The sequence below is a fragment of the Micromys minutus genome (assembly GCF_963924665.1).
Source record: "Micromys minutus genome assembly, chromosome: X".
Lineage (NCBI taxonomy): Eukaryota > Metazoa > Chordata > Mammalia > Rodentia > Muridae > Micromys > Micromys minutus.
In genome coordinates, this window is record NC_137970.1 from 121,518,279 (window position 1) to 121,590,367 (window position 72,089).

The following is a 72,089-nucleotide window of genomic DNA, read 5'->3' on the forward strand; positions in this document are numbered from 1 at the left end:
CTTGTAGTCTGTTGTAAATTCTTGCATCTGTAACTCCTGGTTTCTTTTTTAAGGTTTCTACTTCTAGGATTGTCTCTTTTAATGTTTTCTTTATTGTGTCCATTTCTGTTTTAAATTTCTTCTTCCATTCCTTCATCTCTTTGGTTCTGTTTTCTTCTAGTTCTTTGAGTGTTTTTCTTGTTTCTTCTTTAGAAGCTTCTAATTCTTTATTCTTTTCTTCCTGCTCTTGTTTAAGCATCTCTATCATCATCTTGAGGTAGGATTTCAGGTCTGAGTCTTCTTTTTCTGGAATTTTTTGCATTCCACTGTTTGCTATGATGGGAGAACTGGGCTCTAGTGTTGCCAGGTTGTCTTGGTTTCCCTGGGGTATGATCTTTCACTTTCCTCTTGCCATCTTGTTGTCAGTGATATGTTCTCGGCTTTCCCTTGTACCTGGCCTGTGTCCTTGGATCTCAGCTGGTCCAGGTGGTGGTTGTTCTGACCCCTGTTCTGCACCCCAAAGCTGCAGGGTGTGAACAGATGTCCCAAGGTTGGGTTCCTGGTCCCTGGATTAGGCAGGGCAGAGGCGTGCTTTCCTTGTGTGCTTGGCAGAGATCTCTCTGCCCCCTGGCTAGTCTGGTCCCCTTCTCACCAGGCCTTTATCTCTGGGGCTCCGCTGGTCCAGGTGGCAGATGGGCCGAGCCTTATCTCTGGTTTCTAATTTAAGTGCCTACTTTGAGTTTCTGCCTTGGATTCCCTTGATGATGAACTGTAAATTATAAGATTAAAATAAACCCTTTCCACTCCAAACTTACTATAATAATGATATTTTTATCACAGGAACAAAATGCAAACTATAATATGTGACTTCTTAGTAGCAATATAAAACAGTATCAATAATTACAAAATAGTTTAATTTCATTTTCAAATAACACTTATAATTTAAATAGGCATACATAAAATAGATTGAAATGGAAAACATATAAAGAGATGGTTTCTAAGTATTGCCTGCTTTCTTCATTGCCTGGAAGCTGTTAGGTATTAAATGTAGCCAGAGAACCATTTAGCATAAAGTGTTAACCATGGAGGCTTGAAAAGTTTGGTCATGAAAAAAATAGCAATGATGTATTCTTTGTCATGTCCTAGAGGAGCCCAAAACCCAGGAGAATTTAAGCAACACTTGAAGAAAAAGCATACTAGAGATGCAAGCCCAGAGATCAGGGAAATAGAGAACAGAGAGATTAGACAAGTACTAAAAAATTACTGGAAAGAGAAAAGTGTAGGCCCTTAAACATTGAGAACAGAAAAAAGCTAGAAAAGATTACATTTCCAAAAGACACTTTAATACAAGAGCTGTAGCTTGTATTTATATCTGTATAAAATCTTATATAGGTTAAATATTTTAGTATGAAGTTTAGAATAAAGTGGGGATTAAATAAATGACATAGACTCACTTGTATAAAATCTGGTATCTTTTTTTTTTAAAACATGTGGGTGAATTTTATTTTTAATTAAAGACAATTATGTTTCAAAGGGCTGTAAGAAAGAAATAATTGTATATCAAAACAATTTTTAAAAACACAGCTCTTACCTCAAAGGGAATAAGAAATAGTTAATTCTGAAGTCATATATAAATGACCTAGTATCACAGACTTAGTTCACCATAATACCACGTAAGATGGTGGTAGTAGTTTGATGACTTTTTTTTAAACATCTTTATTTTACAAAACAAAGATATATGTACAGATTTCAAGCATTTTTGCGTAAAATTATACAATACATTTTTGTCAGTGCTTTTTTACAGATTTGAAAATAATTTTTACATAAATCTATATGAATAGTCAGTACTTGATCTTTTTAAAGGTTTGACAGTATGCATCGAAAACCCAATAGTTACAATGACCACAAAGTACATGCAAAACAAAATGTAACATGAAAATAGTCAAAGTTTTCTTGTTGTGTAAAGACTTTTTTTGTTTTGTTTTGTTTTCTTTATTTATTAGACTTCATACAGTCGGTGAGTTGTTTCTGGGGCAGTGCGAGCCTCTGGGGGTTAGCATCCCGCTATCAGTGACTGTATATTATGTCTGTTCTTTTGTGACTGGGTTATCTCACTCAGAATGATATTCACTAGATGCAGCCATTTTCTTAAGAATTTGGTCAAGTCATTTTTTCTGGGGGCTGATTAGTATTCCATTGTGTAAATGTACCACAATTTTGTATCCATTCATCTTCTGAAGGGCATCTGGGTTCTTTCCAGCTTCTGGCTATTATAAATAGAGCTGCTATGAACATTGTGGTGCATATATCTTTGTTGTGTACTAAGGTGTCTTTGTGGTATATGCCCAGAAGTGGAATAGCTGGGTCTTCAAAAGTATTATGTCCAATTTTCTGAGGTATCCCAAGACTGATTTCCAGAGTGGTTGTATTAGTTTGCAACCCCACCAACAGTGGAGAAGTGTTCCTCTTTTTCCGCAACCTCACCAGCATCTGTTGTCATCTGAGTTTTAGATCTTGGCCAATCTGACTGGTGTGAGGTGGAATCTCAGGTTTGTTTTGATTTGCATTTCCCTGATGGCTAAGGATGTCCAGCACTTCCTCAGATATTTCTCAGCCATTCGATATTCCTCAACTGAGAACATTTTGTTTAGTTCTGTAACCCATTTTTTAATAGGGTTATTGGATTCTCTGGTGTCTAGCTTTTTGATTTCTTTGTATACCTTGGATATTAGGCCTCTATCTGATGTGGAGTTGGTAAAAATCTTTTCCCATTCTCTTGGCTGCCGTTTTGTTTTCTTGACAATGTCCTTAGTCTTACAGAAACTTTGCAATCTCATTAAGTCCCATTTGTTAATCTTTGACCTTAGAGCTTTAGCCATTGGTGTTTTGTTCAGAAAATTTTCTTCTGTGCCTATATGTTCTAAAGTTTTCCCTACTTTCTCATATAATAGTTTCAGTGTATCTGGTTTAATGTGGAGATCTTTGATCCACTTACACTTGAGCTTTGTACAAGGAGATAAGAAAGGGTCTATTTTCATTCTTTTGCATGCTGAGTGCCAGTTGGACCAGCACCATTTGTTGAATAGGCTGTCCTTTTTCCATTGAATGTTTACGGCTCCTTTGTCAAAAATCAGGTGACCATATACATGAGGGCTCATTTCTGGATCCTCTATTCTATTCCATTGAACCACATGCCTATTTATGTACCAGTACCATGCAGTTTTCAGCACAATTGCCTTGTAATATAGCTTGAGGTCAGGGATAGTGATTCCCGCTGATGTTTTCTTGTTGTTGAGGATGGATTTTGCTATTCTAGGTCTTTTATTGTTCCATATGAAATTGCACATTGATCTTTCCAATTCCATGAAGAACTGTGATGGAATTTTGATGGGGATTGCATTGAATCTGTAGATTGCTTTTGGTAGGATGGCCATTTTTAAAATGTTGATCTTTCTATCCATGAGCATGGGAGATCTTTCCATTTTCTGAGATCCTCCTCAATTTCCTTCTTTAGAGGTTTGAAGTTCTTGTCATACAGGTCCTTCACTTGCTTAGTTAGAGTCACACCAAGGTATTTCACAGTTTATGTGATGATTGTGAAGGGTACCTTTTCCCTAATTTCTTTCTCAGCATTTTTGTCTGTTGAGTATAGGAAGGCTACTGATTTGTTTGAAGTAATTTTGTATCCAGCCACTTTGCTGAACTTGTTTATCACCTGTAGGAGTTCTCTGGTGGAATTTTGGGGTCACTTAAGTACACTAAAATGTGATCGGCAAAGAGTGATGTTTTTATCTCTTCCTTTCTGATTTGTATCCCCCTGGCGAGGCTGCGGAGAAAGAGGAACACTTCTCCACTGTTCTAGGGTTGCAAGCTAATACAACCACTCTGGAAATCAGTCTGGCAATACCTCAGAAAATTGGATATAGTACTACCTGAAGACCCAGCTATTCCACTGCTGGGCATATACCCCAGAGACACCTTAGTACACAACAAACATATATGCACCACAATGTTCATAGCGGCTCTATTTATAATAGCCAGAAGCTGGAAGGAACCCAGATGTCCTTCAGAAGATGAATGGATACAAAAATTGTGGTACATATACACAATGGAATACTACTCAGCCACCAGAAACAATGACTTAACCAAATTCTTAAGAAAATGGCTGCATCTAGAGAATATCATCCTGAGTGAGATAACCCAGTCACAAAAGAACAGACATAATATGCAGTCACTGATAGTGGAATGCTAACCCCAGAGGCTCGCACTGCCCCAGAAACAACTCACAGACTGTATGAAGTCCAAGAAACAAAGAAAACAAAACAAAACAAAAAAATATTTACAAAACAAGAAAACTTTAACTATTTCCATGTTACACTTTATTTTACATGTACTTTATGCTCATTGTAACTGTTATGTTTTCAAGGCATACTATCAAACCTTGAAAAAAATCAAGTACTGACTAAAAAATATATTCATATAGTTTTATGTAAAAGTTATGTTAAAATCTGAGAAAAAGTACTGACAAAAATGTATAATTTTAAGCAAAAAATGTTTAAAATCTGTACATTTATCTTTGTTTTGTAAAATAAAGTTGTTTAAAAAAATAAAATAAAATCTAAAACTCTGGTAGTGCTAAGAATGAAAGATGGGAATCACATTCCAAGATAATAGCATAAATAAGGACTTTCAAAATAGGACTCCTTTGCTCCAGACCTAAGGTCATCACATGATAAATGGAATCCCATGAAACTAAAAACTTTCTGTCCAGAAAACAAAGCAATCACATCAAAAGGCTTTTATTCCTATAAGTATCTTTTAGTCAATGTTTTATTACAACACCAGAAAAGAAACCAGAGTATTGAGCTTACTTACAGAGTAATGGTGATGAGTTGGTTAGAGTTATGTGGGTGATCCCAAAGCAGACATATGGGAAAGTCTTCACCCAGAGTAAATAATGTCCTTCCTTTCCAAAGCCGCATAGATGGGGTTCTCTTCTTTATTTTTCTCCAGTCTATCTATATACACTAGCATTTCCCCATCCAAAGGCCCCAGAACCCATATGCACTTAGGAAATAATTGTATTCAAAGAGCAGGGAGAAGTGCTCCGACTCTTCACTTCCCACCCCTCCTTTTCTCAGGGAACTTAAGAGGCAAGCAGGTTTGGCTGATCTGATGAAAATGGCAGCTATTTTGCTTAGAAAATGGTGCTTTTCAATAATGCTGCTCTCAAAACCCAAATATGATTAAGCAAAATTTCCAGTGCCAGTTAAATATTTAATTTCCAGTTAAATGTTTCTTCATGAGAGATTTGTCAAAGAAGCACCAGAAACTCTCCTCAAACAGTAAAGGTTCTTGTCATTCTTCCAGGATGCCCACCAGAGCTTGACCATAAGACCCCATTATTAAAAGTGCCACTCTTTTTCTCTCCCTTTATGCCATAGCACTTCAGTCAAAGTAAGCATCTCCTTATTGATTACATGTATTATTTTCCCTCATGCTCATAGTGGAAATCACATGAGGACAGAAGTCTTTGCCTATTTTAGTACATCCTAATGTATTAGACCCAAAACATATCACACACTCAATAAGCATTTGCTGAATAAAGACATCAACTAATAATCCCTTTTTTACACTCAAAGAAACAACAATCCTAAGGAGTGTTCTACAAGTGACATATTCTATTAGCTTTAATTATGACTGGAAACCAAATACCATCCATGTCAATACATCAGAGCCAAAAAAAGAATAGAAATTACTTCATATTTCCTTTTTTCTACCCACTTTACTTTGACAGAGGTTCTATTTCAAAGTATTGTCTTTCCTAATGATCCCCCATATATCAGAAAGACAGTGCTTCTCTCTATCAATAAATAAATAGTCATTCACATGGTTCAAAATGTAAAATTTCCTACTTGTCCTTGTTCGTGTTTTGAATGTACCCTCCAGTGTCCATGCAGAGTGAATTTGAACCCCAATAAATTCATGCTGAGAAGTTAGACATTTAAGAAAATATAGATCAAGGGGTATCTGTCCTCAAGAATGGATGAGGTATTATGATGAAAATGGATTCATTACGTCCAAAGCAAGATTTTTAGAAAATAAATTTAGCCACCTGCTGTGGGACACTCTTCATGGTACATGGCTATTTTCTTGAAGTCAGAGCAATTGTGATTACTTTCATGGTCCTCTCCCAACACCAAGCATATTGATATTCTTTCATAGAAAGATAGGTTTGGAACGCCATTAGACCTTCACCTAACATCCAGCTGTGACTCATTCCTGGCCACCACCACCAAGCAGCATATCATCCTGCAACAACCAAACCTTGTCTCAGAAAAGGGTAGAAGGTGTACTAGGTAACCAGTTACCTGAAAAAAGTGTGCAAGTGTGTACAGGGGGCACTCCATCTATACAGATCTCAGGAGGCCATCACTCTTGTGGGTTTCGAAGGTTGCAGTCATGCAGCTGAGAGAGGGTTAGCCACTCACCTACACATAACCCTAACCACAATTCTGCAAGTAAACCAACTCAAACCATTGGTTCACCAAACTAGGCTTAGGTGAAATTATTTCTTTGGTTTGTTATCAGTGTCCTTTCTGTGATGTTTTGTTCACATTTCTCTCCCTCAAACTATGCAATACCCTCTCTTGCTGTATAACTTGTCATTGTGACAGCTTCGAGGATGAGAAGAACCAGAACAAAAGTCTGCAACAAGCAGAGGCCCCTGGGCTTTTGACACTTCAGGATCCAGAACAGTGGAGCAAATGAATATCTTATAAATTCTTCTATAGTATCATTAGATAATTTGCAAAATTCTACATCTGTAATAGTTTGTTTCAACAGCAAAAAATGAATGAGGATAGTGACCAATACAGTTTTTACAAAAACTATACCCTCCTTTGGGAACAGTCCAGGATGTGTGTGTGTGTGTGTGTGTGTGTGTGTGTGTGTGCGCGCGCGCACGTGCGGGTTTATACAAGTTGCCTTATCCTGCTATAGTCAGTCAATGTCTCATGAGTAAGATAGCAAAGTGACTTGTTGTACAGGCAGCTTCCTAAACACATGAGCTAGTTTTGGTGCACTGCACTGAATCTGTAGCTTTCTTTCAATATTAAGAACAAAAGAGCCTGTGTGACATTTTTGCTAATGATTTGTAGAAAAATACCATGTGAACCACAGAGAACTGGGAACACCTCCTAATCCAATTGTCAACAGGAATATGATCACAAATTCTCTTTGTTAAACCAATTTCCTGACTTTTCTTTGTATAATTAGTTCTGGGTCTTCTATCGAGAGGTACCTTTCTAATTGTGGCAATTATAAGTACATCAAAATTCATTCACACCTGGGGTTTACTTTTTTACCTGAATTGCTTTTGCATCTGTTGTATAGAAATAAAAGCACCTATTTCCTACACACATTAGGTTAGTAGGAAGTAATATTTTTAGAACACAGCAATAAAGTCAATTCAACTCAAATTTCTCTTTCACATTTGAGTTAGAGGTGTAATCTCTGACTACAAAAGGAAATCACATCTTTCTAAAAACATTGCTTCATGTTGTGGTTCTGGTTAAATTGCAGGATTGGGAGAAAACAATGAGAACATAATAGAATCACTAACAAACCCTAAATTGGGACACAGACAACAAGCACTTCTGTTATTCTAATGCCTGAAGCTAGGTCTGGAAAGCGTGCAACACTGGTAAGCAGGGCTACTGATACTAAATTGCAGAAAACACACACATTTGAGGTGGTGACTTTGGTCATATATCTGCTGGTGAGTAAAAGCAAAATAAATCCTATATCCTAAAATGCATATAGACCTAATAAAAATGATTTTCAAGTAAACCAGGCCTCTAGAAGTTAGATAAGGGAAGGAAGTGCTTTGTTTTAGGATCTTCCCCCTCCCGTATATGTTTTTATTGAAAATTTTCTGCATTTACATTTACATAAGATATTATCCCTTTCCCACAATCTTATTCTCTCTTCCCCTCCTATTGCCCTCCATGAAGGTGCTCCTTCTCCCAAATACCCTCTTCCACTTCAGCACCTTGGCATTCCCCTACACTGGGAAAACGAGCCTTCACTGGACCAAAGGCCTCTCCTTCCATTGATGCCAGAAAATGCCATCCTCTGCTGCATATGTACCTCTGGCCATGGGTCTTTCCATGTGAGCTCATTGGTTGATGTATTAGTCACTGGGAGCTGGGGTGGGTTTGGTTAGTTGATAATGCTGTTCTTCTCATGGGATTGCAGACCCTTTTCAGCTCCTTCAGTCCTTTCTCTAGCTCCTTCATTAGGGTCCTCCTGTTCAGCCTGATGGTTAGCTGCAAGCATCCTCCTCTGTATCAGTATGGCTCTGGTAGAGCCTCTGAGCAGGTATCCATATCATGTTCCTGCCAGTAAACACTACTTGGTATCAGCAGTAGTGCTTGGGTTTGTTGGGTGCATATGGGGTTTGTTTTAGGATCTTAGACTTGATCACAAAGAAACTGAGGAAACATTGTTGTTTAACATATGTCTGTGACGTTTCATCTAAAAAAGGACAGTCTTAATTCATGTATGACTTGGAAAATCCCACCTTTACTTGGGCAAAAGGAGCTTTCAGTATTTCTTGAGATTTTTGGTTAATGTTCATAAGTCAAATTACTAATCAGTCATCTTTATACAATGGTACATAAACAGATAAATGATAGTCTTATACATGTACGTGCACATACACACACACACACACACACACACACACACACACACACACACTTGTTCTACTTAATTCAGAAATATTATCTTTCTTCTATCTTTGAGCAGTTCTTATCACCTCCACTACTGCTACCTGTCATAGGTCCCATTACCTCTTATCTGGATTATTCTGATAGTCTTCAAATGAGTGTCCCCATTCTTGTACTTGTCTAGACTAGAGCCTTTTTTAAACTGACTAGATTTCATGTTTCTGTTCCAAGCCTTCTTAAGACTTCCCATCTACTAAAATCACCAAGCCTACAGAATCTGGACTCCCATCATGCCTTCATGTTTACAATTTCTGGCTCCCTTGTACTTTGAGGAAGTCATTGGCTTCTTTGCCATTTTAATCATTGAAGTTTAGGCTTATGCTTTTAATCCTGTGCTCTAGCAGTTTGTTGTAACTATTACCAATGTTCTCTCTGTGTCTGATGTTCACACCCTATTCAATTCTTTAACTGGCTAAAAAGAATAATGACTCAGTAACATACTATATTTACTGACTAGATTTATTATAGAAAAACTCAGAGAAAAGGCAACAAGGAAATAAATACATACATTAATAGAACACAGAGAAGTACAGACAAGATTCTGAAGTCTCCCAATCCAAATTTAGACAAGGCAGGTATTTTGTTAACTGTAAACTACTACAGAGACAGCTGTAGAATAAATCTGCCAAAGGAAGCCTATGTGCTGGCTGGATTTTATTGAGTTGACATGGATTAAAGTCACCTGGGAAGAGGGAACCTCAATTTTGAAATTTCCTTTATCAGATCAGCATGTATACAAGTCTGTGGGGCAACTTCCTGACTGATGACTGATGTATCAGTCTACACGCCCACATTGAATTACACAATTCTGAACATGTTGTCTTGGATTGTATAAGAAATCATGCTGAAGATGCTAGGGGAAATAAGCCAGTAGGCAGCATTCATCTATGGCTCCTATTTTAGTTCCTGCCTCCAGATTCTTGTCTTGCTTGAGTGTCTGCCCTGACTTCCCTCAGTGAAGGACTATGATGCAGAAGTTTAAAGTAAGTGACAACTTACTTTATTATGGTGTTTATCACAGCAACAGAAATCAAACTAGAACTTCAATTTAAACCCCAGGGGTTGGGATTTATACTTTTATATTTACATAGATACATCTTGCTAGCAATTAGTTTTGGAATCTGAAATTCAAGATCCCAAATATAAAAACAGGTGCATATTGTCAGTCATAAAAGTTAGATAAAGTTATCATGATAATATCATAGCATGTCTCAGATAATTTTTCCAGGTGTATATAACAAAATAAGAGTCCATCAGTAATTAAAAAACTGCTCAGTAACTTCTTCCAAATGGTTGGTACAAATAAAGGGTACTTGAATGCTGTCAAGGAGCAAGCAGGCACTAATAATTTTACTTTTCCTTTATCTTGTCTAATCTTGCCCTTATTTCCCTGAAGTGGAAATATTTTTCTGTCCCTAATAGATATAAATGCTTATGATAAAACAACAGAAACAGTAAAAATTGTGATGATATATTACTTGTGTAACAGAAATAAAACCTACTGTATTGCTCAGTTGGTCTGAAAGCTATGACCTGAGACATCCTACCCATGCCTCCTCCTCCGGGTGACTCAGATGCAAGATCAAAAATGAATGTATATAGAAGATCCAGGGACACAGGCCTGGTGAGAATGAGTTCCGAGAAGCCGGGGAGCAGAGAGATCTCTGCAGAGCATATAGAAAGTGCCCCAACTTGGTTCAGGGAAGCAGGAACCCAGCTTTGGGTCGTCTGTTATTAGCTAGCAGCCCGTGCGTACAGAATAGATATTCAGGCCATCTGCCACCAGGAACACACAGAGATCCAGGGACACAAGCCAGGTACAAGGGAGAGACGAGAACCAATCACTGACAACAAGACCACATATAAACACAGACAAGAGGAAAGCAAAAGAATGTACCCCACAGAAACCAAGACAACATGGTAATACCAGAACCCAGCTCTCCCATCACAGCAAACAGCAGAATCTCAAACACTCCAGAAAAAAAAAAAGACTCAGACCTGAAATTATACCTCAAGATAATGATAGAGATACTTAAACAAGAACAGCAGGAAAAGAATAAAGAATTAGAAGCTTTTAAAGAGGAAACAAGAAAAACACAAAAAGAACTCAAAGAACCAGAGGAAAACAGAACCAGAGAGATGAAGGAATGGAAGAAGGAATTTAAAATGGAAATAAACACAATAAAGAAAACACTAAAAGAGACAACCCTAGAGGTCGCAGAGCAGAGCCTGGCCCAACCACCAGCCGGATAGGCGGCTCCAGCCAGAAAGGCGGCTCGTACAGGCTGAGCAACTGGTGAGTGGGAGACCTAGGCTGCGGGGGAGCAGAGGGACCTCTGCGGAGTGCACAGGAAAGGGTACCCCCTGCCCTGATCTGCCCTGTCCTCCCCGATCCAGTAACCGGGAACAGATCTTAGGAACTTCTGTTCCCACCCGGAGACGACTTCAGGTCGCAGAGCAGAGCCTGGCCCAACCACCAGCCAGAAAGGCGGCTCCAGCCAGAAAGGCGGCTCCTACAGGCTGAGCTACTGAGACCTGGAACAGATCTTAGGAACTTCTGTTCCCACCCGGAGAGGACTTCAGGACGCAGAGCAGAGCCTGGCCCAACCACCAGCCGGAAAGGCGGCTCCAGCCAGAAAGGCGGCTCCTACAGGCTGAGCAACTGGTGAGTGGGAGACCTAGGCTGCGGGGGAGCAGAGGGATCTCTGCGGAGTGCACACGGAAAGGGCACCCCCTGCCCTGACCTGCCCTGTCCTCCCCGATCCAGTAACCATGAACAGGTCTTAGGAACTTCTGTTCCCACCCGGAGACGACTTCAGGTCGCAGAGCAGAGCCTGGCCCAACCACCAGCCGGAAAGGCGGCTCGTACAGGCTGAGCTACTGTGACCAGGAACAAATCTTAGGAACATCTGTTCCCACCCGGAGGTGACTTCAGTACGCAGAGCAGAGCCTGGCCCAGCTGCCACCCGGAACCTGGGCTGCTGGGGAGTAGAGAGATCTCTGAGGAGTGCACACGGAAAGTGTACCAGGGACACAGACCAGATACAAGGGAAAGGCAAGAACATATCACTGACAACAAAATGGCAAGAGGAAAGAGAAAGAGTATATCCCAAGGAAACCAAGACAATCTAGCAACACCAGAACCCAGCTCTCCGATAGTAGCAAACATAGGAATTCCAAACACTCCAGAGAAAGAAGACACAGACCTGAAAACATGCCTCAAGACGCTGATAGAGTTACTTAAACAAGAAAGGGAGGAAAAGCAAAAAGATTCAGAAGCTTTTAAAGAAGAAACAAGAAAAACACTCAAAGAACTCAAAGAACGAGACGAAAACAGAACCAAGGAAATAAAGGAATGGAAGAGGGAAATTAAAACAGAAATTGACACAATAAAAAAAGCGCTAAAAGAGATAACCCTAGAGTCAGAACACCAAAAAAAGAACTCAGGAGTCACAGAAGCAAGCATTTCCAACAGATTACAAGAGATCGAGGAGAGAATCTCGGGGGCAGAAGACAACATTGCAAACATAGACAAAACAGCCAGAGAAGATGCAAAAAACAAAAAGCTCCTAACCCAAAATGTCCAGGAAATACAAGACACAATGAGAATACCGAACCTAAGGATAATAGGAATAGAAGAGGGAGAAGAGTATCAACTAAGAGGCACAGTAAATATCTTCAACAAAATCATAGAAGAAAACTTCCCTACCCTCAAGAATGAGATGACCACGAGCATAAAAGAAGCCTTCAGAACTCCAAATAGGTTGGACCAGAAAAGAAATACCTCCCGACACATAATAGTAAAAACATCAAGTGCCCAAAGTAAAGAAAGAATACTAAAAGCAGTAAGGGAAAAAGGTCAGGTAACTTATAAAGGCAGACCAATCAGACTCACACCCGATTTCTCAGCAGAGACTATGAAAGCTAGAAGAGCCTGGACAGACATCATGCACTCCTTAAGAGAGCACAAGTGCCAGCCCAAGCTGCTATACCCAGCAAAACTATCAATCACCATCGATGGAGAGACAAAGATATTTCAAGACAAATCAAAATTCACACAATATATGACCACAAACCCAGCACTACAACGGATTACAGGTGGAAAACCCAATACAAGGAGGGAAAATACAGCCTAGTAAAAACAAGAAAACTCCTAAACAAGAAAACTAAAAAAAGAAAAAAAAACACGGACACAACTCAACCCAAAAAAGCAAAAATGGCAGGATACAGAAGCAATTATTCCTTGATATCTATTAACATAAATGGGCTCAACTCCCCAATAAAGAGACACAGACTATCAGACTGGATACATAAACAAAATCCAGCCTTTTGCTGCATACAGGAAACTCATCTCAGAGACAGAGACAGACACTATCTCACAGTAAAAGGGTGGGAAAAAAACTTCCAAGCAAACAGCTCCAAGAAGAAAGCTGGAGTGGCTATTCTAATATCGAATAAAGTAAATTTCCAACCAAAAGTTATCAAAAAAGATAAAGAAGGACACTTTTTACTCATTACCGGGGAAATCTGTCAGGAGGAACTCTCAATCCTTAACATATATGCTCCAAATAAAAAATCACCCACATTCATAAAAGAAACTCTACTAAAGCTCAAAAAATACATTTCACCCCACACAATAATAGTGGGAGACTTTAACACCCCACTCTCACCAATGGACAGATCAGGGAAACAAAAACTGAACAAGGACACTGCAAAACTAGCAGAGACTTTGAACCAACTAGAATTAATAGATATATACAGAACATACTATCCTAAAGTAAAAGAATACACCTTCTTCTCACCACCCCATGGCACCTTCTCGAAAATTGACCACATAATTGGACACAGAACGAGCCTTCATCGATATAAGAAGATTGAAATACTCCCATGCATCCTCTCAGACCACCATGGTCTACAGCTGGTCTTTAACAACAACAAAGACAACAAAATGCCCACATACACATGGAAACTAAACAACACTCTGCTAAAGGATAGCAGGGTCAAAGAAGAAATAAAGAAAGAAATTAAGGATTTTCTAGAATTCAACGAAAACGAAAACACAACATACCCACACCTATGGGATGCAATGAAAGCAGTATTGAGAGGAAAACTCATTGCTCTAAGTGCTTCCAAGAAGAAACTGGAGAGAGCTCACATCAGCAACCTGACAGCACAGCTAAAAGCCCTAGAACAAAAGGAAGCAGATTTACCCAAAAAGAGTAGACGGCAAGAAATAATCAAAATTAGGGCAGAAATAGACCAAATAGAAACAAAAAAAAACCATTGAAAAAATCAACAAAACAAAGAGTTGGTTCTTTGAGAAAATCAACAAGATTGATAAACCCCTAGCCAGACTAACTAAAGGGCAAAGAGAGAGTATCCAAATTAACAAAATCAGAAAGGAAAGTGGTGACATAACAACTGAAACTAAGGAAATTCAAGAAATCATCAGATCCTACTACAAAAACTTATACTCCACAAAATTGGAAAATCTGGAGGAAATGGACGAATTCCTAGACAGATACAAGGTACCAAAGTTGAACCAGGACCAAGTAAACCATCTAAATAACCCTATAACACCTAAAGAAATAGAAGAAGTCATCAAAAGCCTCCCAACCAAAAAAAGCCCAGGTCCAGACGGGTTCAGTGCAGAATTTTATCAGACATTTATTGGGGATATAACACCAATATTCACCAAGCTATTCCAAAAGATAGAATCAGATGGAATATTACCCAACTCATTTTTTGAGGCTACAATAACCCTCGTACCTAAGCCACACAAAGACCCTACAAGGAAAGAGAACTTCAGACCAATCTCACTTATGAACATTGATGCAAAAATACTCAACAAAATCCTTGCAAACCGAATCCAAGAACACATCAAAACCATCATTCATCATGACCAAGTAGGCTTCATCCCTGGGATGCAGGGATGGTTTAACATAAGGAAATCCATCAATGTAATCCACCATATAAACAAACTTAAAGACCAAAATCACATGGTCATCTCACTAGACGCTGAGAAAGCATTCGACAAAATCCAACACCCCTTCATGTTAAAAGTCCTGGAAAGAACAGGAATCCAAGGCCCTTATTTAAACATAATAAAAGCAATATACAGCAAACCAACAGCCAACATCAAACTTAATGGCGAGAAACTTGAAGCAATCCCACTAAAATCAGGGACTCGACAAGGCTGCCCACTCTCTCCCTACCTATTCAACATAGTACTGGAAGTCCTGGCTGGAGCAATTAGACAGCAAAAGGAGATCAAGGGGATACAAATCGGAAAGGAAGAGATAAAAACATCACTCTTTGCCGATGACATGATAGTGTACTTGAGTGACCCCAAAAATTCCACCAGAGAACTCCTACAGCTGATAAACAAGTTCAGCAAAGTGGCCGGATACAAAATTAACTCAAACAAATCAGTAGCATTCCTATACTCAAAAAACAAACATGTGGAGAAAGAAATTGGGGAAAAGGTACCCTTCACAATAGTTACAAAAGCTATGAAATACCTTGGTGTGACTCTAACTAAGGAAGTGAAGGACCTGTATGACAAGAACTTCAAACCTCTGAAGAAAGAAATTGAGGAGGATCTCAGAAAATGGAAAGATCTCCCATGCTCATGGATTGGAAAGATCAACATCTTAAAAATGGCCATCCTACCAAAAGCAATCTACAGATTCAATGCAATCCCCATCAAAATTCCAACCCAGTTCTTCATGGAATTGGAAAGATCAATGTGCAATTTCATCTGGAATAACAAAAGACCTAGAATAGCGAAAACCATCCTCAACAACAAAAAAACATCAGCGGGAATCACTATCCCTGACCTCAAGCTATATTACAAGGCAATTGTGCTGAAAACTGCATGGTACTGGTACAGAAATAGGCAAGTGGATCAATGGAATAGAATAGAAGATTCAGAAATGAGCCCTCATGTATATGGTCACCTGATTTTTGACAAAGGAGCAGTAACATTCAATGGAAAAAGGACAGCCTATTCAACAAATGGTGCTGGTCCAACTGGCACTCAACATGCAAAAGAATGAAAATAGACCCGTTCTTATCTCCTTGTACAAAGCTCAAGTGTAAGTGGATTAAAGATCTCCACATTAAACCTGATACACTGGAATTATTAGATGAGAAAGTAGGGAAAACCTTAGAACACATAGGCACAGGAGAAAATTTCCTAAACAAAACACCAATGGCTCAAGCTCTATGGTCAAAGATTAACAAATGGGACTTAATGAGATTGCAAAGTTTCTGTAAGGCTAAGGACATCGTCAAGAAAACAAAACGGCAACCAACAGAATGGGAAAAGATCTTCACCAACACCACATCAGATAGAGGCCTAATATCTAAGGTGTACAAGGAACTCAAAAAGCTCGACACCAGAGAATCAAATAACCCTATTAAAAAATGGGGTACAGAGCTAAACAAATCTTTTTCAGTTGAGGAACTCCGAATGGCCGAAAAACATCTGAGGAAGTGCTCGACATCCTTAGCCATCAGGGAAATGCAAATCAAAACAACCCTAAGATTCCACCTCACTCCAGTCAGATTGGCCAAGATCCAAAACTCAGATGACAGCAGATGCTGGCGAGGCTGCGGAGAAATAGGAACACTTCTCCACTGTTGGTGGGGTTGCAAGCTAATACAACCACTCTGGAAATCGGTCTGGCGATACCTCAGAAAATTGGATATAGTACTACCTGAAGACCCAGCTATTCCACTTCTGGGCATATACCCCAGAGACACTTTAATACACAACAAAGATATATGCACCACAATGTTCATAGCGGCTCTATTTATAATAGCCAGAAGCTGGAAGGAACCCAGATGTCCTTCAGAAGACGAATGGATACAAAAATTGTGGTACATATACACAATGGAATACTACTCAGCCACCAGAAACAATGACTTAACCAAATTCTTAAGAAAATGGCTGCATCTAGAGAAGATCATCCTGAGTGAGATAACCCAGTCACAAAAGAACAGACATAATATGCAGTCACTGATAGTGGGATGCTAACCCCAGAGGCTTGCACTCCCCCAGAAACAACTCACAGACTGTATGAAGTCCAAGAAATAAAGAAAACAAAAACTATACATATATTCACAAAACAAGAAGACTTTGACTATTTCCATGTTGCGTTTTGTTTTGCATGTACTTTACGCTTATTGCAACTAGTACGTTTTCAATGCATACTGTGAAGCCCTTGAAAAAAATCAAGTACCGACTAAAAAACATATTCACATGGTTTTATGTAAAATTTATTTTAATGTCTGAAAAAACAGTACTGACAAAAATGTATAATTTTAAGCAAAAAATGTTTAAAATCTTTACATCTATCTTTGTTTTGAAAAATAAAATCGTTTAAAAAAAAAAAAAAAAAAAAAAAAAAGAGACAACCCTAGAGGTAGAAATCCTAAAAAAGAAATCAGGAGTCACAGATGCAAGCATTTCCAACAGACTACAAGAGATGGAAAAGAGAATCTCAGGGGAAGAAGACAACATTGAAAACAGAAAAACAGTCAGAGAAGATGCAAAAACCAAAAAACTCCTAACCCAAAATGTCCAGGAGATCCAGGACACAATGAGAAGAACAAACCCAAGGATAATAGGAATAGAAGAGGGAGAATATCAACTAAGAGGCACAGTAAATATCCTCAACAAGATCATAGAAGAAAACTTCCCTGCCCTTAAGAATGAGATGACCATGAGCATAAAAGAAGCCTACAGAACTCCAAATAGGTTGGACCAGATAAGAAATTCCTCCCGACACATAATAGTCAAAATGCCAAGTGCCCAAAGCAAAGAAAGAATACTAAAAGCAGTAAGGGGAAAAGGTCAGGTAACATATAAAGGCAGACCAATCAGAATCACATCTGATTTCTCAACAGAGTCTATGAAAGCTAGAAGAGCCTGGACAGACATCATGCAGACACTAGGAGAGCACATGTGTCAGCCCAAGCTGCTATACCCAGAAAAACACTCAATTACCATAGATGGAGAGACTAAGATATTCCAAGACAAAACTAAATTTACACAATATCTGACCACAAACCCAGCACTACAACCAATTATAGGTGGAAAACCCAATACAATGAGGGGAACTACATCCTAGTAAAAACAAGAAAACTCCTAAGCAAAAAAACCAAAAGAAGAAAGACACACAGGAGCAATTCAAACTCCAAAAGCAATAATAGCAGGAAACAGAAACCACTATTCCTGAATATATGTTAACATAAATGGACTCAATTCCCCAATAAAAAGATACAGGCTATAAGAATGGATACATAAACAAAACCCAGCATTTTGCTGCATACAGGAAACTCATCTCAGAGACAAAGACAGACACTATCTCAGAGTAAAACATTGGGAAAAAAACTTCCAAGCAAACAGCCCCAAGAAGCAATCTGGAGTGGCTATTCTAATATCGAATAAAGTAGATTTTCAACCAAAAGTTATCAAAAAAGATAAGGAAGGACTCTGTTTACTCATTACAGGGGAAATTTGTCAGGAGGAACTCTGCATCCTTAAAATATATGCTCAAATATAAAAACATGCATATTCATAAAAGAAACCCCACTAAAGCTAAAAAAATATATTGCACCACACACAATAATAGTGGGAGACCTCAACACTCCACTCTCACCAATGGACAGATCATGGAAACAGAAACTGAACAAGGACACAGTGAAACTAGCAGAGGTTATGAACCAATTGGAATTAACAGACATCTACAGAACATTTCATCCTAAAACAAAAGAATACACCTTCTTCTCAGCACCTCATAGCACCTTCTCGAATATTGACCACATAATTGGACACAGAATGAGCCTCAATAGATAGAAGAAAAGAACTTCAGACCAATCTCACTCATGAACATTGATGCAAAAATACTCAACAAAATCCTTGCAAACCGAATCCAAGAACACATCAAAACGATCATTCATCATGACCAAGTAGGCTTCATCCCTGGGATGCAGGGATGGTTTAATATACAGAAATCCATCAATGTAATGCACCATATAAATAAACTCAAAGAACAAAATCACATGGTCATCTCACTAGATGCTGAGAAAGGATTTGACAAAATTCAAAACCCCTTCATGTTAAAAGTCCTGGATAAAACAGGAATCCAAGGTCCATACTTAAACATAATAAAAGCAATATACAGCAAACCAACAGCCAACATCAAACTTAACGGTGGGAAACTTGAAGCAATCCCACTAAAATCAGGCACTCCACAAGGCTGCCCACTCTCCAACATAGTACTGGAAGTCCTGGCTGGAGCAATTAGACAGCAAAAGGAGATCAAGTGGATACAAATCGGAAAGGAAGAAGTAAAAACATCACTCTTTGCAGATGAAATGATAGTGTACTTATGTGATAGTGTACTTACATGACCCAAAAAATTCCACCAGAGAACTCCTAGAGCTGATATATAAAATTTAAAAATTATTTTAAAATCTGAAAAAAAGTACTGACAAAAATGTATTGTATAATTTTATGCAAAAATGCTTAAAATCTCTACATTTATCTTTGTTTTGTAAAATAAAGTTGTTAAAAAAAAGAATTTTCTTATCTGATACTGAGGATAATAATTCTTGTTATGGTCTATCTATGATATGTGATATATATTACATACTTCTTAAACTGTCCCTATGCCCTGGACACTAGTTTCTGTTCTTTAAATGAATTAGCAAAGCAGTAGCAGCATACCTCTTCCCTGGAATTTTCATTTTAGGTAGAGTGAGAAAGGTACACAATGAGAAATGTAAAGAAGTCATAAATAATGAACAAGCTGTATATCGTGAGGTGAAAATAGCTACAGAAAAGCTGAACATATTAGGAGAAATCATAAATACGTAGAAACATTTTGGATCAGTTAAAACATTAAACAGGATGATCAGTATAACCTATGGAGTTAGTGAGATTTCAATATAGAATTCAAAAGAGTGAAGGAATGAATCCAGAGATATGGAATGTAAGAGTAATTTTAATTGGAATACTGATGTGTTAGTTGGCTTCTGCTGCAGCAACACACACACACACACACACACACACACACACACACACACACACACACACACTCAAAGAAAACAAAACCAACTAAACAATAACAACCCTAATTTCTGAGGTTTTAACAAATGCAGTAGTTTTCTTCTGAAACAACTTTTTATTAAATAGCATGGCACAATTTGAACACAATTTTAAATATTTGTAACAAGGTCACAAAAGTGTTGCAAAATGTCTGCAATGTGAGGATTACATATCCTTATAACTAAGTCACCTGTCAAGGCTTACGTTAGTACATTAGATGATTCCACAAGTCAGCAGCCCATCTAAGAGCCAGCAGCTGCATTAGAGCATCTTTCCTATTGTAAGACCTACTATTATTTCTGGTATCACCTCCTTATCAAATGGAAGCTACAAACTAAATTTTTAAAATTTGTTACAAATGATTAAAATTCTGCAAAGTAAGTTGTTGAGTTTACAGAAATTCTGGGAAAACAACTGAGATAATATCCTCATTATGACATATACAAAACTCTTATATTCATGATTCTGATACCAGTATACTCTCAATTAATTTTGCAAAAGTTCATCTCCTGGGTACAAACAAACCTTGAGACCAAACTCTTAACTGGTCTCTCTTAATCCACTCACATTAAACTCAGTCCACTTTTATATGTGTCCTAAAAGTGCAACTGTTGGCCAGAGGTAACACACATCTAGAGGGAAAACACTGGGATTTGGTTATTTCTGTTTGTCCATTTTCCTTTCTATTTCTATTTTTCCTCGTTTCTTTTTTTATTTCTCATACACCAGCATTTCTATCTTTTCAACACCAAATAGACTATTTTATGCAGTAGGGAGTTTTTATCTTCTCAATGTAACTGCATACATTTCAACGGAAATTGTTCATCTGTATAGCTTCAATCTAATTTCAATTGATTAAAGAGAAACCAGCAGTTCTATCTTATTGCTAAACATCACAAATGGCAAGCCTTAGATAGGAAAGGATCTTATTTGGTTAAGTGTCAACACTTACAGTCAGTTTACTCTGTGGGAGAAAACTACTGAAGTTCCTGTTGGGAGGGAGATGGGAAGGAAGAGGCAGATGGAGGAGGGGCACAAGACGGTGCACAAGGTACAGAAACTGTGCATTCAGAATATGTTTTATTCACTTTTTCACAACATGGTTATTTTCATGTATATTTTACTAGTTAGGCTTATTATAAAATTATTATACATATATTTTATTATTTTCATATATATATATGTATATATGTATATGAAAAGTGGCAAAACATCCACCTTCAAGTTTCATAAATATCTGTAATTCTAATATAAAGTCTCTATATGTGCACATTTTCATAGATTAACATATACATATAATGGTATCTAAGAGATGCTCCTGCTAAGCTTTAGTATTATCTAGACCTGACATTCTCTTAATAAATACTCAGGGAATTAAACAAAGATACTTTAACTTTTGGATCATATCTAAGCCTTAAGAGAAAGAACAAAAGCAGCAATCCATAGAAGAGAGGGAGGTGAACCCTTTACTTCCTTTTGCTTTTTGTATCAGTTTTTTGAAAAACACTAGAAGCAGACATGAGGTTTTCTATATATTGTCCAAGAACTTGATTTTGTGATTTTAGCTTCAGATTTTCTTCCTTAATTGCATCTACTCTTGCAGACAGATCTTCAAGTGTGTGTTGGAGTTCCAACATCTGATTAATAAGTCGAGTCTTTCTTCCAGTTCCACCTGATTTTCAGCATCAGCTGCATCCATGTCTGCGTTCATCATCTTGACTTCTATATTTTATTGGATATTCTCTGTATTTACATTTCAAATGTTATCCCCTTTCTCCCTACTCCCATCCCCCTCCTCCTGCCTCCTAAAAGGTGCTCCCTCTCCCAATCACCTACTCCCACCTCAGCACCTTGGCAATCTACACTGGGAAAACAAACATTCACTGAACAAAGGTCTCTCCTTTCATTTCTGCCAGAGAATGCACCTAGAGACATTGGTCTCTCCATGGGTGCTCAGTGGTTGGTGGTTTAGTCCATGGAAGTTCTGGAAGGTTTGGTTAGTTGACAATTTTTTTCATCTCATGGGGTTGCAAACCCTTTCAGCTCCTTCAGTCATTTCTCTAGCTCCTTTTTTTACACAATGGAGTACTACTCAGCTATTAGAAACAATGACTTCATGAAATGTACAGGCAAATGGATGGAACTAGAAGATACTTATTGATAAGCTGGTATTAGCCCCCCAAAGCTCAGAATACCCAAGAAACAATTCACAGACTTTATGAAGGTCAAAAAGAAGGAAGGTCAGAATGTGAACCCAAACTCTTCAATGAATGTATACATTCAGTTTTTTAACCATTTTATTTTAAAAAAAAAAACAAAGATAAATGTACAAATTTTAAGCATTTTTGAATAAAAGTATACGAATACATTTTTGTCGGTGCTTGGTTATTTCTTTTAAGGTTTGATAGTGTGCATTAAGATCTTAGTCATTACAAAGACCATAAAGTACATGTAAAACAAGATGTAACCTGGAATTAGTCAAAGTTTTCTTGGTGTGTAAGGATTAAGCATGTTTTTTTTTTTTTTTGTTTTCTTTGTTTTTCTTTTTTCTTGAACTTCATATAGTCTGTGAGTTGTTTTGGGGGTGTTCAGAGCTTTCTGGGGTTAGTATCCAATTATCAGTGACTGCATATTATGTCTGTTCTTTTGTGACTGGGTTATCTCACTCAGGATAATATTCTCTAAATGCATCCATTTTCTTAAGAATTTCATAACGTTATTTTTTTCTAATACCTGAGTAGTACTCCATTGTGTAAATGTACCACAATTTTTGTATCCATTCATCTTCTGAAGGACATCTGAGTTCTTTCCAGCTTCTGGCTATTATAAATAGAGCTGCTATGAACATTGTGGTGCATGTATCTTTGTTGTGTACTAAGGTGTCTCTGGGGTATATGCCCAGAAGTGGAATATCTGGGTCTTCAGGTAGTATTATGTACAATTTTCTGAGGTATCGCCAGACTGATTTCCAGAGTGGTTGTATTAGTTTGCAACGCCACCAACAGTGGAGACGAGTTCCTCTTTCTCTGCAACCTCGCCAGCATCTGTTGTCATCTGAGTTTTGGATCTTGGCCAATCTGACTGGTGTGAGGTGGAATCTCAGGGTTGTTTTGATTTGCATTTCCCTGATGGCTAAGGATGTGGAGCACTTCCTCAGATATTTCTCAGCCATTCGATATTCCTCAACTGAGAACGTTTTGTTTAGCTCTGTACCCCATTTTTTAATAGGGTTATTTGATTCTCTGGTGTCTAGCTTTTTGAGTGCTTTGTATACCTTAGATATTAGGCCTCTATCTGATGTGTGGTTGTTAAAGATGTTTTCCCTTTCTGTTGGTTGCAGTTTTGTTTTCTTGACAATGTCCTTTGCCTTACAGAAACTTTGCAATCTCATTAAGTCCCATTTGTTAACCTTTGACCTTAGAGCTTGAGCCATTTGTGTTCTGTTCAGGAAATTTTCTCCTGTGCCTATGTGTTCTAAAGTTTTCCCTACTTTCTCATCTAATAGTTTCAGTGTATCTGGTTCAATGTGGAGATCTTTGATCCACTTACACTTGAGCTTTGTACAAGGAGATAAGAAAGGGTCTATTTTCATTCTTTTGCATGCTGAGTGCCAGTTGGACCAGCACCATTTGTTGAATAGGCTGTCCTTTTTCCATTGAATGTTTATGGCTCCTTTGTCAAAAATCAGGTGACCATATACATGAGGGCTCATTTCTGGATCTTCTATTCTATTCCATTGATCCACATGCCTATTTCTGTACCAGTACCATGCAGTTTTCAGCACAATTGCCTTGTAATATAGCTTGAGGTCAGGGATAGTGATTCCTGCAGATGTTTTCTTGTTGTTGAGGATGGATTTCGCTATTCTAGGTCTTTTGTTGTTCCATATGAAATTGCACATTGATCTTTCCAATTCCATGAAGAACTGTGATGGAATTTTGATGGGGATTGCGTTGAATCTGTAGATTGCTTTTGGTAGGATGGCCATTTTTAAAATGTTGATCTTTCTATCCATGAGCATGGGAGATCTTTCCATTTTCTGAGATCCTCCTCAATTTCCTTCTTTAGAGGTTTGAAGTTCTTGTCGTACAGGTCCTTCATTTGCTTAGTTAGAGTCACACCAAGGTATTTCATAGATTTTGTGACAATTGGGAAGAGTACCTTTTCCCTAATTTCTTTCTCCACATGTTTGTCCTTTGAGTATAGGAAGGCTACTGATGTGTATGAGTTGATTTTGTATCCAGCCACTTTGCTGAACTTGTTTATCAGCTGTAGGAGTTCTCTGGTGGAGTTTTTGGGGTCACACATAGAGGTTGTCTCTATTCACTTTGTTGTGCATTCATTTGGATCTAAAAACCCATCAGTAGAGTGATTTAATACATTATCATTTCTAAGCCTTTCTCATAATTATCAGAAATCAAACTTCAAATAACTATATATTTTCTATGAGATGTATGGAAGTAAATGTTTCTACACAATCCAAAATATTTTCATATAAAATTAAAATTAATTTACTTGTCCTTCTATAAATAAACAAATTTATGAACAGTTCATTTTTCAGTTTATCCAAGTTAGTATGAAAGGTAGAAATTTTCAGGAAATATTTGAAGGAGTTTTGAGAATTTTTTCCTTGCCTTTTTAAAAAAATATTTTTTTTACTTATTCACTTTACATCCTGCTCACTGCCCCCTCCTAATCACCCCCTTTCACAATCATACCCCCCATCTCCTCTGAGCAGGTGGTTATCCTCCCCACCCTGGCACTTCAAGTCTCTGTGAAGCTAAGGTACATCCTCTCCCACTGAGGCCAGAGAAGGCAGCCCAGCTTGAACATATCCCACAGACAGGCAACAGCTTTTGGCATATCCCAGTTCCAGTCATTCAGGACCCACAAGAAGGTCAAGCTGCACATCTGCTACAAATGGGTGGGGTGGCCTAGGTCCAGCCCTGTATGTCCTTTTGTTGTTGGATCCAACTCTGAGAGTGCCATGGTTCCAGGTTAATTGACTCTGTTGGTCTTCCTGTGCAGTTCCTCTTCCCTTTGGGACCTGCAATCCTTCCTTCTATTCTTCTCTAGGAGTCCACAAGCTCCATCCACTGTTTGGCTCTGGGTGACTGTGTCTGTCTGAATCAGCTGCTGGGTGAAGCCACTCAGAGGACAACATGCTCCTGTTTCCATGCTTAACCAAATATCATTAGTAGTGTTAGGGATTAGTACTTACTTGCCTATGGAATGGATCTCAAGTTGAGCTGGTTATTGCCTGGCCATTCCCTCAGTCTCTGCTCTCTCCCCTGTAACTGCATTACTTGTAGACAGGATAAATTTGGGATTGAATGTTTTTTGGGTAGGTTGGTGTCTCTATGACTCTACTGGGCTTCCTGTCTGTCTACAGGAGGTGGTAGCTAAAACCCCTTCAATATAAAGAAGGTACGTTTTGTTTCAACTTCCTTTTTTAGGTCACCTTACTTTGCTAATAAATAGTCTCCATCATTTAGCTAAGTAAAACATTTGTAAATGCTATTGTATAGCCCTTTTTGAAACATTTATCTTTGGGGATAATTTATTTACTTAAATAATGTTCCCTGGGCCTGATCATTCATAATTGTAATCAAAACTTTGGACCTCACCACTGATTTGTGTGACTGCTTAAAATGCTTCTAATGCTTCAATCCTGAAGAAATGGTGCTTAGTGGAAGAATCTGTTCCTACTAAATAACCTATACAAGACAAGTTAGCCAAAATCCTGGCATAGAAGGGGTAATTTCCAGGACCCCCTCCTCATCAGAGAGATATTAGCAGAAGGTAAATTTTCAGGAAAGGAATCATTCTTTATTAATGATGTGGCCACCAATAGGCTTTCCTTGTTAATGTGGATGCCCTCATAACCATGAACGTGTAGGAATCGTGAACTGGGCTACTTAGTGTGTTATCTATGTTAGAAGACATGACTTTCGGAGGTAGCATGCTGGGGAGATGGAAGAAATAATGATAGACATGGTATTTTACTACATACATGTATGAAATTATCAACAATAAAACTTAATAACTTTAGATGTTCTCTAAAATAACTTTCTTTCCCTTTTCCATTAATTTGAAGAAATTTTTGAAAATATTTTCAAATTAGGACATAAATGTAAAAAAAAATAATCTCTGGAAACCATAAAGAGTACTTTCTAAGAATATGTTATAGAACAACTATGGACCTTATAATCAGAATATTCTTAAGCAACTAAAGTGTGTGGGAATAAAGAGACACTTAGCATACAGCTAGGTTGCAGATATAAATGAAATGTAAGAATCTATATGTAAGAGTGTATAATTTAATATATGATAGAATCTATAACATAGTTGGAGCCTGCAAGTATACATATAGTGGCAGATAAAAATAAGCAGCAAAAGGCAATTAAAGGGTATGGAGTGGGATGTCCTGGACTTGAACTTCTCTTAGATAAGTTCTTTTGCCTCGTACTTTGGCAAGAGTAAACATCTAACAAATAAGTATAGAGATCTCTGACCCACTATGCTCACAAGTTCCTAGGAAAATCAAATGTTGTGCACTAAACTAACTGCTTCGATTATGATTCCTCTTCTTGATAGAGTGCTGTGCAGCACTGAGGTGCTGGTTTTTATTAAACAAAACCAAGGCAGCTGGATTCATGATACAATATACACATCATTAATATTTTCAATAATAGTGTTTGAACCTTTCAGGAACTTCCCAGTTTTCATCTAGCCTCCTGCAGTGATGCTGGTTCTGTGGGACATTAAGCTCATTATGATGAATAATAACTCCCATTGACTGATCTGGTTTTGGGTCACAGAATGACATAAAAAGTAATGGATACATGCTGAATTCCATTATCAACATTTTGGACAATAGGAATGACTCTTCTCTATTTTCAATTATCTCTAGTTTTACTTCTCTAATATTTCCTTTTTAAAGTTATCATTCTGAATTTCTCTGTATTTGAAATAGAGGTATTAGTAACATTCAAATATGATAAGGCCTATAATTTTGTAGGGCTCAAAAATGATTTGCTAGGTCAAAAATATTTGCTAGCATACAAAACCTAATTACAGAGAGTTTATAAAAGTGTCCATCTTTACTAAAGACACAACTATTATTTCCCCAGCTACTTTCTAATTGCACATCTATTAATGTTGACAAACTCGGAAGCTTAAGACTCAATTATAACTACTCTTTATTAACTGCAGCTCTCTCCCTATTAACTGTTTTTATTATACAGAATTAAACAAACTATCCAATTCTATTTCTAATTCATGAAGAGTAGTTCTCTTAATGAATTTAAACCTGACTATTTGATTAATGCCTTCTTACAAATACATTCTCTTTAAATTATTTTCAACTCATAAATTGGCAGTCCTCTTATATTCTAAATTAAAAAACACAATGTATGTATTTTTTAACATTAAATACATTTTAAATGCAGGAATGATGAATTTTTTACTCTAATTCAAGTGTTCTTTAATTTCTGCTGATACAGCTTAAATTCAAGATATTGGAGCTTATGAAAAATAAATACAAGCTTAATTTATTTATTCCTATTTGGAGATAAGATTGAAATCTTGTTTTATAGAGCAAAGACATGCATATACATATGCATGCATACACACACATGCATATTCCCTCCTTGATTCCTTCCTCCTTTGCCTTTTTTCTTTCATTCCTCCCTTCCTTCTCTCCTTTTGAATATAATTACATTAAAGTGGCTAGGAGTTTCTCATGTCACTTTATGATGACAGTACTTGGTCCTCCTATATTCTCAAATAAAGCAATGTAAGTCTTATTTTCAGGTCTGACATTAGTCACAACTGTTAAATTCAATGTTCATGATTTTTGTATATACTATAAGACAGTATGCTAGTAAAAAGAACATATAAAATTTTATGATGCATATAAATAAGTTATCTTCTCTATATATGAAAATATCCTGAACTGAGTGAAAATTTTGCAATAGTAAGACATATGATACAATATTACTATATAATGTGCTGGTGTAGTACCCAAGTCCATTTCTCAGAAACTCTGGACTCTTTTCTCATCCCATGTTTACCATCAAATTCCTCTAGGGCATCCTAATCATTGTCACTTCTGCTAACTAAAAAATTGCAACTATAGCTGGAATGATTGCTAAATGGATCAGAGTGCTTGCTACTCTTTAGGAGAAGCCAAGTTCAGTTCCTAGCACCCATATCTGGTAGTTCATAAACACCTGCGATTCCAGTTCCAGTGTATATGATGCCCTGTTTGGGACTTCATAGCACCTCCACTCATGTAACTTGCACAGACACACATTTTTCAATCTTAAAATAAAAATCTATAAAACTGGAATTCAGTAAAGCTTCCTTTGTCTCTTCATTACATCAAAGAGATCAAATTTCCCAGCCTTAATATAGAGCAATGTGGTTGAGGAGCAAAATAGGAAAGAGTGGAAGAATGAATACAATCAAAATGTATTACATGGATATAGAAAATTTCCAAAGATTAACCTTTAAATTGTCCTTAGAAGAAGACATGAGCAGAAAGATCCACTCTTTTTTTCAACACTTTTCACAAAAAGAGCATTCAGACTCTTCAATAATGTTACCATCCAGTTTCAGAAAGGATGTTCAATGTATAGATCACCAATTCTCAGATGCCTATCTTATCCAAGGCCCTAGAGTAAACCAAGGCGGTCTTGGCATATGAATACTTGACTCAAGTTATGTCAGTTGAAGACAGCACTCACTCATTTGTCTTTGATTATACCAAGGGGTGGAAGTTAAAGAAAAAAAAGAGACTAATTTTCCAGTCATCATAAAATAATCTATTTCCAAATATTCAAATACATTTTATTAAATTACATTAGCTTTGTAAAGAACTGCAAGACCTCTAATAAAATTACTTACAATTTTATATGTTTTACAAAACTTGCTACCTCTTTGACATAAGATGGTGGCTGACTTATTGAAGCATCACAATGATAATCTTGCCACTACTATCTTACATGTAAGCAAGAATTTGGAAGAGAATATGTATTCCTTCATCCTTATCATAAGCGTCCTAGGAAAAATATCAGAGCCCTTATTTCACAGATAAGAAAATTGAAGGTCATAAATATCTTTCTAATATCTGATGATCTAAATTAAGCACAAAGCATTAACTGCAAACCCATTTTCTTATTACATAGGTCACAAAAGAGAATTAATATTCAAAATCTTATTACAGCTATAGCTGTAATAAGCTATAGTAGCCTAAGGGAAACACTCTTGCATATGCATCAAAGTTAAATTTTCTGAATTAATATATGCTCTCTTTGTTGTTTTCTTAGTTCAAATTATACTTTCTCCCAGGAACCAAAGTAATATACGGAAAAGAAAGCATAACACAGAAGACACACTGCCTTGAGAGCCGATGCTTCTTTTCATCTATGAAACTACATGGCATTCAGAAGGTAAAATAACTTTTTAGGTTCCAATTTTCTATGAAACCCTGACTATTAATGGATAAACAATCCCATTTTACAGATAAAGAAGAAAACTCTATTTCTCCAACTTTACAGAATAAATCCATATAATAGAAAAAGATGTCATGGGTTAAAGGAGAGTGGGAGGGGTATGGAGATGGTTGAGGAAGAAATGTTGCCATTAAATTACAATCACAAAAATATAGACATAGAACATGGCAAAAACCTTTTTAATTTACGAAACTATATAGTTATACTGCACAAGATATATATATATATTGACTGTTGCATATCTAATTCTAGCTACATAATGTACACATTACCTTCTCTTTTTCTAAATTTTACTAGTGCAAAAATTTAAAATCTACTTTCTATGACTTTGTATTCTCTTTGTTCAAGTGTATATAATTAATATATATGTAATTATAATATAGTTAAGTAATATTACTACCATTACCAATTGGAAGAAAGGCCCTTGGTTCTGTGAAGGATTGATGCCCCAGTGTAGGGGAATGCCAGGTTGGGGACACAGGAGGGAGAGGATGAATAAGTAAGGGAGCACCCTCATAGAAGCAGGGGGAGGGGGATGGGATAGGGGTCTTGCAGAGAGGAAATCTTGAAGGGGGACAACATTTGAAATGTAAATAAATAAAATAATCAATAAACAAAAATAATTTATTTTGTTGTGCAGTTCCAGCTGGAAGCATTACATATACTGTCAGGATACAGAGAGAGCTGAATGATAGAACTAATATAAATTCCTTCTTTTATTTAAACCAGGAACCTACTCCATGGGATGGTGCCACAAACTCAAGGCAAGATATTCCCCTGAATTCAAATCTTTGTAGAAAAGCCCTCAAATCCATGAAGAAATATGTGTCTATGGTAATTATAAGTCAAAACAAATTAATATTTTCCATAATTTTAAATACAATTTATATTTTCTCACATTTTATAGGTTATCTATTCATTTTGTTGGTTGTTTCCCCAGCTGCTTTTTCTTTCTTTTTAAGTTTAATATAGTTGATATCTCTTTTTTTTTTTTTTGTTATGGTTGCTTATGCTTTGAGAATCTTGGTTTAGAGATTTCCCCCCCATGGTTTTCCGAGTAACTTTGCAATTTTCTACCATATGTTGCTATGGCTTCAATATATGATGTTCCCCCACTGGGCTCATGTTTTGAACATCTGGTATGAAGCTATTTTGGGGAGCTATTCTGAAAGAACTAGCTGTGGGGGTGGGTCCTGTACGTCTCTGCTACTTATAACATGTTCCCAGCCCCAAAATGGTTTCTGCCTTATCAGCCTCAATAGAGACAATAATGAACTAAATCTCTAGAACAAAGCTAAAGTACATCCATCCTCCACTGAGTTGTCCCTGTCAGACCCTGGTCACATAGCAACAAATAATCCTAATGAGTATCTTGTAGAGCAACTGTGGTGTTCTCAGTAAGTTTTATGCAAAAATCTTTATAGCATATAGATCAATCATCTGGATCTAAATTCTCCTGTTTAATGTTGTTGTTTGGAAACTAAGAATACCTATTAGCACCAGTGATGATGATTTCTGGCATCGAAGTTTAATTATGGGAGAAATATGAAGAGTTTCATACTAAAAGTAACTAGCCTAACCTCTTTAATACACTAGACATTTGAGACCACTAGACTTCCAGAGTAATTTCATACTAAACAAAATACAGTTTAAAGGTTTCCACAGAAATTTAGAGCACTTTCATTTATTGAAGTAAATCTCCAACCTCAACAAGCCCATGCAAAACCACACAGCTCAGTTACAATATTTATATGCTGCACACCTAGATTGGGCACATTTACCACTAAACTACTCTATTCCCCAGCTATGAGATCCTTTGCTCCTTGCAGCTTCTCTGGGCCATGGTTTTGCCCCCACCTGTTCTCCCTCTGTTGTTTTCCCTTCTTCCCCTCTCTTCTCCTACTCTCCAAAATCTTCAGCCCCACCTTCTCCTTCCACTGTCCAATCACAGGCTTTAAGCCTTTGACTAGTTAAACTGGGTATAAGATTCAGGTGAAGTAATCTCAGTAACCTGATCTACTCCTCTTCAAGGCAGCCCCACTTGAGGAAGCAGAATTAACATCAGAATACAAAGAATAGCAGGGCAACTCACAACACCTCTGAGGGATTCTCCCAGCAGCTGACTGAATCAGATGCAGATATAGCCAACCATTGGCCTAAGGTCTGGGACCCCTGTGAAAAAGTTACTGGAAAGATTGAAGGAGCTGAGAGGGGATAGGAACCCCATAGGAAAAACAACAGTGTCAACTAACCCTGTAGCTCCCAGAGACTAAGCCACCAACCACTAGTATACACAGGTTGATCCATGGCCCCCAGCACACATGTAGCAGAGGACTGCCTTGTCTAGTCTCAGTGGGAGGAGATGCACCTAATCCTGTAGAGACTTGAAGCTCCAAGGAATGAGGATGTCCGGTGGTGGGGGTGGGGGTGGGGGTGGGGGTAGCACCCTCTCTGAGGCAAAGGGGAGGGAGATGGGGTGAACAACTCTGGGGAAAAAAAGTAAGAAAGAAGGTAGGGATATACTTCAGTGGTTGTGAGTAAATTTGACTAACATGAATGTGGCCTGCAGACATGGATAGGTTAGTATAATCCTTATCTACCAATTCCCATAACATGAGCTCTGTCTTCATTCTAAAATTGGGAAGAAAATAAAACTGCATTCCTATACAATGCTGTTTAAACATCCATCTCTTTTCATCCTCTAAGTCAAGGATAAATCGGTGACATGTGCTATCAACTTGTATGTAGCCAGCTGAAGAAATCTGCTGGCTCTAGGCTCCCAACAGTATATCCTAGCAATTAAAAGAAGCTGTGTAGAAATGATATGGTATTTGAAAGTGGCTATCTTGGCAATATTCTGTAATATTTAGGAGAACTCTTTAGTCAATAATTCAACAAGATAACCCATTTCTATTTCTGAGGAATTTACTTGATAACATGTCTATTTGAGATAGCATCTCTCCTGTTATAAGGTAAATTAATTTAAATTCCTTTCATATATGTATATATTTTAGAAGTTTGTATAGTAATGGCTTTCCATATGGATTTCACAAGTCCTTTAGTTATGTCTTTCCATATTGCTATTTTAAACCCTGCCATCCCATCCCCTTCTGATTTAACCATTCTATTCTAGTTTCCCCTTTAGCTCACTATAATAGTGCATTCTATTTTGACTTTCTTGAAGATCCCCCTCATCCCCATGGTCCAGGATGATGTTTTTTTCTAGGTCTATCCACTTAACTGATAATTTCAGAACTCCATTTTTCATGTCTGAATTCCATGTTGTAAATACATCACATTTTCATTGATATTTCATTGCTGATGAACATCTAGGCTGTCTCTCCTTTCTGGCTTTTATGAACAAAGCAGCAATGAATGTGAAGCATCACTTTATCTGTAATAAGATAGACTCCTTTGGGTCTCAATATTGGTGTAGCTGGATCTTGCGGTTACCCTCCACAACCTCATAGTAAGGCCCTATTTCTGAAGGCACCACTTCCTTGTCATTATACATGGAGAAATCCAGCTGGTGCCTAACTAGGAGCTTCATTCCTGCTGACAAGTGTTTGCAGGGCTAAAAGGTACTCTGCATACTACTGAAAGAGAAAAGCAATCCTCAGTATCATCCATCTATGAACAAATGTAATCTATATTCAAAGTATACTGACTGATATGATAGTGGCACAAATGTTTAGGGATAAGCAAATCAATTTTTACTGGATTTAAGGCCTATTCCATGAGATGGAATTCACACCTAACACTGCCAATGGGGTCAAAAGTATCAGACTAGATAGGTCATGGGCCTAGGGGAAAAGTGACACCTACCATTTGCTAAATGAACACAGCAATAAAATTACTCATAAGGACATACAACTATACTCATAGATAAGTACATCACTCAGCCCTCATCAGAGAAGCTCCTCACTGCAGGAAGTAACAATAAACACAGAGACACACATTTGGACATTGTGAAGAGTGAAAAATTTGGAGCACTCATCTCTAAATGGAACATCTAAATGGATCTTTATCAGGATTTTACCCACAAGGCTCAAGCATCTATGCATAAGAGGAGGTGAAAAGATTGTAAGAGCAGGAGGTGGTGGATGACTCCGAGAAAATAGTGTTCTTCTAGACACAACAGAGGTGATACACATATGAAACCATCTCAACTATAACAGCATGCACAACAGCTGTTTAGGTCCAAATCAAGGCAAAATCCCCATATGGAGGAGAGGAAGTGGGCACTAAGTCCCACTCCATAGTTAAGAAACTATTACAATTGATACCTGCTCCGATAAGGAGTGATTTTTCTCATATGGACTGACACTAAATATATCATGCATACTCCGTGGCAGGCCCCAGGCTCAGAAACAGTTGAATAATACAAAATGAACTCCATTATTTTTAAGGTGCTTTTTTTCTCGTTTTGATTTGGTAGATTTTATTGTTTTACTTTGGGCTGGTTTTGATTTTTGAGGGAGAGTGGAAGATGGGTAGGTAGGGCTTGAGAGGAGTTGAGAAATAAGAAACTATATGAACAAAAGTATATCATATAAAATTTAAATTAATTTACAAAGCTATCTGTCCTGTATCAATATATGTGTACCTTCTGATTTGATGGACCAGTTTTTATGCCTGAGGAAGGCACTTGCTGCTTAAGAAATAAAAAGTCCCTCGGAGATCTGAGGGGTCCTGTTTACTTGACACTGTTGTTCTTCTTATGGGGTTACAATCCCCTTCAGCTCCTTCAGTCCTTCCTCTAACCCTTCCACATTAATCTCAGACCTTAATCCAGTGACTGGCTGGAAGAATCTGCATTTGTCTCAGTTAGCTGCTGGTAGATCCTCTCACAAGACAGCCAGGCCGGGCTCCTGTCTGCAAGCATAACCTGGCATGAGTAATAGTATCAGGGTTTGGTACTGGTGGATGGGATGGATCCCAAGGTGGGCTGGTCATTGGGTGGCCTTTCTTTTAGTCTTTGCTGCATTTTGATTTCCACATTTCCTTTAGAAAGGCACAATTCTGAGCATCTTGCCTAACATCATTCCTATTGAGTCCTAATAGCCTCTCATATCCTCTGTCTTTGTGACTATGTAGAGATCCTAGAGAATAAGTCAAAAACCAAGGAGAATACATAGGCTGGTTCATGGTCCTGGGCACATGTGCAGCAGAGAACTGCCTTGTATGGCCTCTGTGGAAGACGATGCATTTAATCCTGTGGAGACTTGATGCCCCAGGGAAGAGGGATTCTGGTGGAGTTGTAGTGTGGGAAGGGGTGGCAGCAAGTGAGGGAGCACAGTTTCAGAATGAGGAAGGTGTGTGGGGATGAGTTGAAGAGTTCAGGGAGAGGAGTCTGAGAAGGGAAGCAACTTTTGAAATGTAAATAAATAAAATAATTTAATAGGTTTTTTTAAGGGAAAAAAGTTACTCTAACTAAATGTGTGGTCTTCTTGGTAACTGCATTTCCTCTGCTCCATTACCATTCCAGAACATCTGTGAATGATGGGCAGTGACAACACAATGGATTGCTTCTTGAAGTTGGAGTGCAAATAGGAACGTTGCTGGAATAAGGGGTATTCAGCGCTACTCACTGGTAGCACTTACCTAGCATCTTCAAGAAGCATGATAGAGTCCCCAGTACAAAAATAAAAAAAAATGAAAGAGAAAAAGAAGAATGGGGTTCAGCATCATTTGTTCCATAGCCTGCACTAAAGCTAAATTCAAAGGCTCCCCATTGTCACTTCTCCAAAAAAATACTATTCATCATTTTAGCAATTTATAAGGATACAATTGATTTTTGAATGGCCAGATCATTATAGTTCAGACTTCACTTTTGAAATTGCTTTCTAGATTGATACAGATATATATGTGGATGAAAAGGAAGAGGCAAAGACATAAAATCTTTAATTTTACTTAGCTAATGTACTTATTGGAAAATGTTTGTAAATATGAAACACTATTGGCTGATCATATGTTAACTAATATAATAGCAAAAAGTGAAAACAGTAGAACAATAGGGAATGTTATTTGGGGAGCAGTGTGGTTTTATTCTCCCAATGTCATTGTGTAGGGAGTAGAGGAAGCCCCTGGTGAGTGTGTGAATGTGGATTGATGACATGGACAGAGCCAATTCTTATCCTTATTAGACTTTCAAGACTGATTCTTTTCAAAGCTAGGTCAAATCAGTCAGTCATGGCATTACTCTTCTACCTGTAATCTAACGGTCTGCCGTCGTGATAAGAATAAAACTCAGAACTTCCATTATAACTCTGCCTACTCCCCTGTTTCTGGACTTCAGACACATATTACCATAATATCTCAATTGTCTGGTGTCTTCTACTGTGTTATGTTGTGCTTACAGACAGGATCCTAGCATGGCTGTCCTCTGAGAGGCTCTTCCAGCAACTGACTGACACAGATGCAGATACTTACAGCCAACCACTGGACTAAAGTTGAGGACTCCTAGGGTTGAATTAGGGGAAGAATTGAAGGAGCTGAAAGGGATGGCAACCCCATAGGAAGACCAGCAGTCTTAACTATCCCAGACTCCAGGGAGCTCCCAGAGCCTGAGCCACCAACCAGACAGCATATGCATGCTGGTCTAAGGCCCCTGGAACATGTATAGCAGAGGTCTGTCTGGTCTTGCCTCAGTGAGAGAAGATGAGCTTAATCATTGAGACACTTGAGGCCCAAAGAAAGGGAAAAGCCTGGGGGGGGGAATGATAGCACCCTATTAGAGGCAAGGGGAGGAAGACTGGAATGAGGAACTATGGGAGTGGGGCTGGAGGGGGCAATAAATAGAATATAAATAAATAAATTTTTAAAGTCTTATATCTTTCCTGTCTTTTAACATTCTCTTACATTTTCTCTTTGCTTGAAAGATCCTTTCCATTTGTTCCATCTGTATAATTCCTTTCCCTCCAGAACCTTGCATAAATATTACCTCTTCTGACAAGCCTTCCCTGATCTGTATATCTAAATCACTCTGCTCTTCAATATCCCTTCTATACTTAAGCACCTTGTTTGCTAATGTCAACCTATTTGTGAAGATTTATAATGATTTTATGTTTTCTGTTATTTGTCTCCTATATTAGACTGTAAGCACTTGTCACTGAGTATGTTTCAATCTAAGTCACTACTATTTTCTCTAGGTCTAGTTCAGCATCAGACTCATTCCATACCAAGTGACTTCTAAATGTTTAACACTTGAACTAAATTAATGGAAGGAATTGCATGGTAGCACTGAGGTACTAAAGAATGAAAGATAATATGATAAGGGAGATTTCATTCTCCTAGTTCAAACAATTGATCTCAGTTCCTGATGCCATACTTGGGGCTCAGAAAAAAATGTTTGTGCTTACAAATAGGAAATAAATAGACATGACTCCAAAGGAAAAAATATTCATGTCCTAAAGACATATGCAAGCCAAGAGTTGACTTGAAAACTGTCTAGGAAAAGCTTGGGGAGAAGGGTGCTGTTTTTCAAAACTGCAATAACTAAAGTGTTCAGGAAAACATGAGGACAGTCTATTCCCCAGGAATTGAAAGTCATTATAACCAACATACAACTAGACTCAATAATGGAGAAAAAATGAGGATAGTATGCTCAGAACTGGCAGTGGATATTATAGCAACACATTTTCATGCTTTTACATTTCAAAATGAAATAGTCCTTTTGAATAAGAGGGAAAAACAAGATGTCTACATTTTTCTAATAGTCATGGCTTACATTACTTCTGTGCCCTAAATAGATGCATTTGATATCAATATTATGCATAAACTAGTATAACCATTCTGGAAATCAGTCTGGTGGCTACTTAGAAATTTAGACATAGTATTTCCTGAGGAACCAGCTATTCCACTCCTGGGCATATACCCAAAAGATTCTCTAACATATAACAAGGACACATGCTTCACCATGTTCATAGCAGCCTTATTTATAATAGCCAGAAGCTGGAAACAACCCAGATGTCCTTCAACAAAGCAATGGATACAGAGAGTGTGGTACATTTACACAATGGAGTACTACTCAACTATTAAAAACAATGACTTCATGAAATTCCTAGGAAAATAGATGGAACTTGAAGCTATCATCCTGAGTGAGATAACACAGTCACAAAAGAACACTCATGGTTTGTACTCACTGATAAGCAGATACTAACCCAAAAAGCATGAATACCCAACAAACAATTCACACAACTTCTGAAGCTCAAAGTGATGAAATGCAGTGGATTCCTCAGTCCTTCTTAGAAGGGAGAACAAAATGCTCAAAGTAGAAAATAAAGGAACAAATAGAGGAGCAAGGATTAAAGAAAAGATCATCCAGAGACTGCCTCACCAGGGGATCCACCCCATATGCAGCCACAAAACCCAAGCACTATTGCTGATGCCAAGTAGTGTTTACTGGCAGGAACATGCTATGGATACCTCCTCAGAGGTTCTGCCAGAGTCAACCTGATACAGAGGAGGATGCTTACAGCTGACCATCAGACTGAATATGAGGACCTCAATTAAGGAGCTAGAAAAAGGACTGAAGGAGCTGAAAGGGTCTGCAACCCCATGAGAAGAACAAAATGTTCAACTGACCAAACCCATCACAGCTCCCAGGATCTAAAGCACCAACCAATGAGTTCGCATGGAGAGACCCAATGGCTTCAGGTGTATATGTAGCAGAGGATAGTATTTTATGGCATCAGTGGGAGGAGAGGACTTTGTTCCAGTAAAAGCTTGTTTTCCCAGTGTAGGGGAATGCCAATGTGATGATGTAGAAAAGAGTGTTTGGGAGAGGGGAGCACCTTCATGGAGGCAATGGGAATGGGAGGGGGGATGGGATTGGGGAAAGGGGATAACATCTGAAATGTAAATAGGGAGAATATACAATGAAAGAGACAACACAGCACAAGAATATTAAAAAATAAAAATATGTAAACCAAAAATAATAATAAAAGCTATGATATTTGTTATGAACATCAAATGTGATCGTTCATAATATACAATAGGCACAAGGCTGGTACACAAATATACAAGCATTCTATAAGTAATTACAATTTTATAATTTTGATTATTACTAGTAGTAAATGTCAAATACAACATTTCTTATTATATGTAAATATAAAGAAATGATGAATTCAAATAGCCCACGTGATTCTTATCATTCAATAAGTGCTCAGTAGATAGTAACAATTACTGACATTATTTTATTTGTTTACTTTACAATTTTTCTTATACCAGACTTATGAAGTAGAGAGAGTTTTGTAATTCCATTTCAGAGAAATGAAAGAGGAAGTTTTAACAGATGAAGTTCCAAAGGTTATAGAGCAGCTACATGAGCCTGGAAGTGAAGTCCCTTGAATCAATGCCATTATGATCACTACATGTGGTCGTGCTCCAGTTTTGCTTTGATTTGTTTTGGTTTTGCTTTTGTTGTTGCTTTAAGTTTGGTAACTGCTTTTGTAAATGCCATGAACTTCCAACTTGTTTATGACTTTGTCACATGCCCAAAGGCAACAGTACTAAGTAACCACAGATGAAATCTCTGAGACTATAAGCCAAAATATATCTTTTCTTTTCTTTTTAAAATTTTATTTAATTGTTCTTTACACTCTAAATGTTGAACTCCTCCCAGTCCACCCTATGACTGTTCCACATCTCACACCACCCCTTACAGTCTCTATGAGGATGTCCCTACCACCTCCACCCCCTACCCCACCAGACCTCCACACTCTCTGGGGCCTCCAGTCTCTTGAGGGTTAAATTCATCTTCTATGACTGAACCGAGATCCAGCAGTTCTCTTATGTATGTGTTAGAGGCCTCATATCAGCTAGTTGCCTGGTTGGTGGTCCAGTGTCCGAGAGATCTCAGAGATTCAGGTTACCTGAGACTAATGGTCCTCCTACAGGGTCATCCTCCTCCTCAGCTTCTTCCAGTTTTTTCCTAATTCTACCACAGGGGTCAGCAGTTCCTCCTATCCATTTGTTGGGTGTAAATATCTCCTTCTGACTCTTTCAGCTGCTTGTTGTGTCTTTCAGAGGGTAGACATGATAGGCCCCTTTTTGTGAGCACATCATAGCCTTAGTAATAGTGTTAAGCCTTGAGACCTGCCCTTGACTGGATTCCAATTTGGGCCTGTTTCTGGACCTTCTTTTCCTCAGGCTCTTCTCAATTTTCATCTCTGCAGTTCTTTCAAACAGGAACAATTCTGCCAGAGTCTTTGACTGTGTGATGGCAACCTTATCTCTCACTTGATGCCCTGTCTTTCTGCTGGAGTTAGGCTCTACAAGTTCCCTCTTCCCTCTGTAGGACATTTTATCTAGGGTCCCTCCCTTTGAGTCCTGAGAGTCTTTCACTTGCCAGGTCTCTAATACTTTATAGAGCGTCCCCCCACCTCCTACATTATCTTTTCTTTTTTATGTTGTTTATCTTGAGGAATTTGCCATAGCAATAAGAAACTGACTAACAAACAAAACAATAGCCAAGTTGAATGTATACAGTCTAGAAAGTCCAAAATATTTACTTATCTGGCTATTACAGAGCATATGATTCTTGCTCTAGTCCAAATGTTATTTGATGACACTATGACATATTTTCACAATACATGATTTACATATTCAAAATGTATTGCCATGTAAATTGTTCCTTATTCAAATAGAAATGTGGGAAATTGAAATGGGAATGTGATTATACTTCTCCTCATTGCCAAGGTTCCATAATGTTGACCAAGGAAGTCTGAGACAGACACAATAACAGGTCTGGTCATTGAGACTGTACTGTCATGGACTCTAAAATCTTCTGCTTCAGGGTTATTACATTAGCCTCGGTACTGGTACAGCCAGTTAATCTTCTCATACAAACTGTTTGACTATAAAACATATCACTACTCTTCTTTCCCTGTTATTTTACATTAGAAAAAGTATTAATATTCATTCTAATTTGTTTGGTCCCTGTCTTACTTAAGGTTTCATTGCTATGAAGAAACACCAGGACCAAGGTAACTCTTATGAAGGCAAATATTTAACTGGGGCTGGCTTATAGTTTCAGAAGTTCAGTTTATTATCATCTTGGTGGGAAGCATGGCAGTATCTAGGCAGACTTGTTTCTGAAGGAGCTGGAGGAGTTGATCTGAAGGTAACCAGGAGACTATCTTCTGTAGATAACCAAGAGAGGACTCTTTTCTACAGTGGGCTTAGCTTGAACACTAGGAGACCTAAAAGTCTGCCTACACAGTGATACTCCTCCAACAAAGCCACAACTATTCCAACAAGGCCATACTTCCTAATAGTGCCATTTCCTGTGGGCCAAGCATATTAAAACCAGCACAATCCAGTTAGCCCAAATAAGCAAACCAAAGGCCCCAGTTAACACCACAAATCACAGTTCACCAGCAAAAAAGCATGAAATAAATAGTCTATCATTCATTGTAATGAATCTGTTTTTTCTATGTAACATTCCATCTAATTTTGTAAAGATGGTTTGATTACTAACTAGGGCCCTGTCTCACCTTTTAATCAAGATACCACTATCCCTTGAAATAATATTTTCCAAACAAAAATATAGCACTGTTATTAAACAAGTTTCTTAATATCTATATACTGGAGTTGGCCCTTCCTTTTAAACAGGCGGTTTGAAGAAAACATTGTTTGGCAATCCCATAAGGGACACTGGAGGGCAACTTATTATGTGTGATTGACTATAAAAGTTACTGAGAACAAATTTAACAAAAGTTATTATGATAAACTCACTAACTTCCAGTACTCAGCTTTGCATGAAGTTGGAATACAAATCATTGGTGATTTCTCCCCTGGTGATGTAGAAAAATAAAGCAGCATATCTTTAGAACTGTTAATAAGCTTAGTTGAGTGTCCTTTGTATCCAAAATGCTATAGGAAGTACCTGGCTGTATGAGAAATGATATGAGAGTGGGTGTCCTTCTAAAACTGTCACTATGGAATGTTAATTGATTAGATATGAGGATTTGGAGTATTTTTTTCCTGGATAAAAAAAAATACAGATTTAAGTTCAACCTCAGTTCAAAATAGAATGCTTTGCATTAACTTAAACTTTATGTAAGTGAGGAATTAGCACACCCAGTTGGAGAAATACAGACTGCATTCTGCAGAAAAGCTATTTCAGAAAACATAAAACAAGTAAATTAAACTCCAAGTAAAGGAAGATAACATATCCTCAAAGGAGCCATCTTAAAAGAATGCAATCCTCTAAGGTATTTTAATTCTTAAATATCATTCATAATCCAGACAAGGCAATACTAGGAAACAACCAAAGTATATTCTTATGCTAATTATCCAAGATGCAGTTGAGCTTTTATCATATTTATGTTATCATCTTTCCTGAGTGCTAAATTCAGGTTCAGGCTCTTACTCTCAAAATGTGCTCAAAAGCGGAGCTGCTTTTCAGAGCAAGTCAGCAGTCCCCAGAATCACCACTCTGTGTTAAGCTCCTTCCTTTTTCCCTATGTAAACAATAACAAACACAAAGTAGCAACAATGATTTTCTTGTCATGAGTGTACGCTAATATCTCACAGAGTCGACACACAGGTATCTATGGCAAAGCCACATGTAAATACAATTGGCACTTCTCATTCTTACCTATAGCCCAAAGCAAGAATTTCTAATGTATAAAAAGTCTCTCCTCTTGAGGTTTAGTAAGTGGCAAAGGCACTTCTCCCTCAGAAAAGCTAGAAATATCAGATGAGCAGGAATCTTTGCTAGTAAGTACTTACCTGAATTGCCTGAGGGTAAAAACTACCAAAGCTGTTTACAATACCTACACAGATCCAGAATATTAAGCTGGATTTAGTGGCTCTTGCATTTAGCTATGGAATGTTTATCTTAAGATGTACTTGCAATATTTTCCTTTTTATTGAAAAAATATTGCATTTTATGATATATCCTAATTACACTTTCTCCTTTGTTTATTCTTTGCAGTTCCTCTCCACTTACTTTTCCATTTAGATCTAACCCTTTTCTGCCTCTAATTAGAAAACAAACAGGCATTTAAAGGATAATGATAAATATAAAATTTAAAAAGAACAAAACAAAACGAATGTGTAGGAAGAACAGGACAAAATAAACAAACAAGGATAAAAGAGCAGGGGAAGTCACAAGACTCAGATACACAAGTGACTTACTCATTCAAACACCCAGAAGTCTCATAAGAAAACAAAACTGGATGTTGGATGACATTACTCACACACACATACACACACACACACACACACATATATATATACACACACGCACACACATATACAAATATATATATGTATATATATATATATATATATATATATATATATATGTATGTATACAAAAAATCTGTAGGATTAAGATAAAAAGAAAAAAACATAAAATTGAGAGGTAAAAGAAGAAGAAATCTTTGACACACATTATGAGACAAAAAACGAAACAAAACAAAACAAAACCCTCCAAAGATGTCTTTGAATTTGTTTTGTTTGTGCCACATATGGCTGTGAATGGAACCTACCCTCCTCCCCTTAAGAGAAGTTTGTTTCACATACAAAAACCCATTAATGTAATCTGCCATATAAACAAACTTAAAGAAAACAAACAAACAAACAAACACATGGTCATTTTAGATGTTGAAAAAGTCTTCGACAAAATAAAACTTTCCTTTACTATAAAGGTCTTAGAGAGATCAGGGATGCAAGGCGCATACCTAAACACAATTAAGGCAATATACAGCTAGTCAATAACCAACATCAAATTAAATGAAGAGAAACACTATCACTAAAATCAGGGATAAGACAAGGCTGTCCACTCTCTCCATATATATTCAATGTAGTACATTGAATTTTCCTTAGAGCAATAAAACAACTAAAAGAGATCAAGGGAATACAAAATTGGAATACAAGAAATCCAGGTAGCAGTATTCACAGATGACATGATAGTATACATAAACGATCCCAAACATTCTACCAAACAACTCTGAGAACTAATAAGCACACTCAGCAAAGTGGCTGGATACCAATAAGCTCAAATAGTCAGTACCTTTCCTATATACAAACAATAGATGTGCAAAGAAAGAAATCACGAAGACAGCACTCTTCACAATAGCCACAAATAATATAACTTGGTATAACTCTAACAAAATAAGTAAGACCTGTATGAAAGCCTTTACATCTTAAAAAAATTAAAAATAAAAACTGAAGATCTCAGAAGCTGGAAAGATTCCTCGTGCTCACAAATAGGTATGATTAACAGGAAAAATAGCTCTCCTATCAAAAGCAATTCACAAGTTCAATGCAATTCGCATCAAAAATTCTAACACACTTCTTTACAGATCTCAAAAAACAATACACAACTTCATATGAAAAACAAAACAAAAAAAAACCTCTCAGAATAGCTAAAACAATACTGTGAAATAAAATCATTTTGGAGATATCACATACCTGATTTGAAGCTGTACAGAGCAGTAGTAATAAAAACAGACAGGTTGATCAATGCGATTAAATTGAAGAACCACAAATAAATCCACCCAACTATGAACATTTGATTTTTGACAAAGAACCCCAAACCATACAATTGAAAGAAGAAAGCATCTTCAACAAATGTGGCTAATCTAACTGGATAACTACATACAGAAAAATGCAAATACATTTATATCTATATCCCTGTGCAAAACTTAAGTCCAAGTGGATCAAATACCGCAACATAAAACTGGATAAACTAAATCTGATAAAAGAGAAGGTGGGGAATAGCCTTGAACTCATTGGCACAGAAGTCAACTCCTTGTAGAGACCTCACACTAGGATCAACAATTAATAAATGAGACCTCATGAAACTGAAATGCTTCTGTAAGGCAAAGGACATCACCAAAAGGACACCATGGTAGCCTATTTGATGGGAAAATATTTTTAACAACTCAACATCTGACATAGGGCTGACATCCAAAATATATAAATAACTCATGAAACTAGATATCAACAAGCCAAATAACTCAACTGAATAATGGGATGCATATCTAAACAGAGTTCTTGACAGAGGAATATGTAATGGCTGAGAAGTACTTAAAGAAATGTTCAACATCCTTAGTCATCAGGGAAATGTAAATCAAAATGACTCTAAGATTACATCCTACACCTGTCAGAATAGATAAGATTAAAAATCTCAAGGGACAGCACATGCTGGCAAGGATGTGGAGCAAGGGAAACACTCCTCCTTTGGTGGCAGTACAAACTTATACAACCAGTTTGCAAACCAATTTGGAAGTTTCTCACAAAACTGGGAGTCTTGATCTACCTCAAGACTCAGCTATACCACTCCTGGGCATATATCCAAAAGAAACTCCACCTTACCAATTAACAGCTTTATTTGTAATCTCCAGAAACTGGAAACAACCTAGCTGTCCCTCAGTGAAAAATGGATAAAGAAAATGTGGTATATTTACACAATGGAATATTATTCAGTCATTAAAAACAATGACATCATGAAATTTGCAGGCAAATGAATAGATGTAGAAAAGATCATCCTGAGTGAGGTAACCAAGACCCAGAAAGGTAAACATGGTATGTACTCACTTGTAAGTGGATATTAGTCATAAAGTGCAGGATAATCATGCTACAATTCACAGATTCTTTAGAAGCTAAGTAAAGAGAGTCCAAGTGGATATTAGTCATAAAGTGCAGGATAATCATGCTACAATTCACAGATTCTTTAGAAGCTAAGTAAGGAGAGTCCAAGGGAGGATAATTATCACAGAGAAAGACAAACATACATGGGGAGTAGAGGGAGGGGCCTAGGTGAAAATGGGTTTGGGAAAGGAATAGGAGGGGTCAAGTGTGCGGATGATTGAGTGAGAGAGACCTGCAAGAGAGAAATGGAATTGTTATATTGGAACATCTCTAGGACAAGCTAGAAACCTAGTACAATGGAAATGCCCAGGCACCTAAAAGTGTGATCCTAGGTAAGACTCCTAGCAATGGGAGATATGAAACATAAAACACATACATCATGTTACAAGAAAAGACTTCCAATGGAGGGATGGAGACACCACCACAGCCACAAAACCTTAGATCCACATATTTTTCCTGCCTATAGGGTGTGCAGAGGTAAAAAAAAAAAAAAAAAGAACAGAAATTGGGGGATGGCCAACCTATGACTGGCTCAACTTGAGACCCATGCCATGAGAGACACTGTTAACATATCCCTGACACTGTTAATGATTTTCAGCTGTGCTTGCAGGCAGGAGCCTAGCATAACTGTCACCTGAGAGGCTTCACCCAGTAGCTGATGGAAACTGATACAGAGACCCACAGCCAAACATTAGGCGTAACTTGAGGAATCTAGTGGAAGAGAGGGAAGAAGGACTGAAGGGCCCAGAGGGGTCAAAGACACCACAAAAAACCTACAAAATCAACTAACCTGCACCCACAGAGACTCACTAAAACCAAATCTCTAGCCAGATAACATGAATGGGACTTCCCTTATAAGCCCCCTACACACACGTAATAGATGAGCAGTTTGGTCTTCATATGTCTTACCTAGTAGCATGTAAGGACTGTCTATGACTCCCATGTCTGTTTTAGGATCCCATTCCTCTAACTGGGTTGTGGATCTAACCTCAAAAGAAGATGAACCTATTACAACTAGACAACCAAGGTGATATCCATGGGAGGCCTTGCCTTTTCTGAGGAGTATGGAAGGAAGAGAAGGGGGGGATAAGGAAAGACTGGGGTTGAGGAAATAAGGGGAGTGTGACTTAGATATTAACTAAATAAATAACAGAACAAGAAAGGACAAAAAGAATCAACTGAGGGTATGTTCTAGGTTAGGGATGTGAGCATGCGTCCATTTCTGATTTCAGCAGTAGGATGTTATCTGGTGCAGACACATGCAGGTTCTGGGCATGTTGTCTCATTCTTTGTGAAATCATATGTGTATCCAAACAGTTGTGTTTAGATGATCATGTTTCCTTGATGTCCTTTATTTCCTCTGCCTCTTACAGTCTTTCTATGTACTTTTCTGTAAGGTTCCCTTAGCCATGATGGAGGGAAATTTATAGAGACACCCTAAGTAAGGCACTGATGTATGAATATAACAAAATATCTTCAGGATACCTTTATTTCTACATTCCCTTTACAAATACTACAGTAGTGTTTGGTTTTAGCCTAGGTCCCTGAGATATTTAGCCTCATATCTTGCTCACACAAGCAGTATTGAGTATAAGTTCCATGTCTGGAGTGAACCTTAAGTTGGAGAAGTTATTGGTTGGTCAATCCCACAAGCCTTGTGTCACCATTGCTCTAGCGTATCCTGCAGGCAGGATCCAATTGTATTTGAAAGGGTTTGTGGCTAGTTTGGTGTTTATGTTTCTCCTTGAGTAGTATGCAGAACTATCTTTCTGTACAAAGAATGTGAGCCCAAAGTGATAAAGGTTTTGTATAGAAACCAGCTCAACTTTTTCATATTGACTGAGTTTTATAGATGTTATCTTCAGCAATAGGTCTTAGCAGAAGAACAAGAACAGCATATAGACTTGGTAACAGCCTGTGGTTTAGGGGGATTCTTATGGGATACCTTTATCTAACAACTCAGTTGAATGTAACCTATTTCTAGTATTGAAAGCTTCATTTAGTGACAAGAGATGCCTAGTTGTGGCTATCTCCCCAATTGCTTGGTGATTTAATTTAGATCACAGTGAAAATACCCATCATCCAGGGCTATTTTTCTGCATGATTCTAAGCACTGCTTAGTGTGACATAATCTGTTAAGTATATTTTAATTTTTATGTATGAATAAAATATATTGAGTTTTACATATCAATTATATTTACTAGTATGCCATTCATTTTTTATAAATTATTTAAAATATTTTTATTTGAGAATTTTATATAGATATACAATGTGTTTTAATTTAATACATCTGCGATTCCCTCTTTTAAACTTCTCCCAAAACGGTTGTTTCTCTTTCCAATTCCATGTTCAGTTTGTAATTACAAAGGTTCAAATAGTGAATCCAGTATTTGTATTGGTGTATGATCATTCAGTGGGCACTAGACTCATTTAGTTTGAATTAAATTTATTTATTTATTTATTTATTTATTTATTATTCTAAATGGTGTCTGGATGGAACAGCACAAATGTGAAGGTTAGCATACATTCTGCAGCTGTTTCTTCTCCTCTACCATGTCAGTCCCAAGGATTGAATTCACATTTGGCATATGCCTTTATCTACTGCGTCATCTTACCAGCCCCAAATCATTCATTCTTATCCAAAGATTCTTAGTAACTTTCACTATCTGTCCATATTTCAAGTATGATCTATCACTAAATGCAAGTATACCTTCAATATCTAAAGTATTTTTATTTGTATCCTTTGTCATTTAATGTGACATCTGCAAAGAGTGACAAAGGTTTTCTTCTTTGTGGTTTATCAGTAAATTTTACATTTCTCCATAGTTCAATAAATTCCAATGGTTTAAGGATTAAAAATATGGTGTGTTAGTTATCCTGGACAACTTTCTCATTAAAACATGTTTTCTTTACAAAATAAATAACAAGTCTGTTTTACGAAAACATATAAAGTATAAATATAAACTAACAAGTAAGTAAAAACTTTTATAAAAACTAACAGATTAAGAAAAGGAATATAGAGAGATAAAGTCTATATAAAAGTCAATCCCTGGGTAGTTTTCATTCATTGTTATTGTCCAATCAACACAAGTGTTGCAAACCACAAAGAAAATTAGGATACACATTACAGGTCAAACTGGTAAAATATTGCAACCTTATTTACCCTTTTGTTTTTATTGGAGATTCTTTGCATTTACATTTCAGATGCTATCCCCTTCCCCCAGACTTATCCCCCTCCCCCTCCCATTGCCTCCATGAAGGTGCTCCCATTCCCAACACCATCTCCCACCTCAGCACATTAGCATTCCTATACACTGGGAAAACTAGCCTTCACTGGACCAAAGGCCTCTCCTCCTACTGATTCCAGAGAATGTTATCCTGTGCTGCATATGAACCTAAGGCTATGGGTACTCACTTGTTATTTTAGTCCCCGAGAGCTGTGGTAGGTTGGGTTAGTTGATAATTATGTTCTTCCCATGGGGTTGAAAAACTTTTCAGCTCCTTCAGTCCTTTCTCTAGATCTTTCATTGGGGTCCTCCTGTTCAGTTTGATGCTTACCTGGGAACATTATCCTCTGTATCAGTATGGTTCTGGCAGACCCTCTGAGAAGGCATCCATATCATATTCCTGCCAGTAAGTACTACTTGGCATCAACAATATAGTGTTTGGGTTTAGTGGCAGCATATGGGGTGGATCCCCTTGTGAGGCAGTCTCTAGATGATCTTTTTTCCAATACCTGCTCCTCTATTTGACCCTTTATTTTCTTCCTTGAGGATTATCTTCTCCTTTCTAAATAGAACCAAGGCATACACTTTCTGGAATTCGTTCTCTTTGAGCTTCATAATTGAGTGTACTATTTCAAGGGTATTCAAGCTTTTGGAGTTAGCATCTGCTTATAAGCCAGTAAATATCATGAGGGTTCTTTTGTGGCTAGGTTACCTCACTCAGGATGATAGCTTTAAGTCCCATCCATTTACCTAGGAATTTCATGAACTCTTTATTTTTAATAGCTGAGTAGTATGCCATTGTATATATGTACCACATTTTCTGTATCAATTTCTCTGATGAAAGATATGTGTATTCTTTTCAGCATCTGACTATTATAAAGAGGGCTGCTATGAACATGGTCAAGCATGTGTCCTAGTTAAATGTTGAAGCTTATTTTACGTATATGCCCAGAAGTAGTATACCTGGGTCCTCAGGTCGTACTATGTTTAATTTTCTGAGGAGCTGCCAGACTGATTTTCAGAGTGGTTGTACAAGTTTACAATCCCATCAACAAGGGAGGAGTGTTCATCTTTCTCTACCTACTTTCCAGCATCTGCTGTCACTTGAGTTGAGTTTTTGATCATAGATATTCTGACCAGTGTGAGGTGGAATCTAAGGGTGGTTTTGCTTTGCATTTGCCTGATAACTAGGATCACTGAGCATATCTTTTTTTTAAAAAAATAAAATTGTAAGAAAAAAGTATTAAAAATAATAATGCATTAAAATAGAGGAACTCTCCAGGAATAGCAGAGATCCAGGGACAAAGGCATGGTGAGACTGGTCAGCGAGTAGCTGAAGAGCAGAGAAGTCTGTGCTGAGTGCTTGGAAAGTGTGCCACTCCCAATGGTTCAGGGGAGCAGGAACCCTGTTTTAGGGTCTTTGTTTCTACCCAGCAGGCCCTTGATGCAGAGCAGGAACTCAGGCAATCTGCCACCAGGAACAGTTGAGATCCAGGGACACAGGCAAGGTACAAAAGAGAGACAAGAACCAATCACTGACAACAAGACCACTTGTAATCACAGACAACAAGATGGCAAGAGGGAAGCAAAAGAACTTACCCCAGGGAAACCAGGACAACCTGGCAACACCAGAACCCAGCTCTCCCATCACAAAAAAAACAGCAGAATGCCAAACACTCAGGAAAAGGAAAACTCAGACCCAAAATCAAACCTCAAGATGATGATAGAGATACTTAAACAAGAACAGGAAGAAAAGCATAAAAAATAGAAACTTTTAAAGAGGAAACAAGAAAAACACTCAAAGAAATCAAAAAACTAGAGGAAAACAGAACCAAAGAGATGAAGGAATTGAAGAAGGAACTTAAAATGGAAATGGAAACAATAAAGAAAACACTAAAAGAAACAACCCTAGAGGTAGAAAACCTAAAAAAGAAATCAAGAGTCACTGATGCAAGCATCTCCAACAGACTCCAAGAGATGGAAGAGATAATCTCAGGGGCCAAAGGCAACATTGAAAATATAGACAAAACAGTCAGAGAAGATGCAAAAGCCAAAAGTTTCTAACCCAAAATGTACAGGATATCAAGGACACAATGAGAAGACCAAACCTAGGGATAATAGGAATAGAAGAGGGAGAAAAATATCAACTAAGAGGCACAGTAAATATCTTCAACAAAATTGTAGAAGAAAACTTCCCTACCCTTAAGAATGAGATGACCACGAGCATAAAAGAAGCCTACAGAACTCCAAATAGAGTGGAACAGAAAAGAAATTACTCCCAACACATAATAGGCAAAATGTCAAGTGCCAAAACCAAAGAAAGAATACTGAAAGCAGTAAGGGGAAAAGGTCATGTAACATATAAAGGCAGACCAATAAGAATCACACCTGATTTCTCAACAGAGAAAATGAAAGCTAGATCCTGGACAGACATCATGCAGACCCTAAGAGAACAAACTTGTCAGCCCATGCTGCTATGCCCAGCAAAACTCTGAATCACCATAGATGGAGAGACCAAGATTTTCCAAGACAAAACTAAATTTACACAATATCTGACCACAAACTCAGCACTACAACAAATTATTGGTAGAAAACCCAATACAAGGAGGAAAATTACATCCTAGTAAAAACAATAAAATACCTAATCAAGAAAACCAAAAGAAGAAGGCACACAGGAACAATTCTACCTCCAAAACCAAAAATAGCAGGAAACAGCAACCACTATTCCCTAATATCTGTTAACGTATATAGACTCAATTTCTCAATACTAAGATATAGGCTATGAGACTGGATATATAAACATAATCCAGCATTTTGCTGCATACAGGAAACTCATCTCAGAGACAAAGCAGACACTTTCTCTGAGTAAAAGCTTGGAAAAAACCCTTCCAAGCAAACGGCCCTGAGAAGCAAGCTGGAGTGGCCATTCTAATATTGAATAAAGTAGATTTTCAACGAAAAGTTATCAGAAAAGATAAGGAAGGACACTTTTTACTCATCACAGGAAAAATTTTTCAGGAGAAACTCTCAATCCTTAACATAAATGCTCCAAATACAAAAGCACCCATATTCATAAAAGAAACCCTACTAAAGCTCAAAAAATACATTGCACCCCAAACAATAATCGTGGGAGGCCTCAACACCCCAATCTCAGATCACAGAAACAGAAACTAAATAAGGTCACAGTGAAACTATCAGAGGTTATGAAGCAATTGGAATCAATAGACATCTACAGAACATATCATCCTAAAAAAAAAAAAAAAAAAAAGAAAGAAAAAAAAAGACACTTCTTTTCACCACCTCACAGCACCTTCTCCAAAATTGACCATATAATCGGTCACAAAACAAGCCTCAATAGATATAAGAAGATTGAAATACTCCAATGCATCCTATCTGATAACCATGGTCTAAGGCTGGTCTTTAATAACAACAAAGACAACAAAAAGCCCATATACACATGGAAACTAAACAGTGCTCTATTAAAGGATAGCATGGTCAAAGAAGAAATAAAGAAAGAAATTAAGGATTTTCTAGAATTCAGTGAAAACGAAAACACAACATACCCAAACCTATGGGATGTAATGAAAGCAGTACTTAGAGGAAAACTCATATCTCTGAGTGCTATCAAAAAGAAACTGGAGAGAGAATACATTAGCAACTTGACAGCACAGTTGAAAGCTCTAGAACAAAAATAAACAGGTACACCAAGAGAAGTAGACAGCAAGAAATAATCAAACTCAGAGCAGAAATAGACCAAACAGAAACAAAAAGAACCATTGAAAGAATCAACAAAACCAGGAGCTGGTTCTTTGAGAAAATTAACAAGATTGATAAACCCTTAGCCAGACTAACTAGAGGGCAAAGCGTATCCAAATTAACAAAATCAGAAATGAAAGTGGAGAAATAATGACTGAAACTGAGGAAAATCAAGAAATCATCAGATCCTTCTAAAAATGCCTGTCCTCAACAAAGCTGGAAAATCTGGAGGAATTGGATGAATTCCTATACAGATACCAGATGATAAGGCTAAACCAGGACCAAGTAAAACATCTAAATAATCCCATAACACCTAAAGAAATAGAATCGGTCACCAAAAGTCTCCCAACCAAAAAAATCCCAGGTGCATATGGATTCAGTGCAGAATTCTACCAGACATTTATTGACGACCTGATACCATTACTCTCCAAACTGTTCCACAAAATAGAGTAAGATGGAACACTACCTAACTCATTTTTCAAGGCCACAACAACCCTCGTTCCTAAACCACACAAAGACCCTACAAGGAAAGAGAACTTCAGACCAATCTCTCTTATGAACATTGATGCAAAAATACTCAACAAAATCCTTGCAAACCGAATCCAAGAACATATCAAAATAATCATTCACCATGATCAACTAGAATTAATCCCTGGAATGCAGCAATGATTAAATATACTGAAATCCATCAACAGAATCGACCATATAAACATACTCAAAGAAAAAAAAACACATGGTCAACTCACTAGATACTGAGAAAGCATTTGACAAAATTCAACACCCCTTTATGTTAAAAGTCTTGGTAAGAACAGGAATCCAAGGCCCATACCTGAACATAATAAAACCAATATACAGCAAACCAACAGCCAACATCAAACTTAAAGGTGGGAAACTTGAAGCAACCCCACTAAAATCAGGGACTTGACATGGCTGCCCACTCTCTCCCTACCTATTCAACATAGTTCTGGAAGTCCTGGCCAGAGCAATTAGACAGCAAAAGGAAATCAAAGGGATACAAATTGGAAAGGAAGAAGTAAAAACATCACTGTTTGCAGATAACATGATAGTATATGTAAGTGACCTCAAAAATTCCACCAAAGAACTCCTACAGCTGATAAACAAGTTCAGCAAAGTAGCTGGATATAAAATTAATTCCAACAAATCAGTAGCCTTCCTCTACTCAAAGGACAAACTTGCAGAGAAAGAAATTGTGGAAAAGATACCCTTTACAGTAGTCAAAAAATATGAAATACCTTGGTGTGACTCTAACTAAGCAAGTGAAGGACCTCTATGACAAGAACTTCAAATCTCTAAAGAAGGAAATAGAGAAAGATGTCAGAAAATGGAAAGCTCTCCCATGCTCAGGGATTGGAAGGATTAACACTATAAAAATGGCCATCTTACCAAAATCAATCTACAGATTCAATGCAATCCCTATCAAAATTCCCCTAGAATAGCGAAATCCATCCTCAACAACATGAAAACATCTGTGGGAGTCACTATCCCTGACCTCAAGCTATATTACAAGGCAATTGTGCTAAAAAAAATTGCATGGGACTGGTACACAGAAAGGCACGTGGATCAATGGAATAGAATAGAAGATCCAGAAATGAGCTCTCACATATATGGTCACTTGATTTTTGACAAAGGAGTTGTAAACATTCAATGGAAAAAGGACAGGGTCTTCAACAAATGGTGTTGGTCCAACTGGCACTCAGCATGCAGAAGAATAAAAATAGAACTTTTCTTATCTTTTTATACAAAGCTAGAGTGCAAGTGGATCAAACTCTCCACATTATATCAGGTACACCGAAACTATTAGAAGAGAATGTAGGGAAAACCTTAGAACACATAGGCACAGGAGAAAATTTCCTGAATAGAACACCAATGGCTCATGCTCTAAGGTCAAATATCGACATATGGGACTTAATGAGATTGCAAGGTTTCTCTAAGGCTAAGGACACTGTACAGAAAACAAAACAGCAGCCAACAAATTTGGAAAAGATCTTTACCAACCCCACAACAGATAGAGGCCTAACATCCAAGGTATACAAAGAACTCAAGAAGTAAGACACCAGAGAATCAAACAACCCTATTGAAACATGGGGTACAGAGCTAAACAAAAAGTTCTCAATTGAGGAATATCAAATGGCTCAGGAGCATCTAAGGCAGTGCTCAACATCCTTAGTAATTAGGGGAATGCAAATCAAAACAACCCTGATATTCTATCTCACACCAGTCAGAATGGCTCAGTTAAAAAATTCAGATGACAGCAGATGCTGGCGAGGATGTGGAGAAAGAGGAACACTTCTCCACTGTTGGTGGGGTTGTAAACTGATACAACCACTCTGGAAATCAGTCGGGCTATTCCTCAGAAAGTTAGACATAATAGTACCTGAAGATCCAGTTATTCCACTTCTGGGCATATACCCCAGAGACACTCCAACATACAACAAAGACACATGCACCACAATGTTCATAGCAGCTCTATTTATAATAGCCAGAAACTGGAAAGAACCCAGATGTCCTTCAGTAGATGAATGGATACAAAAATTTTGGTACATTTATACAATGGAGTACTACTCAGCCATCAGAAACAATGACTTTATGAAATTCTTAAAAAAATGGATGCATCTAGAGAATATCATCCTGAGTGAGATAACCCAGTCACAAAAGAACAGACATAATATGCTGTCACTGATAATTCGATACTAACCCCAGAAAGCTATGAACACCCCAGAAACAACTCACAGACTATATGAAGTTCAAGGAAAAAAAACCATTATGCTTCATCTTTACACACCAAGTAACCTTTGACTAATTCCAGGTCACATCCTGTTTTACATGTACTTTATGCTCAATGTAACTAGTAAGATCTTAATGCACACTATCAAACCTTTAAAAAAAACAAGCACTGACAAAAATGTATTTGTATACTTTTATGCAAAAATGCTTAAAATCTGTACATTTATCTTTGTTTTTTAAAATAAAGTTGTTCAATAAAAAAATTGTGAGAGAGAAACCATAAAATAAGAAAGATTGGGGATTTTCAAAGTTGTTAAAAGAAAGAGGGCTTTTAAATCATGTAAATACAGCATACATGTAAAAAATAAATTTAATGAAAATATAAAAACCATATAATTTTCTATGTAATTAATTATTAATACTTCATAAAATAATTATAAATGGTACTTAAAAAAAGAAAATGGATGCATCTAAGGAATATCATCCTGAGTGAGGTAACCCAGTCACAAAAGAACAGACATAATATACAGTCACTGATAATTGGTACTAACCCCAGAAAGCTCTGAACACCCCAGAAACAACTCACAGACTATATGAAGTTGAAGAAAAAGCAAAGGCCAAAAAAAAAAAAAAAAAAAAAAGGAAAGTGAAAAACCGTTATGCTTAATCTTTACACACCAAGAAAACTAATTCCAGGTTATAACTTGTTTTACATGTACTTCATGTTCATTGTAACTAGTAAAATTTTAATGCACACTATCAAACCTTTAAAAAAATCAAGTACTGAAAAAATGTATTTGTATACTTTTATACAAAAATGCTTAAAATCTGTATATTTATCTTTGTTTTTAAAATAAATTTGTTCAATTAAAAAAAAGATTATGACAATGACAGAGGCTGCTTGTCTGTGAAAATGTAATAACATGCATTGTTTCTTTCTCTTTTAGATATCATGACTTACAAATGAAAATCTGAGATTGTCCTCATATGTAAATAAAATATTAGACAAGGCTGTCAAGGAAATAAAAATTAAGTACTGACAAAAATATATTTATATACTTTTATGCAAAAATGCTTTTAAAAATCTGTACATTCATATTTGTTTTTTAAATAAAGTTTTTCAATTAAAAAAAGGAACTCTTAATTCTGAACATCTATGCTCCAAATAGAAGAGCACCCACATTCATTAAAGAAACTCTACTAGATGTCAAAGCATATATTACACCACACACAAATAGTGGGAGACTTCAACACCCCACTCTCATCAATGCAGAAATCATGGATGCAGAAACTGAATAGAGACACAGTGAAACTAACAGAAGTTATGAACCAAAATGAATTTAACAGACATCTATAAAATATTTTATTCTAAAACAAAAGAATATATACTCACTAACATCTTGACAGCATAACTGAAAGCTCTAGAAAAAAAGAAGCAGATATACCGAAAAAGGAGTAGACTGCAGGAAATAATCAAACTCAGAGCTGAAATCAAACAAATAGAGATAAAAGGAAGTATATAAAGAATCAATAATTTAAGAGCTGGTTCTTTGAAGAAATCAATAAGATTGATAAACCCTTACCCAGACTTACCAGAGGGTACATAGAGAGTATCCAACTTGACAATATAAGAAATGTAATGGAAGACATAACAACAAAAACAGAAGAAATTCAAGAAATCGTCAGATCCTACTACAAAAACCTATACTCAATATAACTTTAAAATGTAGAGGAAATGGACAATTTTCTAGACAGATACTGAAGTTAAATCAGGATCAGATAAACCATCTAAACAGACACAAAACCCCTAAGGAAATAGAAGCAGTCATCAAAAAACTCTCAAATAAAAAGCCCAGGACCTGAGGGGTTTAGTGCAGAATCTATCAGACCTTCATATAAGACCTAATACCAATATTGTCCCAAACAATCCACAATATAGAAACAGCAGGAATACTAGCTAACTAATTCTTTGAAGCCAAAATTACAATCATCCCTAAACCACACAAAGATCGTACAAAGAAAGAGAACTTTAGACCAATTTCCCTCATGAACATTGATGGAAAATTACTCAATAAAATACTTGCAACCGGAATCCAAGACCACATCAAAGTCATCATTCACTATGATCAGGTGGGCTTTATCCCAGAGATGCAAGGATGGTTCAATATATGGAAAGCATCAATGTCATCCACTACATAAACAAAATCAAAGAAAAAAAATCACATGATTATCTCTGTAGATTCCGAGAAAATATTTGACAAAATTCAACACCACTTCATATTAAAAGTCATGGAAAGGTCAGGTATTCAAGGCACAAGCTCAAACATAGTAAAAGCAACATGCAGCAAACCAGTATCCACCATCAAAGTAAATGGTGAGAAACTTGAAGCACTCACACTAAAATCAGGGACTAGACAAGGCTGCCCACTCTCTCCTTACCTATTCAATATAGTACTTGAAATCCTAGCCAGAGCAATCAGACAACAAAAAGAGGTCAAAAGGATACAAATTGGAAAGGAAAAAGTAAAAATATCACTATTTGCAAATGATATGATAGTATACTTAAGTGACCCTAAAAAAACAAAGAATTCTCAGTTGAGGAATCAAATGGCTGAGAAGCACCTAAAGAAATGCTCAACACCTCTAGTCATCAGGGAAATGCAAATCAATACAACCCTAAGATTCCACCTCACCACAGTTAGAATGGCTAAGATCAAAAACTCAGGTGACATCAGATGCTGTTAAGGATGTGGAGAAAGAGGAACATACCTCCACTGTTGGTGGGGTTGTAAACTGATACAACCACTCTGGAAATCAGTATGGTGGTTCCTCAGAAAATTAGACATAGTGCTACCTGAGGACCCAGCTATACCACTCTTGGGCACATACCCAATTGATGCTCCAACCTTTAATAAGGACACATGCTCAACACTGTTCATAGCAGCCTTATTTATAATAGTCAGAAGCTGGAAAGAACCCAGATGTCTTTCAACAGAGGAATGGATACAGAAATTGTGGTACATATATACAATGGAGTACTACTTAGCTATTTAAAACAATGAGTTCATGAGATTTCTAGGCAAAGGGATAGAAGTTGAAGCTATCATCCTGAGTGAGGTTCCCCAGTCACAAAAGAAAACTCATGGTATGTACTCATTTATAAGGGGATACTAGCACACCCCCAAATAAAAGAGCTCAGAATACCTAAGAAACCATCCATAGGACTTATGAAGCTCAAAAAGAAGGAAGACCAGAATGTGGATGCCTCAATCCTTCTTAGAAGAGAGAACAAAACAGAGGAAGAAATACAAGGCTAAATAGAGGATCAGGGATTGAAAAAAAGATCTGCAGAGACTGCCTCACCTGGAGAACCACCCCTTATACAGCCACCAAACCCAAGCACTATTGCTGATACCAAGAAGTGTTTACTATCAGGAACCAGACATGAATGTTTGCTCAGAGGATCCCCCAGAGTTTATATATACAGATGAGGATGCTTGTAGCTAAACATCAGACTGAACTCGGGGACCCTAATGAAAGAGCTAGAGAAAGGCCTGAAATAGCTGAAAGATTTGCAACCTCATGAGAAAAAAAAATCATCATCAGCCAAGTCACTGAGGTGGAAAGTGTGATTGGAAGAGGGAGCACCTTCATGGAAGCAAGTTGAGGGTGAGGAGGCAGGGGATTCAGGCAGAACGGTATAACATTTGAAATGTAAATACAGAGAATTTCTGATAAAATAAATAAAAAAGAACTTCAACTAATAAACAATAAAAAAGAAGAACTTCAACTAATAAACAATAAAAAATAAGGTAGGCAACCTTGGCAGTAAATCTGTGAACAATATCATGGAGGGATAGGTTTCTGCAGTGCATGTATAATTAGGGGATATGTATTCCTTTTATGCCTTTAGCTGTTCCTCATGTGTATCATGTTTCTTTCAGTTATAGCTCTCTGAGTGGTACATTTTCTTCCCAGGTGATTGACAGGAGCATTTGGATTAATTCTTAAGGGAGTAGGAAATAATATGTTTTTGTGATGTTCTAATCTTTTTGGCAGTTTAGAATGCCATGCTTTTGCCAAGAAACAGAAGTATAACTCAAATCCTACCCCTTTGATCAAAAAGTCAAGTAATAGAGTAGATTAAAAGAATTAAATAAAAATTGATATAGAATATTTCCATGCTTTCCTGGAATAAATAGCTCTGCCTTCATTTGGGCTTGAAGAAAGCCCAGCTATATTCAATTTCTTCCCCTTCATGTGATATTCCAAATATTAAAGAGGTAAATTTTGTGATGATTCCTCTCTCTATGTACATGATACTTCAAATTCTAGAGAGGTGTAGTTGTGAGATTTTTTTTTTTCATTTCTTAAAATTAGTATGCCAGTGGGAAAGCAGGAGGTGGAATCCAACGCTGAAAATGAGAGGACAGTTTATGCTCTAAGACTCCCCCTTCATCTTCCACCTTCAAGTGGAAATTTAGGATGCTAATGAGACATGTAATACATGAAATTGTATGCATGATTAAATGTAACTGACAGAACATAGCTGAGAAATCCCAGGTTATGAAAATGACCCAAAATGAAAAAAATACATTTGCCACTGACTACTTAACTATTTCTGTGCTCTGCCTTTTATTCTCATGTGGATGTGTATTTTCTTCTAGTAAATAGTTTCTGTTCCTATTACTATCCATATTTCTCTGTGTCTACTGTCCTGAAACACAGAAAACGAACCCCTCTATGGGTATCTTTCAAACCTTGATATATGCTTATATTAGTAGATGGATGCTTTTAGGTACCTTGATTATGATAATGGTATCATTAGTATAATCACACGTCTAAATAGTAGGGATAGAAAGAAGCATTAAGATTTTAAAATATGAAAGAAGCCAAAAGGTAGGGGAAGGTAAAGATTGGAATTCCAACCACAACCATCTGCTGTTTATGTGCAACTAAACTGGGCACATAGGATTTGCAAGTGCCAAACAAGGGGGGCGGTGCTATCAAACAGAACTCCTAAAGGTTCTTTCTATACCATGGTTGGGGGGACCATAAGAGCATTTAACCTTCTCCAGATCTTTTACCACTTCCATTCTTTAGAGTACCTTCCTCTTTCTGAGTATACAGTCTCTATTTCTATCATTACACATGTGGCCCTGAAAATTTCTTTGTTGTGAGCCACGAGAATCGGAAGATTTCAATGGATGCCCTCTGGACTCAGATCCATGCTTATAATATAAATTCATTAAAACAGGTACTTTAAAAATGAAATTTTATATATCAGTTATACCCCAAAAAAGCTTTTGAGAGGCACCCATTTCACAAAAGTCTTGGCTCCTTTGTGGTACGCAGCATATCTGCTCCTATCCCATTTTAAGAATCAATAATCAAAATAAGAAATTAGGGCAAATATGAAATATATCACCCAGCTACCACCCAAGAACACTTGAGAGTACACAAATTATGTTACTAGTATGGTAGGGAATCTACAAAGATGGCTCCAAATCAAACATGCCTCATCATTGGCATGCTCTTAAGGAGCTTCTTATACTGAATCTGCTTCACCATGTCTCTGATTTTAATCAATGCTATAAAGCAGAAGTCATGCCAAAACCAGTCTGGAAGAAAATCTTTTGTTCCAGTGATCCTTAATGTGCTAATCAAGTATGTAAGGAATCCAGCGTGTCCAATAGTATAACCATATGGAATAACTACATGGAGAAGCAGCATACTTTTACCCACATCCTGTTGGCATGACTGCAGCCAGTTCCAGTAAGGTGCCAAAATGCTGATTTAAAGGCATCTTGCACCCACCTGACTGCAGTTGCATGAGAAAAGCCCAGAACTTGTAGTGAAAGAAGAGGTAGCCGTGCCAGTTTGGCTCACAGAATTAGGAAAAGTGAAACAATTCTAACCTGCTACTTCAAGAGTGCATGTTATTCTGCAACAATAAGTAAAATGCAAATCTTTATGACAGCTTCTGAAAAGATGACATTTCTTTAAACTTTTCACTGTCAAAGATAATAGAATTGTACGTTTTTCAAATGAGGAAAAGTTACTTTTCACCCTTTTTAATAAAGCTAAAACACCACTTCTTTTGGGTTCTCTCTCTCTCTGTGTGTGTGTGTGTGTGTGTGTGTGTGTGTGTGTGTGTGTATGGGTGAGTGTGGGTATGTGTGTATGTCTGTGTTGCTTATGTCTGTGTATATGAATGGTCTTAGTCTATATCCTAGGCTTACCTTATATATAACTCTGGACATCCTCCTGTCTCAGTCTACCAAGTACTGTAATTATAGACATACGTCATCTTGTCGGCCTCCTATTTTTCTAATAGTAATTAATAACTGGCTAAGTATACTGTTAGTAAGAAAAGCACAGGGTAGATACAACAGATAAGAGCAAGAAAGAAGAAAAAATAAGAAAAATCAAAGAAAATCTTACAAAGAAAAGTAAATGAAAATGACAGAAGAAAGGAACTATCTTTCAAGTAAATTGGACCAAAGACAACTAACCAACTAACAGTTTCTGACTCCACTGAAAATACGATACTTAAAAATTATGATCTAAAGGATGCTACATATCATATTAAATATGGTATAGAGTACCAAACTGATATTCATCCAATGGTGAAAGTCAATGAAATATTTCCAATATTGAATCAAATAGATCAAGGAATGAACAAGTCAACTACGACTTAAATAGAGAAATCATACAAAACTTCTCAGGTAGAAGTTAACTATATTGAAAAAAATTGAGGGGTAGCCAGTTTGAGTGAACAAAACTCAGCAGAAGAGAGGAAGAGGAGATAAAATGGTAACCATTTTACCTGTGTAGATGTTGAAAAATCTTTGGTTTCTCCAAACATTGAGTAAGTTCGGGACCCATCACAGGGTCTTAGGAAGAGGGAAATAATTCCTCAGTGGACACTGATAAAGGATTCCCTGAAGGACAGAAGCAGAATAGCCTACAAAAAACAGTGGAAGAAAGGAATACAATGAGGCAGTCCTTGCAGTAACCACAAATGAAATGATGGCGAGAAGTCTGACAAAGCAGGTGGAAGATCGATCAGAGAGACAATTAGATGGGAAACAGATTTGAGAGACATTTAGGAAAGACAAGCTTCCATCTACTTTCTGTTAAATTGGTGCTAGAGAGGAACTACTGTCTCAGTTTTATTATTTAGTATTCCAAGTACTTTCATCTTTCCAATTTGCAGGTATTGGAGACATTTGTTGAATATAATTTCTTAAAAGCAAGAGCATTGGACACTAAGGTGCTCACACATCACCTTTATAAGGTGAGTCAATACAGAAGCAGCCCATCTTCCTCACAGAACTAAGTTTCAAAAATGGGAAATGGTGGGCAGAAAAGGCCGGAATTTTTCTCCCTATTTTTTTCTGAAGTGATAAGAGGGGCTTGTACAGATGCCATGTGATGGTAACCATCCAATAGTATGCCCTAATTTTGGTAGCAAAACAGAATTCAATTCCTTAATGCTACCCCCACTACCACATTTTTTTGAATAGCAAAACGCATCCTTCACAACGCAGTCCGCATTATCCAGCCATTGCAAACATGATATCACAGCAGCCATAGTTGCCTGCACTGTACCTGTTCACAACTGGGCCTGTCAATAACTGATCCGAGATGGCATGAGGGCCCATGTAAGTCTACTGTCCATGGATGAACTACTGGCAACTGATGGATTCTGAAGGAGGGACAGTCATTGCCTCCAATTGTGGATCCAACACTGATCCCATCAGCCTCCAAAGGATAGCTCCACATCAGTGGCCACAAGTCAAAACAGAAAGGCATGAATGTTAAATAAAGATATATGGGGGTGGGAAGAGAATGGGAGGAGAGTGAAAGTAGTTTAAAAATGTAATCAATAAAGTAAGAGTAATTTAAAATTACTGGTCATGTTTCTCAGGACAAAATATATCACTCTAAGGAGACTCTGAAGCAATGCTTGGATTTTATTTGGGAAGGAAGGTCATAATTAAGTTTTAACCAACATTTGAAAATTTGCAACGCTTAAACAATTTACTTCTAATTTACATTTCTTCAAAGGGACTTTGAGTATTTAATGACCTATAAACAAACATAAAAACACTGGTGAGGTCTCTATTTTAAAGGAACTGTTTTGTAAGGATGGTGATTCTTTTGTCAGGCTTCTATGCAGCACTTCTGTCTACAACCAAAAATGAGCAAAACATTCACCCCAGTCCTCCAATTTTTGTTTATCCCATGGATACTACATAAAGAACTAATCTAGTTAGTTAATTAAATTGGCTTCTGCTAGACCACAGGAAAAAAAATTCCTGGAGGAGGAAAACAAACAAACAAACAAACAAAAACCAACAAAAAACAAACCCAAAACAAAACAACCCTCTGGTCTTCCTAAACCCCAAGTCCAAGCTGATTTCCTTAATGTTCATAATTTTTGTTTTCCTGAAATTTTACACTATTAATATTACTCCTAAGCTAATCACATTACACTGTTTATATTTTGCAGTTTTTTATATCTTTCCAAGTTTTCCTTTTAATATCTCAAAGAATATCTCCACAATGTAGGTATGAAAAGAAAGCTACAGCCACACTTACCTAGAAATTTGATAACAGAATAAATATGATGAACTCAAAAGTATTTTGTAAATGCTCTAAACTGATATTTATGGATTGTGATGGTGGTACCAGTGACAACGTGGTCTTGATGTTAATAGATGATTGTTACTGACTGAAAAGCCTTTGCTTTTTTACTGTCTGTGCTTATTCTGCTCTTCCTAGACCATTAAGAGCAAGAAAACATGGGCACTGGACCAATACTACTTTAAACAACTCAGTGGAATTGGATATATTAAATACAATCTGTTCCTAATCACATAATGAATTATACATTGTGTCTGCTGTATCCCAATTTGAGAATTAAGGATTCTCAACTCTTGCAACTGACCTTGATGAGTTCCACACACATTAAGAGATAAAGTTCTGTTATAAATCATAAGCAATAAACAGAATTAGCAAGAATAACAATTAAATTAGAGATGTACATCAAACCAAGATGAGAGGGCATTAATTTGTTTCATAAGACACTTCTTATTTCAGCAGAGAGGCATTCTTCTGTCAGCCTCCTTGGGGATAGCATCAAAGTGGATGCTTTTTTTCCATTTCTGGAGGTCTTGTTCTGTAGTTCTGAGTGAGAAATTATTTCCTGCCACTCTTTCCTCATGTGTAAAGCAAAGCCTCTCCTTTGGAAGATGAGCTACAAATTATTTTCAGTCTTCTATCAGATCATTTGAAAGAGTACAGATTTGGAATAGTTTGTTTTTCAAGGATGAGAATATTTCCCCTGTGGTTTTACTGAATAAGACTGCAATCAAGAAGGACCTATGGGAGTTGTTGAGATGTCTCTGCAGGTAAAGACACTTGACCTGAATTTGATGTGGGACATGCATGGTGGAAGATGGCAGCTTCTCTAAAGTTGTTTTTCTGACACTCCACAATACTGTGGTACACACATGTGCTTGTGCATGCACACTCTTACACACACACACACACACACACACACACACACACACACTGTTTTATAAATTTACAAAGGATCTGTAACTATTGTTGGATAAATGCCTTGCAATAATGTTGAGGAAAAACTCCACAAAATCTTATTTATAGACCCTTCTCTGAGTATGAAAATCTGTAAAGAATTCAACGACCATATCCAAGGGATCATGTGCTGAGATGGAATCACAAATTTTCACACTATTTGCAAATTGGGAAAAAATGAAATATGGGGACTATCGTAGTTAGGTTCAGCTATCAAATTGACATAGTCTAGAGTCATCTGAAGGAGTCTCTGCTGAGGTGTTGCCAAGATCAGACTGACCTGTGTCCATGAATATGAGATATTGTCTTGATTAATGAGTATATGGGAGGCCCTGACACTCTTTGGTGGCAATATACTTAAGAAATGGGCCTGAAATCTATATTTAAAAAAAAAACTGAGTGTAAGCTAGAGGGCAAAATTATAAAGTTTTTCCTCCAAGGTTCATGCCTCTTTTCGTGCTTGAATTTCTGCTGTGAAGTCCCTTAGTGACTGTTAATGATCTAGAAACTTAAGATGAAATTAACCCTTTCCTCCCCAAGTTACTATTGATCATGGCATTTATCATAGCAACTGGGATAAAACTAGAACAGGGCTGCTTAATAATAGTGTTTTAACTCTGACATAAGAACATTACAGCATGTTAGGTGTCATTCAAAGGTCAGTGCTCTGTGAAAGGCACAGATTAAGTTTCATAATTGTGCAGACAGAAAATGACAGCAGCTATCTAGGCTCTGCCTAGGGATATACATCAAAGGCACATAGTAAAGCTGATAATAGAGTAGGATCCCAAGAGCAGAATACCATTCTTCAAAAAGAGAACAGTGTTTATTTGGCATGTTAAAAAAATATTCAACAAGGCTCTGTGATAGACAAGGGTCCCCAAATGGAAACAAAACTCCCGTCTTCTGAAAATTTGGAGTCTAAGAGAGAATACAAATATAAAACAAGTATTCATTCAAAAATATTTATTAACCATCTACTGTATACAACTAAACTAAGGATATGCATGTTAAGAGTTTGATTTATATGTATAGCCAATGGAGAAGAGAGACAATTTAGCAAGCAATTATAACAAAGTTATGATTGGAGGACCAAGGAGGAAAAAATAAACCTAACCTATTTATACTATATTCATAGATCCATGCTTTGTTTGGCCATTATCAATGAAGCTTCCTCCTATAGCAGGTGGGAACAAATACAGAAACCGGCAGCCAGACAGTATACAAGAAGTGAGAGACCTTAGAAGATTCATCCTTATACAGGATGTCTCCATTAAATCACATTGCCCCTACCAATTGCTCAGGGAACCCTAAGGAAAAGGGTGAAAAAATAGTATAAGACCCAGAAGGAATGGAGAACACCAAGAAAACAAGTGTTACAGTAAATATTAAAAAAATATAATTGGTTTATCTCTTTATTAGCCTGAAGTCTCACTCCACAAGCTGAAAAGGTCCTCTGAATCAACATGATCAAAGTTCATATGAGCTCACAGACACTGAGGCAGCATCTCCAAGAGGTACATATGCTTGAACCAGGTCTTCTCTGTACATATTGTAGCCTAAAGTTTAGTGTTTTATTATGGGATTCTTGAGTTTTCAGACAAATAAGTCTGATCCTTTTTTCCATGTATGTATGTATGTATGTATGTATGTATGTATGTATTCATTCATTCATTTATTCATTCATTCATTCATTCAGTATACATCCTGAACACAGACAGACCTCTTCTCTCCTTTCCTCCCAGCTCCACTTTTCCATACTTCCAACCATGATGATAATGGACTGAACCTCTGAAACTATAAGCCATCCCCAGTAAAATGTTTGCCTTTATAAGAGTTGTCTCTGTCATAGTGTCTCTTCACAACAATGAAACCCTAACTAAGATAGGCTGGTAAACAGGAGATAAACGAAAGGTCACATATCTACAAATAATAGAAACTTGAAAGATTGTTGCTGTCCCCTACCAACAATCTAAATAGGAATGATCAGTTAGTGCAGATAGAAACAGGATAACCAACTGTAGAGAGAAAGAGATGTTCTGACTTTCAGTTACTTCAAACATTTTAGTTTTCTGGAATGGTCGTCCATCTTGGGGTGGGCTGCCTGGTAATGAAGCTGCTCTGAGTTATCCCTACTCTTTGTAAGTAGCATGCCCTCTCCTGTTAGTGATCACAATCAACCAAGAAACTTACTGATTCACCACACTGGATATTAGTGCAGTTGTTACTTTGGTCTCTCATGAGTTCCTCCTCTGCGGTGAGTAGGCATGTGCTTTGTCTCTCCAGGAAAAGTCTGTCATACAAAAGATTAAAAGGGCATCAATCCAGCTTCTCCTAAATCATAGAAAGAGTATCAGGAAGTAAGTTGAGAACCATATTATCCAAAATTTTGGCCCTTGGTGGTACAAAGAAACAAGCACATCATCTAACATGCAGGCTCTGTTACAGAGCACGTAGAGAGAGAGCCTGGAGAAAGTGCCACAAGACACCACAGCACTGCGCATATCAAGAAGTTTCCAGTCCAAGGTACTGAATAGAAAACAACATTATAAAGACCTTATGGAAGTACCTTTCTTTTTTGGTTATTTATTTTTATTCTTTAATCATTTTCTTTACAGTCCAAACTTCACCTCCCCCCCCCATCTACCCAGTCTGTACCTCCTCCTTGACCCCTGTCTCCAAGAGGATGTCCCAACTCCCCATCCCACCAGGCATCCCCCACTCACTAGGGCCTCAAGTCTCAAGGGTTAGGCGTATATTCTCTGACTGAGACCAGACCAGGCAGTCCTCTTCTGTATATGTGTCGTCGGGAGCCTCATATAGGCTGGTGCATGCTGCCTGGTTGGTGGCACAGTGTCTGAGAGATCTCAGGGGTCCAGGTCAATTGAGACTGCTGGCTATCCCATGAGGCCACCCTCCTCTGCTTCCTTCAGCTTCCCCCCAAGTTCAACCTCAGGTCTCCTGGCTTCTATCCATTGGTTGTATTTTCATCTGACTCTTTCAGTTGCTTGTTGGTTCTCTCAGAGGGCAGCCATGCTAGGCCCCAGTCTGCAAGCACACCACAGTATTATTAACAGTGTCAGGGCCCTTTGCCTCCCTTGAGCTGGATCCCAATTTGGGCCTGTCACTAGACCTCCTTTCTCCCATTTTTGTCCCTGCAATTTCTTCAGACAGGAACAATTCTGGGTCAGACTGTGGGATGGCAACCCCATCCCTCACTTGATGTCCTGTCCCTCCACTGGAGGTGAACTCTACAAGTTCCCTCTCCCCACTGTAGAGCACTTCCTCCAAGGTCCCCCTACCTTTGAGGCCTGAGAGTCTCTCACCTCCCACGTCTCTGGTACAATCTGGAGGGTCTTCCTCTACCTACTACCCCCCGAGGTTGCCTGGTTCTATTCTTTCTGATGGCCCTCAGGGCTTCAGTCCTGTTCTCTTACCAACACTGATTATGTTCCCCAGTTACCCCTCCATGTACCCCCTTTTTACTCCCTAAAGACAAACCGAGAAGAGAGATCAATATAAACAGTGATTTATGGTTAGGCATGATGGCATATGCCTATATTCCTAACACTTGGGGGTCTGCCACAGAATGATTGCTTATTTCATGGAAACCTGGGTTAGCATGGAGAGGCCCTGTCTTAAAAACGAACAACAAAATAACACTTTTATTGCTTTACTGAGAAGGGTACCCTGAATTCCTTAACATCTCACTCATAGATTACAAGATAAATATCTTTAAACAAGGGCAGGGGTGGGGGACAAAGTATGTTTCCCTCTTTTCAACCCAAACAAGTCAACAGGTGTGTACCAAAAGTTCTCATAGCTAGACAACATAATGATTCTAAACTGAAAATAAGTCATTGATCTGCTCTGCAGTGATGGACACTTGACACACTTTAAGCCTCTAATAAAAGCTAATGCCTAGGAATTGCTAAGAACTGACAGAGGCGTTGGGAAAATGGAATTATGCAGCCCTGAGCATTAGTCAGCAGGCAGGATCAGCAGGTTAAGCCTGCTTAGTCAATACCTAACTTTTTATGTCTTCAATATCCCAGTTGATGGTGGAGGACTCCTAAGCTAATCACAGAAGTCCAGCTGTTCCCAAACTGTGGGTCACAACACCCCCTGGTGGACAAGCAACCCTTTCACAGGGATCACATATTAGATATTTATAGAATGTTTCATAACAGTAGCAAAATTACAATTATGAATTATCAACAAAATAATTTTATGGTTGGGGGTCATGACAACATGAGGAACTGTATTAGAGGAGCACAGAATTAGGAAGGTTGAGAGTCTCTGCCAGAGTCAGTAAATGATTTCTCTGCTTTGGGGTTTTTTTTTTTTTTTTTTTATTGTCATAATTTTCTTTGGTTACCATGTATGCTAAGGACTATAGATTATGTTCAATACTAAGAATGCATTCCTAACAATTTAATTAAAATTCAAGACACTGTTCCTCAGTTACACAGCAACATTTATCCTATTCAACAGTTGCATGTGTTTAATGACTTGCTGGGTCGTGCAGACACAGCACATTTCTTTCACTGCCAACATTTCTGTCAAACAGCAGTACCCCAGAATATGGGCTCTAACACTTCCTAATACTGTGTTTGGAGGCAAGTTATTTTAGCTCCATGATCCTGTTTCCTTATCTGTGAAGAAAAATGCTAAGAGAATGTACTTCACAGATAAGGCTGAGCTATATCCTGTAGAAAGCATGCTCAGAGAATACCTGGCACATGGTGGAAATGATAGTGATCTCTCCGAATAAACAAAAATCCTTGGAACAGCATAGCCAGCATGCTGCCTCACTGGCAAACTCCCCACCGTCTTGCATGGGGAAATGCTTGGCTAATGACTATGACGTGCCCTGCTAGCCAAACAGTTGACTAAGAAGTGCAGTTGCCCTGTTTTACATCAGACACAGGAGAGCTGAATACCTTCAGTACATAATCTCTCCCAGAGAAAGCAACCTGGAGTCTGCTGTAAACTTTGATGAGTGCCAGGTTATTTTAATTTCATAAGGATGAGCTTTGAAAACACTAACACAGCAGAAAAACAGCCAGGTTTAAGATAAGTCTGGGGATTTTTGCTAACAGATAAATCACCTCAGATAAAAACTGTCCGAGGGAAGAGGTGACCTCATGGGATTGATGAGCTGAGAAGCATTTGTATTCAGACATTGACATTTTCCCAAATGTTTTTAATTAGCACAATCCCAGTTACATTTGCAAGAGAAAGCTTGAAGCAGACTTTCGAGCTGACATGAATTATTATTGGCAGTCGTAGCCGCACCAATTGGGTCTGGAATTTATCACCTGTGGCCAGCCATATTATTTTATATTGGGCCCTGATACTCTTCCATTCTCTGTCCCTTTTGGCTGGCTTTCTGACTCACTCTCACCCATGACCTGGCCCTGCACTGAGACCACAGCACTTCCTGTCTGCTTCTCCTACATTTCCATCCATGGTCCTAGTTTTCTTGCTATTTTCTCTTGCAGCTTAACTTCCTTTTGTCAACTAACTCCAAAAAGGTTTTTGGCCCTCACTTCTCCACTGAGACGATTTGAGCTAAGCATGGCCAAGTGCAATGGCATTTTCTGATTTTCACTCTCTTCAGTTCTTCATCGGGGGCTTTAGCACAGCTTTTAGCACACCTGCCTCAAATTTTACTTTCTGTTCTTGAGACTGCCTCAGCTCTGGTTTTCTGCTCACTCCCTGGGCCCCTCTTTTCTCATTAACATTCTTCACATATCAACTGGCAAACAAATTCAGAGTTAGTTCAACTTGTTATTCTTCTGCTTAAAGACTTCAAAAATATGTTTTTCTGTGTTTATCATGGAAGACTATTTCCTAATGTAGGCCATCAGGGTCTGTCCATAACTCCCTCAGATGACTACGTACCCTGCAAATGCCCTTCAGATGCCTTGCTTCCCTGTCTGCTTTTTTCTTCCACATATGCCAAGTGCATTCTCACCTCACAAACACAGCCCCCTTTACTGTCTACCTGGAATCATCCTTTTGCTGTTCCTCGAGTGGCAGGTGATATCTTATCATTAAGACCACAGATTCAGTGCCCTTTCTTCTGAAAGGCAAAAATCTGACCTGATCAGGAAGTAAGCTTTTATAGCCTTTATCCAATTTGGTGTTGATATCCATATACTTTGATAGTGAAAAATTAATGTGTCTGACTGCCATACCTCATCTTAATCTTTGTTGAAGATGTTACATAATGTAAAATACGATCTTTCTACCATTTTAGAGAAGGTGGGATTGTTACTTATAGCTAAACTCAAGAGTTTGGGATAAGGTGTCACAGGTTTGCATTATTCCTTAGTTCATATGTGAAAACTCAAAGAAAGGGAAAGGAATTTTGTCAGGTAATATAGCTTTGATGCAAATTTATAGCTCCTATTCTTTTCATCAACGCTATCCCACTCTCCTGTGTAAGGTAATAGCACAAATCTAAAAAAAAAAAAAAAAAAAAAAAAAAAAAAAAAAAAAAAAAAAAACCTTGCAAGAGAAAGTCCTTAGCAATGATTTTTCTCATATAAAATATGGCTGAAAGAGATCTCTTAATTATCAAACTCGGTAGATACCCAAAAGATTAATTTAAAAAGCTGCAGTTATAAAATGTGTTTTGGGAAGAGGGCAGGGCATAAGAAATGATTAGAATTTAGAAAAAAATTTCTACATCCTCCTTATTCTGTTAATATTTATATCAGTAATAGAGAAATCAGTACATTTTAAAAATGAGTAATTGTATACATGGGAATAAGGAGATACAGTTTTCCACTCCTCAATGACAGAAAGTGTCATCATAAGTCAGTCTATGGCTTTGCAGACACGTCTGTTGCTTTTTGCCGCTTGTTTCAGACATGGTCAACCCCACCATGTTCTTTGACATCACAGCCGATGGCCAGCCCTGTGGCTATGTCTCCTTCCAGCTTTTTGCAGATAAAGTTCCAAAGACAGCAGAAAACTTTCATGCTCTGAGCACTGGAGAGAGAGGATTTGGCTATAAGGGTTCCTCCTTTCACGGAATTATTCCAGGATTCATGTGCCAGGGTGGTGACATCACACGACATAATGGCACTGGCAGCAAGCAGCTCCATCTATGGAGAAAAATTTGAGAATGAGAACTTCATCCTGAAGCATTCAGGTCTTGGCATCTTGTCCATGGCAAATGATGGACCAAACACAAATGGTTGCCAGTTTTTTATATGCACTGCCAAGACTGAGTATCTTGATGGCAAACATGGTCTTTGGGAAGGTGAAGGAAGGCATGAGCCTTGTGGAAGCTATGGAGAGGTTTTGGGTTCAGAAATGGCAAGACCAGCAAGACAACCATTTCCACCTGTGAACAGCTCTAATTTCTTTTGCCTTATGGGCATTTTACCCATCAAACCATTCCTTCTGTAGCTCAGGAAAATGCCCCCACCCCATCTGCTCACAATACCCTATAATCTCTGCTCTCACTGAAGTTCTTTGGGTTCCATATTTTTCTCATTCCCCTTCGAGTCTAGCTGGATTGTAAAGTTAAATTTATGATAATGAATAAAAAATAGGGGAAAAAGAAGTCAGTCTGGAAAGGCATTTGAGAATTGTGTGTGTAAAGATGACTTGCCCCCAGTGACTGTCTCAGTTTCAGATTTGTCTCTCCTTGACTTATTCCACTGTTCTTCTCCTCTCAAAAAAGTTCCCACTCTATGTTTATGGACCTCCTATGTCTAGC

General features: G+C 37.6%; 2 pseudogenes across 2 annotated transcripts; one reads left to right on the top strand and one right to left on the bottom strand.

The window, feature by feature from the left end:
* Positions 1–21,356: 21,356 nt before the first annotated feature.
* Positions 21,357–21,604, bottom strand: LOC308414352 (short coiled-coil protein-like; annotated as a pseudogene). Its single transcript has one exon. The product of its transcript is annotated as a short coiled-coil protein-like (transcript).
* Positions 21,605–71,232: 49,628 nt separating this feature from the next.
* Positions 71,233–71,727, top strand: LOC308416041 (peptidyl-prolyl cis-trans isomerase A-like; annotated as a pseudogene). Its single transcript has one exon. The product of its transcript is annotated as a peptidyl-prolyl cis-trans isomerase A-like (transcript).
* The last annotated feature ends 362 nt before the right edge of the window (positions 71,728–72,089 follow it).